Genomic DNA, 53,457 nt, shown 5'->3' with positions numbered 1-53,457 from the left:
ATAATGACGACAACAACAATTATTATTATTAATTATACCCTACCCATCTGCCCCAGCCACTCTGGGCAGATTCCATTGCACATTAAAAGCTTCCCTATACAGGGCTGCCTTCAGATGTCTTCTAAAGGTTATATATCAATCAATCAAAATACTTTATTCAACCGATAGTTTCTCAATACAAATATAAAAGTATAAAAGTATAAAAAAATATAAAACAGAAGGCATCAGAGGGATACATAAATGAAGTATGACCGCGCTACTGAACCTCCTACAGGTAACCCACATCAAGGCATTCAATTATACGTTTCCGACACTTGAGCGCCAGGAAGAGGAATTTAGCCACCGAGAAGGGTATTTTCCCAGTGGGCTTGTTTAGCAAATATGCTGCCTGCCGTTCTCTTAGTCAGGAACTAAAGTGAGATAAATATGGGGTTATAAGATATTGCCTTAAATCATTATAAAAGGGACAACTCAGTAAAATGTGTTCTGTGGATTCTACCTCACGCAAGGCACAATGGCACGTTCTCTGACTGTATGGGACTCCTCCAAATCTTCCCCTCAAAACCGCCGAATCAAGAACATTCAGTCTGGCCGCAGTAAGTCATCTGCGGTATTCCACGTAGTGGATATCTGCCAGGTAACGGGCTGGTGCAGCCCGATACACCTGCCCCCCTAAAAACATCCCAGATTTCACGCGGGCTATGTCCTCCTGTCTGGCGATATCCCCCAATCTCTGAGCGATCACCGCTTTAGCGCGGCTATACGTCATGGACTCAATATAAAGGGAGGATAGACCGCATTTCTGCACTACCTCTACCACTTCCCCTTCCCATGGAGATTTAAAATTATCCCTCAGAATCAGGGGGGCCAAACCCATCGGTCTGAAACATAGTTTGAGCCATAGCCATAATTTCGCCTAAAGGTTATATAGTTACTAATTTCCTTGACATCTGATGGAAGGGCATTCCACAGGATGGGTGCCACTATGTAGAGGCCCTCTGGCTGGTGCCCTATAACTTCACTTTTTGCAGTGAGGGGGGAACCATCAGAAAGCCCTAAGTGCTGGACCTCAGTGTCTGGACTGGATGATGGGGGTGGAGATGCTCCTTCAGGTATACTGGGCTGAGTCTGTTTAGGTCTTTAAAGGTCAGCACCAACACTTTGAACTGTGCTCGGAAACATACTGGGAGCCAGTGAAGATCTTCCAGGACTGGTGTGCTATGGTCCCAGTGATCACTCCCAGTCACCAGACTAGCTGTTTCATTGTGGATTAGTAGTAGTTTCCGAGTCGCCTTCTTTTTCCCCTTTTTAAAAAAAAGATTTTATTTTTTTAAAAGATTTGACAGTAACAATAAATCAACAATAACTAATACATCAATTCACTATTTGCTACAGTTGACCATTTTTAACAATAGTTAAGAAAGGTAGCACCACGTAGAGTGCAAGCATGGCTGTTCAGGGGCAGTTCCAAAGGGGTGGTTTGCCGTACCTTGGTTTTCGAACAGCTTAGTTCTTGAACATTTTGGCTCCTGAATGCCGCAAACCCGGAAGTGAGTGTTCCCGGTTTGTGAACATTTTTTGGAAGCCGAACGTCCGAAACAGCAACCGCGGCTTCCGATTGAGTGCAGGAGGCCCCTGCAGCCAATCGGAAGCAGCACCTTGGTTTTCTAACGTTTTCGGAAGTCGAATGGACTCCCGGAATGGATTCCATTCGGGAACTAAGGTACGACTGTTTGCATATCTTTGTTTATCTGCACCACCCGGGAATGTAACCCCCGTATGGCTTTTTGAAAACGAAAAACAAAATGCCTAACCCCAAAAGATTGTTCTGTCTTCTCCGTTTCCTCTGCTCCCAGTTCAAACTGTTATCACCCACACTTTGTTGCTCCAACAGGACGAACTTTGAGAAGCAGCGATTAATGGCAGCGAGAACGATGAAGGGCGTGAAGGATTTTATCTACTGGTTTTATATTCAGTACATGCTGGTCTCGTGTGCCATTGACATGGAACCCTGGGAGAAACTGCTGATGCATGTTTTCACCGCCACCACTCTGACTATGTCGGTGTTCACCGTTTATTCGTTCATTCCTTCCCGTTTGACCCAGGCTTTCCAGTTCTTTCTACAGCTAATCAAGTAGCTGAAGTGGACGCTTCATGACTGAGCATGGATAACTAGATGTATTTTTTGCCATATTTCTGTAAATAGAACAATTTGGAAGTACGTGCAGGTCTCTTTTCCCCTCGCGCCACTTTTAGTCCAGTGCATCGGTATATACGCGATTGCCAGTTGTGAGGACCTTTTTTTTTTACAACAGTGAATCACAGAGGAACACAGGAAGGTGAATCAGAGCACTGTTCCACCTGGCCATCCCCAGAATTTTAGACCGGTCCCTTCCCCACCCTACTTGGAGATGGTTGGACTTGAACCTGGGACTTTCTCCATGCAAAGCCGATGAAGGAACACTACATGCCACCTAGTCCGGCAACAATTTCTTTTAATTGTTTCTCTCTTCTAGTGAAGAGGAAAGAGAAAAGAAAACGAGGCAGTAAAAGCAGGGAACAGAAAGAGAGGGAAAATTCAAAGTATACATGCTTAAAAACCATTGCAGGTAGGCCCCATGTTATAGGCTGGCACTAAGGACACCCTACATTATGGAATTTTTTGTTGTTGCAAGCCACACTGTTACACCTGCAGTTGACTAGAAGGCAGCATTATGTGTGGACAAAGAGAGCCACTGCTGTCATGACTTCATACGTTAGCGATGTTTCCTTGGCCTGCTAAAACATCCCTGGCTGATACATGCTCAACAAGTCACTGAAAACTCAAAGCGAAGAGATGCCGCAAAAGAAAGAAATCCTGCCTCCATTAGCTTGCAGCAATTAAGGTAACAGGACTAGTTGTCCTAATAAGGTAACTTTGCTGTGAGAGTCCAGCTTGAGGAGCAGGAGGCAGGGGCATAGCAAGGAGGGTGCGGTGGGTGACAAAATGCCGGGTGGCACTCACCAAGGGGCCTGCAGCGTGCCCAAGCCATGTGTCTCTCCTGGGAGTGACGTGGTGCCTTGAGCGCCCGCAGGCTCTGCGCTGCCCCAAACAGTCCACCCGCTGCCTCCCCCTCAGCTGTAGGGCGGCTGAGTGGGAGGAGGCAGGCAAACTCCTCCAAGGCCCTGCGGTACCCACATGGATGGTTGGCTCCGTCCCCGGGCGCAGGGCAAGCACACTGCCCCAGGCGTCCGATTGGCTTGCTCTGCCGCTCACAAGAGGGGTGCAGAGTTTGAAATCGTCCTTAATTTAGCTACATGCAGTAACTACTTGGGCCCATGCCATTTCAACAACGCTGTAGGAGTAGGAACTATGGGATATGGTTCTAGCACAGCAAAGCAGCTCAGCAGGAACATAAGGGCTCTTTGAGAAGGTCAAGCATCCTTTTCGCTCAGTGGCCAGCCGGGAAGCCAGCAAACAAGACCCGGCTGCAAAAGTACTCTCCACATTTGTGATTTCCAGCAACACATTCAGGGGGGCGTTTGCCTTCAACAGTGGAGGCAGAACATAGGCTTATCTTCCATACATTTGCCTCGTCTTTTAAGACATCGCTATAACTTGTGGGAGAAAATTCCAGAGTTTAACTGTGCGCTGTGTGAAGAAGCGCTCTTTTTGGGTCTATCCCAAATCTTTCTGCTTTGTTGGATGGTCCAAGATTGTACAGTGGTACCTCTGGTTACGAACTTAATTCGTTCCGGAGGTCCGTTCTTAACCGAAACAGTTCTTAACCTGAGGTACCACTTTAGCCAATGGGGCCTCCCGCTGCTGCCACCGGGCGATTTCTGTTCTCATCCTGAGGTAAAGTTCTTAACCTGAGGTACTACTTCTGGGTTAGCGGAGTCTGTTACCTGAAGTGTTTCTAACCCGAGGTGTTTGTAACCCAAGGTACCACTGTAGTCATGTGAAAGAGGGAGGGAGGAAGTGACACTTTTGTAATTGCCTCCACATCATGGATAATCTTGTACATGCTCCTCCCTTCCACACCTTTCCCCCTACACTAAAAAGCCCCAAATGTCACAACCTTTCCCCATAAGGGAGTTCCTCCGGTGCTATGTTGCTAGCAGTTGCATCATAAACACATATAGGAGGAAGACGGTTGGCATTGAGGATGTGATGTGAGCAGAAACTCACACATCATCCCATTAACTCTGAAGTCAGAGGCAGGTGCTATGGAGTTCAGAGTGTCAGCTGGCAAACAGCAGCCTAACACTTCTGAAGAAGTGTGCATGCACACGAAAGCTCATACCAAAATATAAACTTAGTTGGTCTTTAAGGTGCTACTGAAGGAATTTTTTTATTTTGCTTCGACTCAGACCAACACGGCTACCTACCTGTAAGCAGCCTAACAGTGATTTATCTGGCTGCGTAGCGTGCTTAAGCCCCCCGCGCCCCGCCTCTTTATGATGAAACATAATTCTGGATTGTTACTTGGGTGTTGAAAAGATGACTGAGAGTATATATACAAATTCTAAAAGTAGCTGTACACAGAGAGAGTAATAAAAATAGAACAGTCATGGCAGGATTATAGCAGTTAAGCTGCAAGTTGGGGCTTAACCTCCTGCACGTAGAAAATGTGCAGAAAATGCCGCCAATGTGCAATTTTTCTTAATGCATAGTTTTGTTTTTGTTATCACAGGGAAGCCCTATCACGAGGGAACTGAAATGTGCCATGTCTCTAAAACACCTTGTTTTCTTACAAGCGTTCTTTCTGCCTGTTGACGGCTGGAGTCCTAATATGCAGTGTCTCTCTCATGTAAGAACAGGAAAAACTCCTGCAGCTTGACAAGGCTGACGGGACTATAAGAAACCCCTGAAAGGTGCAAAACGGAAGCTAAATGATTCTGCCGCCTTTCCTGTGTCTCTGAAATGTTTTCCTTCACTTGCGCACATAGGTCTAGTGGTTAGGAGTTGAACTGAAGAGACTAACAATAATAACAAAAATGATTTTTAGAATTAGGAAATCAAAAGGGGCAGAGAAGATACTGCAGGAAATGGACTGGTGTCGCCAAGACTGTTGAATCCTGCATGCTGTTTAAATTAAGGACATTTCTTACATTTTACATGATCTCCCCCTTCTTCCATGGGCTGGTGGCAAAGCAGAAACCCCCATCTTTCTAGTAGTGAGCCCTGCTGAGCTAAGCCTTAGCATTGGCTTAGCATATCAGCCAAACAAGGACACATGGTTCTCTCCTTACTCATATGTAGCCCAAAACAAACCATGGCACAATAAAAAGGACAGGGGAAGAGCTGGTTCAATTTTAATGTCTTGGCTTCTCTTCCCCCCCCCCAAAAGAAATAAAACCTTTCAAAAACACATTTAAAAACAAAAGCCAAGGGGGTTGCAGTATTCCATTTTCTTTCCACATTCAAGAAAGAACCTGAGAAATGCTTCCTATACCGGTAGGTGCCAAGTGACAAACCTAGAATTGTGTAATACAACCCCCATTATGTCTAGCATTACCACACAGTATCTTAGCATTCATCTTTCGATAGTGTTTGGAGATTTTTCTTTAGTTCTTATGTCCTAGTTGAAAAAGTCCTCTTCAGCCTTCTCCTTCCAGCTAGCTCCTAGTCACCTTGCTGCTTTTGTTTCTGAACTCCTTGGGGTGAATTGTACACATGCTTGGTGCTGACACTCACTTTGCTAGTGGGGCAATTATGTGTGAGGAGTTTCAGGCTGGCAAGAGTTAAAAGCTTGTTTTCTGCTTTTAACTCTTGGAGAAAGATTGTTTTCTGCTGCTCCAGAGAAGCGGACACGGAGCAATGGATTCAAACTTCAAGAAAGAAGATTCCACCTAAACATTAGGAAGAACTTCCTGACAGCAAGAGCTGTTCGGCAGTGGAATTTGCTACCAAGGAGTGTGGTGGAGTCTCCTTCTTTGGAGGTCTTTAAGCAGAGGCTTGACAGCCACATGTCAAGAATGCTTTGATGGTGTTTCCTGCTTGGCAGGGGGTTGGACTGGATGGTCCTTGTGGTCTCTTCCAACTCTATGATTCTATGAAAAGCAGCCTGCGTCTGTGTGTTTTGCTGTGTCGCCTGACCACTGGGAAGGAGGGAGCAAAGGGGGATCATGTTACAGTTCTTTGTTCTCTTGAGTGTACATATTTCAGTTTCGTTTTTGCCTGGTGAAGAGAGCAGTCATGCCTTGTCTCTCGCCAGGGCTGTTGTTATTGCTATGTAAATAAAGCTTTTAGTTTAGAAGACAGAAGCTATTCTTTGTGAATTATTGTGTGCTGCTTCTTGTTAGTTCACACACAGACTTCCAGCTGCGCAAGAAGAGAAACAGAAGATGATTTATTTTGCTATCTTTGCCAAGGTTCGCAGCTACTAAGGAAGCAGACTGGACTGTTGGAAGTTTGGCAAAGCCTCTAATGAGCCAACTAAATTGCTCATTAGGAGGAAATCTTATTATGACAGTTACATGCAAGAAGAGAACTAATCCCACCACATCAAACGCGACAAGGTGGTATTATGCAAACCCACACGGTTTGATTGGATTATATCTAAACTCTGAAGCAGAGCTCTCCAACGCCTGAGAATGCTGTCTTATCAATGCAGATGTAATAGTCACTTTCATAACTTACAACTCCCAACAGCTGTAAAACAGGACCCACCTATCACTCTCAAAGAGCATAAAACAAGTTTATACAGGTTAAGCCACATCTTTTTCCTTAGATGTGGCTGTGATTAAAGAAAAAGGTGCTGGTTATTTATTTACAGGGATGAATACACAAGGTTTAATTATATTACCTTATTACTGTACAGCCATAACTTGGGTTACGGCCGCTTCAGGTTGCATGTTTTCGGGTTGCACACCGTGCCAAACCTGCAAGTCCCAAACGGGTTACTTCTGGGTTCCGGCACTTGTGCATAAGTGCTAAATCGCACTTCGCACATGTGCAGAAGCGCCAAATTGCGACCCGCGCGTGCGCAGATGCGGCGCTGCGGGTTGCGAACATGCCTCCTGCATGGATCACGTTTGCAACCCGAGCGTGCACTGTATAATGAAAAAATCTACTGCTGAGATAGTAACAAATGCATATTTCAGTTTTCTCTTCACACTGTCATTAAATGCATCTCTTTTCAGTCCAGAATCACTAGCATATGCTTCTCATTGGTAAAAGCAGACTATATAACTAACCTAGTTTTGTTTTGAAACATGCCTTAATCGAGCTTTTCCATACCTGTATTTGTCTCCACATGAAAGGATTAACAGATCAATTGCCAGCTCTTATTACATAACACATTTCTGACAGATTACACTCTAATAGTAGGGTTGCCTTTTCTTTTGTTGACAAGTCTTCTGTAGCTTTCACAAGTGCACGGCAGGAGCAAATTGCAACAGCCAAAGTCATCCCAATACTTCATTTCCATGATGGGAATTTCTGCCTGACACAGCTACCTACAAAAGGCATCTTAAAACCAACCTAGTTCATGCAGATTGTTCCCAATTTTCCATCTTCCTTCCCATGACTCATCACTATTCTCAATGGTAAACCTATGGGCTGGTCCTTTCTTGTGCTTTAATCTTTGTGCAACCACATCTTAGGCACTTTATTACCGTAATAAGTGCTAAATGAACAGGAACCTTGCCAGGCAAAAGACAATGGTTGAAATAAATGTGTTTGGGCTGATGACATGGAACTCCCCGCACAGCACCAGCACCCTCCCAACAAGTTGCATAATTTACAACACAGCCTCTCCCAATTGTGTTGCGATCATCTCATGGAAAAGCACCCCCTATTTGAATTGGTTGCATCCTGACAGGCACCTCCTAGATCAAAGATCCCTCAATTTCTTTTCCCCATGAACCTCTTGAAAACTGTTGAGGGTCTTGGGAGAACCACTTAATGATGCTTCTGCCTTTTGTAGTAATTGCAGTGTGGTGTGCTAGGTGCTGTATGATTTTTATTTGAGTTGTTGCTGCTGCTTTTGTTTCTTTTATCTTGTGTTTTATTATACTGAAGCCAAACCATGATAACCCCGAAATGAGTGGTAAGGCTCATGTGAGATGTCATGCACTGGCTGGACACAGAGGAACAGTGGGAAGCACCAGCTGGGGAACCACCAAGGGAAGAAAGCTCAGAGCCAGGGGATTGGTGGTGGGATGATGACTAGCATTAGGGAGATTGGGCGGAGGTGCTGTTGGAAGCGGAAGAGGTAACAGGGCGTAGTGAGAAGGGAGAGTCTGTGGCAGAGAGAAGTTCAGAAGCGGAAGCAGCCTGCATTTATCAAAGATGTTATAATACGGCTTTGTTTCTTCTCCTATAGTTTTACTCATCATACTGTCTGAACCAGCTCACCAAGAGAAGAGTTGTTTTCTAAAACAAAATGAGTATTACTTCAGGCTTATAGTAGTGTCGGTTTTCTTTACTACATGGGTATAACATGTGATGAAGCAGTTCCAGATTGAGGTTTTTAAAGAGTCAGACAATGCTGGGGGGCTTAAAATGGAAGTGACCAAAGACTTATTAATGAAAAGTACTTACACCATATTGTGCTCTTGCCTATCACCCACCCTGCACCCAAATTTGCCATGCTGTGTGTTAGGAATCTCAATGACATGCTCAAAATGCTGTACTAGGAAGTAGGCACTATATAGGGGCACAATTTTATTCTTAACACAAGGGAAGATTGTATAATAACTCTGATCTAATGTTTGATCTGGGATCAAATGTTTAAAGCAAACATTTTCAACTACAAGTTACATGAACTCCGCCAGCCCCAAGAAGCTAGTTTGGTTGAATAAAGACAACTGGTCCATGGCACTCTTTTACACACGGACATCAGTTCCCTCCACATGTGCAAGACACAGACATGTAGAGATGGATTTCCAGAACAAAGATGCAACCTCCTAAGATTCCCTTCCCTTGCAAGTAAAGCAGTAGCCTGCCTCAACGGGACTGACACAAAGACAACTTTTAGAAAGCCTGAGCCCTAGATAGAATGTGGCTAAGTAACATCTCCACTATGGGGCATCAGCTGCCAATAATGCTAGAGGGAATTAAAACTAAGCCTCTTGTAATCTAGGGCCTATATTCTAGACAGTTATTAGATGACTGTATTTCGGAAATATGAGTTCCATCCACTTTCCCCCACATTCTTCATTTCCTGCAGTTTCATATAGCAACTGAATGTAAGATTTGTATTTCTAACTAAATGGTAGTTTAAAGAAGATTAGAACAGTTTTTGACATTACTGGGAGCAGCCCTGCAACACACATAAACACACCAGAGATCCCAGGTGCAGATTACAGATTGCCAAAGCATAAACAAATTCAGTGAGTGACATGGCTTTGGAAATATCTTTGTATTTGCATACCTATACAAATTTAGACACAAGTAAAAATAATCATAATCACACAGTCTGAATGCCATTCAGGTTCAGTATATATCCCAATGCATTTATTAGCCATTAATGACACTTTCCAGAATGATTTATTGTTGAACTGTTGTTCAAAACTTACTGTGATTATAACTTTGTATATCAAGCCTATGGATGCCTAACATAGGTTCCTGTAACAACTACTTTTCCTTAAGGAAGAAAAATATTCACATTAACAAGACCTATTAGCTTATTCTGTCAACATATCAGCGCCTTCTCCTCCAGTAGCATCTTGAGATATCTGAAGATCTTCCAACATTTCAGCAAGGCTGATCTGGGGAATACCCTCGTCATCTGTGTCACTTTCTACTGGAATGACTGCATCTAAAAAACCATAAAGAAATTTAAGACCTCAAAAGATTAAAAAAAAATCACTTTAACCAACCAACTGAGCTAACTGTCAAATAGCTAGCCATTCTTTAAGAAAAAGAATGGGGACCCACAACAAAACAATGGAGATTCTTTTCAAAATATCTGCTCTTTCCCTGCACCTCCACAATAGCTATATTGCTCATGTTCAGGGCTGGGGAAATGCCTGCTTTGGAGTCTAAACCTGAGTGGTGGATAATTATAGTGCAAGATTAATTAGGAACAGAATAATTAATTAGGAATAGAATACTAATTATCCTTCTCCCAAAAGGTTGAAGAGAGCAAGCAGCAGATCACTTGCTTCCCTTTCGCCTAGGATTCATACCAAGTGTTTGTGTCTATTCTCTGCCTTGCTATTGCTAGTTACATGGCAGAATGAGGGCAGTATACGCATATAGCCCTTGGTCTTCTACAGCTTGCATTCCTTTCTTTTCAAAAAACAAACAAACAAACAAAGACATAAGTTCTGCATATTAGGGATGTCCAAGTGTGCAGAGGTTTCTGGGTGGTAATACACTTCATCACTAGAGAGAACAAACTGGAAGACCACACAGAAAATAAATGTTTGGGGGACCCCGTCCCCTCCATCAGCAAAATAATGCAAGACTGCTGAAGTCTGGGACTAAGCCTTATCCTGAACAATGGGGACAGGGGAATATATTTCTCTCTTCCTCCTTGTGGTGTACAAAAGGATTTGGAAAGGAGTGGGGAGACTTGGGATCAACAAGAATATCTCCCCTACTCTTATTTTGGTTTTTTAAAGGATACATTACGCTGTTAGGGTTGCTGCCTGCATCACAGCTTAAGATTTCCTTCGAGGGGGGATTAATTAGGCTGAGACAAAGTTCTTTCCGACTGCCCTACATCCTTTTAGCTTCAAAGGAGCCCAAGTCCTTAAAAGCTTATAGAAGAAGAGTTTGGATTTGATATCCCGCTTTATCACTACCCTAAAGAGTCTCAAAGCAGCTAACAATCTCCTTTCCCATCCTCCCCCACAACAAACACTCTGTGAGGTGAGTGGGGCTGAGAGACTTCAGAGAAGTGTGACTAGCCCAAGGTCACCCAGCAGCTGCATGTGGATGAGCGGAGATGCAAACCTGAGTCATCAGATTACGAGTCCACTGCTCTTAACCACTACACCACACTGGCTCTCTCTTATAGCATCCTGGACCTGAAGAGAGAACCCTAATTTCATTTGCTCCTCCAGGGTATCCTCAAGTTGCTAAGGGCTTGGTCAGGCGGACAATTTCCTCATCCTGTTTCCCAACTTCAGCTCATCAAATCCTCAACAAACTGTGCCTCCATGAAGGTATTAAGTATGCTTGCAGGAGCACAGTATTTCCCTGCATGCCAGAGCATGCAGCATGGTCAAGACAAAGCTATCCTGGGGCGATAGATGATGATGTATTACAAGTCCTAAGCTGGTCTAATGCACGCTCTGGGAAAGGAAGAATGCGACAGAAGAGATGCAGGCAGTTATTGTGTAGCTTCTCATCCCCAAAAGTGTCATTAAATTGGCTTGGAGCATTTAGCCCCCGATACTTACATCAGGACAGTAGACGGAAACAGCGGACAGAACACATATTAGCTATAAAACAACTAATTTAAGAGTAGCCACCATTTGTTGTGAATTCCAGACACCACTATAGACAGGCAATATTTCTGGGCATTACAATAGGGTAAAAAAAGGTAAATACTTCATGTAGGAAACTTACTTTTATAAATATTGACATTTTTTCTAATAGCCTCATCTTCTTCAAGATCTTCTAGGAAGTCCTGGAATTGTCTATAATAGCAGAAATAAAAGTGAGCAATTCTACTACTTTTTTCTGGGGACTATGTACATTCTACACCATTATATCCATAAACTATAAACAGAATACACAAAACTAAATATTTTTGCCTGGAGGCTATATAAACTATGTCTAACTACTGGGGAAAATGAACATTCACAAGCTGAGCAAGTAAAATTGGTTTGAAAAATTCAAATTAGAAAGTGCTAAGATGTGACATGGGAGATTCCTAATTGGATCTCTCCAGAGTCTGACCCCTGCCATCAAACACCTCCTGCTGCTCTTACACACTGTGGAAAAAGACTGGTATCTGTATAATTATTATAATTATAATGATTATTTGTACCCAGCTCATCTGACTGGGTTGCCCTTTCTTTCCCCCATCCGTTCCCATCAGTTTTTCATGTGTTCGACTATTATGCATTGATTTTGTTATACACTGCCATGAACTCCAATAGTATAAATGGGATAATAATAATAATAATTTATTATTTATACTCCGCCCATCTGGCTGGGTTTTCCCAGCCACTCTGGGCGGCTTCCAACAAAATATTAAAAATACAATAAAACATCAAACATTAAAAAACTTCCCTAAACATACCAAAATGGTAGTATAAAAGTGCTTTAATAATCACTTGTGGGGAAACAGGGTTTGTGTGGGAGGGAAATGGTTAAATATCCCCTCACCCAAGACATCAAAATTGGAGTCTGTTGTAGCTGTTTTACAACCGGAGGGGAAAACCCCTCATGAGATTCAACCACACACGTTACATCAATTCCAGTCTGAAACAACATTGATGTTAATTTCTAAAATGTTCAAATTCTGTGGCATCTAATTTAGTTGCTGAATGTAGCAACTGGATGGAGTTTCATTCAGATTTCAGCAATCAGCTTAGCCTATAATATTCTAGAGCTGAAAGGCTATTCAGTTCCTGCACTGAGGAACAAAGCCCTGGTAGCAAACTTTCATACACTAGTTTAGTAGGTAGGATGCACCCAAGATCATTCAGTTTATATCAAGTTAACAGAAAACAAACAGATCCATGGGAAAACTGAGGTCGCCCATCCTAGAGCTACCTGTAAGGTTAAGAACAAGCAAGCACACTATGATGCATACTACTGGGAAAACCACACTCCCGCTAAGGTAGAATGCACTGTTAGGATCCTTCCACAAGATAAAAGTTCTCTTAATAATTTAGCAACAGCCCATCCTGCTATTTCAAGAAGAAACAATCTCCAAAGTTTGAAATAATCTGTGTTAAGTCCTGTAGCATCCGGTGAGTTGGACTGGATGGGTTTTGGGGGGTCTAATCTAGCAGGACTACTCTTATGTTCCATCTTGGTTTTGAAACTCAATGGTTTTGTGCTCACTGACTTATTGGGAGATTATAATAGTGCACTGGTCTAATATGGTTAGAAATCTCCTTGTGATTTCCTGTCTAGATGTTCAACTTTTGCAAACTTTCAAAATGCAAAATACACACAGGGCCAGTTCTCTCCCCCTCTGGGCCTACTGTCCCACATTTACCTCATTTTCTGAAATCCATGTTGCAATTTTTATTACAAAATATGTTGTAGATTGTAGGTTTCAACACTTAACAGAAAGCTTCACATGGCACCCATGATAGATTTCAGCCACAAGCCTCCATTAGTCTAAACTGAGAGGGAGCCAACTTGGTGCCCTCTAGGTCAGTCCCAGCCAACTTGGTCAATGGTCAGGGATGACGGGAACTGGAGATGAACAACATCGGGGGGGGGGATACAACTTTAGCTACCCCTGGTCTAAAGAGCATGCATGAAATCCAATAGTTGTTTTCTCTGCCACCTTATTTTGCTCATAAAATTATAAAAATGGGAAATAACACAGAAACCGCCCCCCCCCAAAAAACCTTTCATCATCTGTATCCATGCCCTCTCTGTCTCTTTCTAATTCTTTCAGTTTCCAGTTCCTGCGACGCTGACGTTTTGTACGATCATAGCTCTTCTTGATCAAAACCTAAGAATGGAAAGGGGAAGGCGAGGTACTGTGTCAGAAATACCACTTACAGAACAATACTGAGGGATCCCTTAAAAGCCTAAATGAAAACTGATATTCAGGGTAGTCTTTAGCATATGTGCTGCCAGGGTGCAAAGATTCGTCCAGCGCCCCCCCAAATTTAGTTTAGCCGGCCCCATTTTTTTATAGGGGGAGCCAACTCAAAAGTTGTTGAGTTTTTTTGGTGCCCCCCATAATACATTTGGTGCCCCCCCAAAATTCGGCGCCCGGGTGCCCTGCACGCCTTGGTAAAGACGGCCCTGTTGGTATTTGAAGCAACTATAGAACTGTAGTGTTAAAAGTGACCACAAGGGGCAGTGTGTGTGTGTGTGGGGGAACAAATATTGAAGGAAGCTATTAAATATTTTTGTACTGCTTTCCAAAAATGCTCTAAGTACTTCATATATATTGTATATTACTGTAAGATATGCCAGCATTACTGACAGACACAGAATGTGATGTTATCATACATACTGTCAATTCATGGGTGGAGTGACATTTGAACCAGAGACTAAACTCATCGCTCATACTCTTAACTATCCCACCAGAATATTCAGGTTTGCAATCATTAAAGTTGTGTTAAGATTTCCATATGACAAAAAATAAATAAAAAATAGAAAGTCTCTTTCAACTTCAGTATAAAAACACCAGAGATATATTGGCGAGACTAAATAATGCATCTAAGAATAAATGAATAAAGGTACAAATTCAGGAAAAGCAGGAGGGTGATTTTTATTTTTAGCAGTATTAATGACACCAAAGGCCACCATAGCAGGCTAAGCAACAGAAGCCGCATGGGCTGTATGTGGACCACCAAGGCTTTGGTTTCTGCTTCTGGAATGACTACACATACTGGGAAAGGTATGGTGAAATGAGCCTTCATGACCTAGACAGAATCGACAAGGCTTCCATTGTCTAGCATTATGCAGAAGCAAAAGATTTGAAGGAGAAGAAGGGGGAGGATTTTCATCAAATGACACTTTTTTTGACCTAACAGGTAGATAGCACAGAGACACTAGTGGGAGACAAAGGGAGCCAAGTTGTTCCAGAATGGTCATAAGGCTTGACAGAAACCTTAGGCAGACAGGAAACGAAACCCAGACATAAAAAGGTAATAAAAGACTATATAATTTCCCATGCTAGCAAAGAGATTAAGATTCTTGGTCTATATCATGACGATCTTAAAACTGTTCATCAGTGCCCAAATGTTTGTTTAAGGAAGGAAAGAAGTATCCAAAACTTACCACATCCGGAACATTATGTGGGTTCATCTTATTTGCAAATTCATCATTTAGATTGCAGTTCACTAAGTCAAATCTAAAATAATAATACGAAGAAGGGTTTCTTTGTTAACTGTATCATACTTCTACACAACTCAGAAATGTCAATATTTTTAATAGAAACAGCTAAGCAGAATGGGAAATAAAATGTAACGACAAAAACAACAGCAACAGCAGCAGCAGGCACTGCTGGGATGTTGCAAGAATGAAAAGTTTTGAAAAGCAAAAGATGTTCATACAGAAAATGTAACATATAATCAAAACAGTAACCAGAATGGAGTCTTGCTAAAACTCAAGACCTTGTACCTTTAGGAAATGTCGAATTATCCACCCACTTGGGTTGTCTTAAGGCTGGCATTGAGAAGATTTTAATTCTGTTTTAAAATTATATAAATATACCCATTTAACAGCTTGGTTTGAGATATGTTATAGAGGCTTTGATATAACGGTGACAGATCAGGGCTCCATACATTTTGGCTTGGCTTGGCTTGCAACTTTTACTATATATGGTTGCCATTAGCCCATTCTGCTCTGCTTCTCCCCCACTTCCACTGCCTCAAATCCTCTGCATGAGGATTTAATCTCACTGCATTCTGCATGGGACTTTGGCAGAATCCTGGAGAGAAACAAAGTTTGTGGAGCATTTGGTGTGCCAATGATTTGTTGGCATTTATAACATTTTCCACTTTTCCAGCTGTAATATCAAGACAACAATATTTATTATGGGCATCTAAGGAGTCAGCGTGTGAATGACACGTTATAGCCTTCAGTGTTCTATTTAAATTTTCCCAATCCTGAAGGCATGGCACAATGACACCTCTAAAAAGTTGTTGCAAAGGGATGTTTTAAACTGTGGAGTCCTGAAGCGTGTAACAGGGATGGCCACTAGCTAATGTGCTGGAAATGGAAGAAGAAAAATTCATCTAAGGGTTCTAAGAGGACAGGTCTGGCATCAGAAGTGCAGAAGAGCTGAGCATGGCCTTGAGAATAAACTGGTGCCATTGCTGTCCTTATTAGAACCGGTTGCTAGAACATCTTTGCTTGCTCTAGGCTTATTAAGCCTAGAAACAGGATGATGCCCAGGGCCAACAGCTATTGGTGAAGGTCTCCAAGAGAAAAACAACACAGTTGCATTTTTCACCAGGATTAGCACTTACTGGGGGTATGCACAGAAGTCCTTTAAATGGCTTGTTAAAATCCAGAGAACTCAGGCACTTGCTAGAAAGGGAGAGGCACTCACCATTAGGGAATGGGTTTGTAGAACCCTGCCTCCGACTAAAGCAGGCACCCCCAAACTGCGGCCCTCCAGATGTTTTGGCCTACAACTCCCATGATCCCAAGCTAACAGGACCAGTGGTCAGGGATGATGGGAAGTGTAGTCCAAAACATCTGGAGGGCCGAAGTTTGGACAAACAACCCTGAAGTACCTTCTATCGTAAACTGTTATTTGAACAAGCATTGCTCTTAAAAGATTCAGCTTTGTGAATTATTCTGCCTTTTAACAAGTAGGTGCATGAGGGTAAATACTGCCCACTGTATTTTGCACTAGCTATTAAAAGGAAGTTCTTCTCAAATTTATCCTCTTCCTTTTAATGGAATGTTGTCATCAACTTTCCCTATAATCATGATATTGCAGAAAGCTCAGAGGTGTCTACCTTGCCCTCATACTTCCTCAGCTTTCAGAGTACCTTAAGGTTTCAGAAAACCAGTTCCAATTAGCATCAATTATCAAAGTTATTAGTTCTGAAGGGGCAGTCCTGCAGCCTTCTAAAGTGGTATGCAAGCATGGAACTGAACATCAACCAGAAGCAGAATAGAGCATTACAAACCCAAGCACAAGATCTCCAGGATTCAGAAGATGCCCCAAGTGAGTACGACAGAAATATTGGGTATCGGTATTCAACTCTGATGTTTTCTGCACCCAGGCTTCAGCAAGTGTATGCTTCAAAATAACAAAGGGAAAAGAACACATATGATTAAAAATATAAGCTGGGTATATTAAGAGTTAAACCAAAACTCTCACATTTTATAATTCAGCATCTTAATTTCCTCTCAAACTGCTAATTTCCCCCAATTTATCCTTAAGGAAGTGTGTATCAAATATATTCGTTGCATAGTTTTTCTAGGAATGTAATGAAAATGCCATTCCATGTATCAGTGGTATATGCTGGTTGCTACAGTGACCTACAAATTGATTTTGCAAAAAATGTCATGTCGAACCAAAGCTGACTAAATAATGTAAAAATAAAGTAAAACCATGCAGATTTGCTTAATTTATACGCCATAAAGATAAGTTTGCTTCACATGGAGTCTGAGTCACTTTGATGAAGAATTGTGATAGTTAATGCACTTTGCATACACAAAGTGTACAGTAAGAATAGATTCATAATAATTAAAAAGGATTCTCTTATTTTTCCTTCTTTATCCAAATTTTGGTGTATTCCAATGTGGATAAATGCTTTTAATTTTATCTACCTGAGATATTAAATGCAAAAAGATGGACATGACCTTCTTGGGAGTGACCTCTCAAATGTAGAACTCCCTTTCAAAAGAAGTACACCTCATTCAAAAATATAAGAACTTAGACTAACATATAATTCAGGGACATAGCTCAAAGGCAGAGCACCTGCTTAGGAAACAGAATGCCCAAGGTCAATCCTCAGCTTCTCCAGTTAAAAGGATCTTAGGGAGCAGATATGGGAAAGAGTTGCTGCCAGTTAGAATAGCTAAATGGCTAAATAGATCAATGGCCTGACAGCTTTCAAATGGCATGTGACAGAGCTAAACAATTCCTAGGCAGGGAGTAAGATCTGGCCAAGCTTCTAGAAGAGGTACAAATAAGAGAATAACAATTCTTACTTTGTTGGATTTCATGCCTGCCCCAGCACCTTGCTTTCTCCCATGGGCCTTGCTGATGTCCATTACAATAAATTCCTCCAACTGCTTTGGCTGGAACAAGCTGTTAAAAGGATGACGCCAGTAAGTGTTTCCATCAACTTCAGCAACTGAAAGACAAGAAATATAGAACTAATGCAGATGTTATTGTAAGCCACTATTATGATTTGTGTGTGCGGGAAAAGTCACATAGGACTGATATGCTCTTCAATGCAGCTGATGCCATCACAGTAGCCTGTAGCTTAGTTTTTCAAATAGATCAACCTCAGGGAGCTCATATAAATTTCTGCTGATGGGAGTGTGATTCCTATCAGTATTACTGGATTAGATTTTAATATGAAAAATATATTTAAAAACTTACTTTGCAGTGTATTAGGATCAATGAGGTGAATGGCACTAGTTATTCGGAGGCAAATACAAATCTGGCTCATATTCCCAAGGCTTTGAGCCAGTTTTGGAGACAAGCATACAACATTGTCCTGAACACAGAGGGAGAAAAGAAAGAAAGCAAAGCAATTACAACACAAAAACAAGAAGCTCATCAATTCCCATTGTAAATCTGTTGTTATAATTACTAAAATGCTGAAAGGAGGTCCAAGGATTAGGAAACTACAAGCAACTAACTAAATCCTTTAGCTGAATTTCTGTAAAAGCTAGTAGTTAAGATTTCAGACCATAAGAATTGTAGGCGCATTTCACTTGTAAAATTTCTTAATCTCTGAAATCTTTAGAACATATTCTCCAAGTCTTTCCCAAACACAAAAGTTCCAACTAAAAAACAAACACTTCAATATGCATTTTATGGCAGTATCAATGTGTTGTACTAGCTGTCTAGAGGAAAAACTGTTACTGTACTGCAGTTCAATAATTAACATGCTCAAGAGGATTCACACATACAGTACCTTGATGACTCCTTATGTGTTGTGTTTGGGTATTGGATGGTATGGAAAATTCTAGATATGACATGTCGGTCACTCATGCAAGTTATCACTTCAAACTACTGTACATTGAACCAGAGATGAAGATGTATGTGTAAATCTGTACACTGGATCTTTGAAATTCATGCTAGCATTGAAATAGAGAAGCTTCTGTTTTCTCATAATATCGTGGTTTTAGGCTACAATCCTATATAGACCCACTGAATAAAATGGGGCTTATGAATAAAATGGGGCATATAAAGCTTCTACAGCACTGGCAGTGCAAACAATTCATTTAACAGGAAGTCCCCCAAGCACAGTTTCTTCTTGATTACAGACTAGGAATCAAGTCAAAAATACCTTGCATACGGGAACAATCTCCACAGAAAATGTGCTTTTGTAGTTATACGTATTGCTATGAATGTCATGAGAGATCAAACGCTGGGATGACTTAGACCTGAAATTAAAAAAAGCAAATCCAAGTCAGAGATACCAAGAAAAAAGGAAATTCTATGGCTACAATAACAAACTGGGCAGGAAAGTAAAAACCCCACAAATGACAAAAAAGAGCGAGAATCTTTGGCTATGTTTAACAAACCACTCCTAAGTTCTCAAACTATAGGTGTGTGGGATAAGGGACCCTAAAGGGGAAGTTCCAGGAGGGATCAGCATCTTGAAGGCAGAGAAGAAAGCTGCCTTCTCTTGACAATTAAAGTTTAGCATTGTAGTTGCTGCAAGCACCTACAAAAAGGCAAGAGGCAAAGGCACTACTGCCACCGCTGCTGTCTCTGTGATATAAACAGATTACCTGATCCAGGTAGAACAACACTAAAACTACTTGTATGCACTAGCTTCAGTGGGACTAAACTAAAATATATTAATTATGCAGCTATGCAATGGATCACACACTCTAAAGAAAGTCTTACCTACAAGGAACTGTGCACTGAAGAAAGTCCACCATCTTTTGAGCATGTTGTTTGGAAGTATAGTAGAAATCAAGGCCATCTGAAATCATGTATATGGAATTAAAACTCATGGTGGTTCATATTGATATATTATCATAGGGATCTATATTCTTCAGAACTTTCATGGATTTTCATGCAAGTCACAAGACTACTTCTCCCTTCATTAACAATATATTATGCTTATCACAAACAAGCTGTAAGGGGATGGAAGGTTGGATGGATGAGGAGGTGGCTTGGTGAGCAATACAAGCAGGCATGGCAGCCCCTAGTAATAAATATACTTCTTGTCATTTATATGCAAAATATTAATTATATGGGCGATATCTACTGTTAGCCACTGCAGAACCATTGAAACCAATGAAGTTCACCGATTTCAATGGGTGTACTCCAAGTGTGACCAACGTTATATACACAAAACATCATATTTATTATATGCCAAAGCTCTTATTTTGAAAAACCTAGCCTCTCCTTCATGCCTGCAAGTAATTCGTATCATATTTGTTTTTACAAGAACTTAGTCGCTTCATAAACATCACTCACCATGAATTTCTTTAATCCGAAGAGTATTCTGGTGAAGCCTATGTTTTAAAATCAATTGCTCCAAGTAGTAGAAAGTCTTTTTATGTAGAGTCTAATAATAAAAATAAGATTTGTACAAGAATAGACACATCACTTTCATGTAAAGGCATCTGAAGCTGTGGCTGATCAACAAGGTTGCCACTTCACCCAAGGTCCAAACAGATCATAAGACCCTGGAAATTACTAAAGCACAAATACATAAATATGCAGCACTATATTGTATTTACTCAGCATTAAGCTCGAGCAAGTTTAGTGGAACATACCAGGACCTAGGCATATGTATAATTGCCAAAAACATTGAAGCATTTTGTAGCTTACTCAAAATTCATTAAATTTCCATACCATCCTTCACTCAAGCATCACAGGGGAGATTACAATAGAAAAAACGTGCCACAGTAAGAAACAAAAACAATACTCCGCAACCCAGAGTTTAAAAAGCCATATATTTTTTACACATTCTGTACACGAGGCAACTACAAATGCATGTATATATATAACACAGATATACCTTCTGTCTAATTTGTACCACTGCTTTCCAGAAGTCCTTAGCTTCAACTCGATGACAGTCATCACACATTTGAGACTGAACAACATACTCTATTATAAAGACTTGCTGAAGAACTGCCCCATTGATCACCTATGGAAGGAAGTTAAATGCAAGATCAAGTTTTTCTGTCATCTCTACTAGGTTGTTTCTGAGGAGTAAGCTTGGACGGTCTACCTGTGTGGCTGAATCCAAAGAGTAACATGGGAGAGTGTTCTTTGACCCCCTGCTACTTGTGTTATGGGGTTCCACAGGGTAACATTTGGGCCCATTGTTATTTAACATCTATATAAAGTGGTCATTAGGAGTTTTGGAGCATAGTGCCATCAGCATGCAGCTCTATTTCTCTATAACATCTGAATCGGGCTTTGCAAACCGAGCGCCATTTCTGCGCATGCGCAAAGCGCGTGCGCCGCTTCTGCGCATGCGCGGGGGGGCGCCGAAAACACTTCCAGGTTTGCGGAGTTCGTAACCTGAACTGTTCGCAACCCGAGCGGGTCGTAAACAGAGGTACAACTGTATTTAGAGTTGCCAACCCCGTGTTATGGAATACTCTTCAAGCAGAGATTTGCTGGGTATCCTCACATTTGACTTTCAAGGATCTTTTCACGTTTTTGTGGCAAAAGGTCTTTGCAACTACTTAATTTTTGATTAGGCAGTCATCTAAACAATTGTTTGCATTTTAGAAAAATTAAATGATCTTTTATGTTCTATAGTTTATGCCATCTTTTATAATGTGGTGGTATAGAAATACTTTCATATAATTTTTGTATTTTATCATTGTAAACTGCTTACAGGTGATTGCAATTTAGTGGTCAATAAATTGTTTAAATAAATTGAAATAAAAATTAAAAAGTAACTGGCATTAAAAGAGATACAGCTAATAGCCCAAATGCTTTGAAGTATTGAGTCTTAGCTCAATACTCTAAGCTTTCTACCTAGCTATATTTTCTTATTGACCTCACAATTGTTGACTGATGGAAATGGAAGGAATACAAGTGGAAGGAATACAAAGATCAGTAAGTCCAGTCCACAATCCTAAGTCTGGATCCCTTTAACACTTCAATGTACAGAAACCTCTAGCCTAGTTCTATACATGCTTATATGGAAGCAAATTCTAGTATTTTAATGGGACTTACTTTCATGGTGCATAATACAACTGCAACATTATTCAGAACTCAGCAAGTCACAAACAAGAACATCCTTGACTTCCTCTAGCTAACACAACATAACCTTATAACATATTCCTGGATTCTCTAATAATTTTGATTTATAAAAGTCACTCCAAAGTCTAATCACCTCTTTTTGTACAGTCAGCTTTACTTTAAGTCTTTTGGAATGTGGTTCAGTCCATACAAATCCTGCTTCGATCAACCGCACCTGTCAGGAGGAAAGAGCATGCATGATTACCATTACTGTATATTTCCACAAATGCTGAACAGAAATGGTGCCACATAGGTCTGGGCTCCTACATTCAACTAATGCCACTACAACATGTTAAAATATAGGAAATGATACATGGCATTTATTAAAACTTTTAATATTCCATTTACTATTATGTATGTCTCCTAATCAACAAATGATGACAATAATCCCTGCTTCCACTTCATGTGCTGTTAGAGGCTTGCTTCTGCCCATTGGGTTATTGACTTTTGCGTTGAACATCAGCTCACCTTCATGCACAAACTGGAAATTCATGGAGTGAAATCCCGTACAGAGCCATAAACTGCTGTTTAAAATATACCCCACCCATCTGCTGCAAGAACCCCCTAAGTTAGCAGCAAATACCTTACACCAATGGAACCCTTACACCAATGGAACTGCTACATTAAGCACATCCCTACACTTATTAGCACTTTAAATAAATCATCATCTCTTTGCCAGCTACATAACAGACATAATTTCATTTGTCTGAATGCCTATTCAGACTCGGACCATATACTCTAGATGGATGAAAACATATTTCATAATTTAATTACATTATCTGTATTTTTAAAGTTTTAATGCTGTGCCTTAGTGTAGCTCTGATGTTTTACAATATGGTGGTAAATAAATCTTTTTTACAAATAACTTCTCACCTACATGTTCCTACTACTCTGCTCTGAATCTCTTGGGCATGACAGCTCTCAGGGAAAAAACCCACAATGTTGTAGCCACCCAACTTTAAGTGTCCCTCACAGGTTGGGGTTTTGTCACCTAGGCTATTACTGCTGATGTCTTTCACAGCTTGGGACACAAGGAGCACTGGGAAAAGTGGGGTTTTTACTCAGATGATCCAATTGCCATTCTGCTTCTCAATCTCTCATACAAGACTACTTGTTGAATGATGAAGGTATCTCATGCAGCTTCCATGTCTAGCCACATCATGAAAGTGGTATTTCTTCAGTTCTTCTTATAATTTTAACTATGCTTTTCCCCTCACGCACAGAATGGGTCAAGAGTGATAACCCAGTCCACTATGTTTCTGTGGATGCTTATGGGTACAGTTTCTAATGGTAAAGGTATTTGTGAACACAGAATCAAGGAACAGCTCTTTTGTGATAAACATGCCCCAGTACATAGCATTAAGGAACTATCATTGTATGCAGCTGTGCCCCCAAAATAAAACTGGAAGGTACAACCAAAGTACATCTGCTTAGAGAATCAATTCATTATTAGTGGCTAACTCCACAAAAGAATCACAGCTTTCACAAGCAGAATGAAGTTTACAGAGATATAGTAGACTCCGGTTCCGCTTCCGCCTGCAGGAATGGCTGACCTGTTTTCCATCCCTCCGACCTTCATGAGGAATTTGGAAGTTGCTAGGGGAGTAAATAGCAACCCCCCTACCTCTCCGGGGGTTACGGAGAGGGGCCGCTGGCCCGCGATGCCCCCAAAACCCACTCCGAATGTTCAAGGAGTGGGGGGGGGGCTTGGGCTGAAAGCACTTATGAGGAATGTCGGAACTCCCGGACGCTAACCTGCATGGCGGGATCTCCATGATTAAAGAAGATAATTAGGTTTAAATTCATGGACATGCTTCAGAAGGAGGGGCAGAAGCTCTGTTTACTGCCAAGGAATTTACGCTGCTGAGGGTGAGAAGTCGAGGCTGTATTTTATCTGGAAGAAGGATTGATGGGGACGGAACGACAAGGGAAGCGAGCTTTTTAATTTTTTTTCATATACTCTACGAGTTACTTCATACCTTCCCGGACGTGATGTCCTTGCTTGTTTGGAACAAACGAGAAATAAAAAAAAGATCTGTGTGAGTAATGAACTTTATAAACTATTGATATTGAGTATATTTTTTAAAGATGTAAAACTGTTGAAGAGAGAAGCCTCCCTCAAATTGGATAGTAGGAGTGCCTGGAAAGCGTTCGGAGGATTTATGAGGTGTGACGCACTTTGAATTTGAACAGGGACCTGAAACTAAGTTCAGCTATAGGGCAAGGAGAGCCACTAATTTATCAAGAGGTTATGCATGAGGTGACGGCTGGGTCTTCTGCCTGGAAAAGCTGTAAATTTTATAAAGATCGTTAATCTACAAAGCTATGAGAAGAAAGCGAAAGTGATTTGAGCTTTCTAAGATGGCGCTGCTCCATGTTGAAAGACCGACGCAACAAGGACGCTCCAGATCAAGAAAATTTATGGGGAGGCCGGACTGATTAAAACTCACACAGGAGAAAGAATATATGTGAAATCTCGTTTGATACTTATCTCAGCAGCTGGGGAAAAATCGGATGAAAGAAGAAAACATCTTTGGGATTGTAGGGGAAAGATCGGGACTATTATAGACTTAGAGTGACGATTTGGACTTTAGAAAAAGACGGCAGTGAACAGTTGCGAGGAATCCCCAATTTTTTGAAGCATGGGAACCCCGGAAATTTTAGATGATTTGGCATAACATTCGGTTTGATTGATATGTATTTGTATAATTGGAAATAATGGATGTGAAATAATTGTTTTTTAATTGGAAAATTAATAAAAAAAGATTATAAAAAAAGAGATATAGTAGACTCCAATTTCATATAAAAATATAGAGCTACAAGACTAACCTTACTAAGGGAAGCTTTGATTTTTTTAAGGCATAATGTCAGAAGTTCTCTTGATTCCAAGGCACACTGAACCCAAGTTCCTGGTGGTTGAAGGTATCTAAAATTGAAAATAAAAGCAATACATGAAATTTATTCAAACTGAATATATACAATGATGTGCCTATCTTTAAATAGCATTATAACTACATAACATTAATAATGCCACAAAAATAATTTCCTAGTCTTCTGGATCTGAAAATTATTCGCTATCATCAGAAATGGTCAAAGCCAGAAATGGTCAAAGCAGTTGTGATTAAGTATGATGCATACATATGCACCTGCTAACTCAACTGATCAACATGCACAACAGATGTAAACAGTGAAAGGTTTTAGAATTTTGATTAACAATAAGGAAAGCTTAAGTCAAAATGTCATTAGAGGCCGGAGGTAACTAACAACTGTGGAACATTACAACAGAATATAAAAACTACCTCAATTAAGAGAAACTGACCTTCAAAGAACATGCTATACAGTGTGAATATAATATGAGCTCTTGAATTCTCTAGACCAGTGTTTCTCAACCTTTTTTGGGCCACGGCACACTTGTTCCATGAAAGAAATCACGAGGCACACCACCATTAAAAAAGTTAAAAAATTTAACTCTGTGCCTATATTGACTATATATAAAGTAATTCTCTTTATATATAGGCCATTTGTTAATGCCCTTTGTTGACTTTAAGCCTGGGTGGCTCTTTTTAATTTTTTTCCCCATGCCACATAGTACAAACATTCTCAGGCGTTAGGGGGGGACATGGGGGGAAGGAGACTCCGGCATTAGGGTCGTTGCTGCCATTGGTCAAGTGCCCGAAACGCCCTTCATGCCCAAAGGCCTCAGGGCCACTTACAGCGCTGCTAAAAGGCAGAATGAAAAGCCCTCGGGTCGAGGGGAGCCTCGCAGGGCCCCCGACTCCGCGACCCAAGAGGGAACGAGGGTGCCACGCGGGGCTCACAGGAGACCCCTCCCCTCGAGAGGAAAGAGGCGCGTCCCGGGTGTTTCTCTCCCCCCGCCAGACCTCCCTCCCTCCCCTCAGAGGCACCACTTTTTCGGGCGCAGCGAAGGCCCGTTCCTCCCTGCGCACCCCCACCGCCGCCGGAGGGCCATGGCCAACGCCGCCTCCGCTCTGCGCCCGCTCGGCCTGATCCCGGGCCGCCTCTCCTGCCCGCCTCGCTTACTGCATGGTCCCTTCCAACTCTGGCGGCGGTTGGGGTGCGCAGGGAGGAACGGGCCTGCTCTCCGCCTTCTCGCGCTCTAGCCTGGCCGGCCAAGGAGCGCTGTGCTGCGCTCGCCACTCGCGGGACTAGACTGGAAGCGAGTGCGAACGTCGGAGCGCGCCCTCCCAGATTTTGCGCCCGGTGCAGCGGCCCCTCACCCCGCGTCGTGACCTGGCCGCCTTCCTTTTTGGCGGGTCAGTGTTTTGGAATGGCGGCCGCCAGGCACGTGACAAGGCAGCAAATTGCCCTTCTCGTCGCCGCACGTCGCGGCACACCAGCCATAGTACATTATAATGATATTCAACATTAATGTATGCTAATTATATTAATGTCCTTATGTCAGACAGCTGCTTCTTTAAATAAAATGTGATACCTTGGCATGAATAGCAATGATTTATAGTCAATGCAGCAGTCCTATTCGCTTTAACTGCACTTATGCAAAACAAGTTTCTGGTAAGATTGCACCTGACTGGTGACACCAAACAATAAATTTTAAAAAGATGAGACGGTCTCACAACAAAATAACAAAGCACTCTGTTTCAGAAGACTCTCAATCTGTCTCCACACACCTGCCACAAAGTATATTCCATATTTCTTGGAAGGTATGCAGGTAGCTACATGCCCCCCCCCCAGTTGAAGTTCTGACATTTCTCTGTTCAGCAACTACGCTCTGAAAATCCCTAATGATGTGACAACTGATGTTGTGATTATGAAGTGCATTTTCCCCCTTAGCCTAATAAAAGGTTTTGCTTGACTGTGGATTAAGGCATTTTTTCTGGATCTATGCATCAACTGTACTTTTACTTTTAAAAATGTTTATATAAGCACTCAGGAAAGTTATGTTATGTCAGCGCCCTTAAAATTGATAAAACAGTTGGTACCTTCCACATTGTTTGCAGAAATGTACAATGACTTGCTTAGGAATTCCTTCAGTTATGTCCACTTGAGTCCGTAAACATGCTACACACATGTTGGCTGGATTGGGTGGAATTGCAATGCCACACTGGCAGCACAGGCTAGAAGGAAGAAAGAAAATGACCATTGAAACTGAAATGCACTGAAAGACAAAGTCAATATTATTCCCTGGATAGCGTTATAATTCAAACATATGAGACCAGAGTTCAAATACTGCTGAGGCAACTCAATGGATGGCCTTCAGTAAATAAGTTCTCAGTTGCATGTGCCTAGTTGGCTAGATCGGTGTAACAACAATTTTGTTATTTCACAATTCAATTATGAAGCACTTTGTAGATGCATCTGACAAAGTAGGTTCTGACCCATGAACAAGTAGGCAAAATGTTTCTTGCACTGATAAATTCTAATGCTTTGATATTCCAACATATCTGAGAGTATAAATAACAGGAGGACATGTATGGGGAGAACTGCTTCTTACAAAGTAGCCCTCCACGGCAAATTCTTGCATAGTGGAAAGCAAATACACCAGGTGGAAAAAACTTCCAGCTCTGCTCTGCCTTAGTCCTCCACATATAAGGAGATATCAACTGATTTCAAACAAGCAACTTATTCATTTATTTCATTTATATCCCACCTTACCTACCAGGTATCATACAGAGCTTTCCCCAATCTATTCTCACAATAGTGAGGTAGGTTAAGCTGAGAGTGTACGACTGGTCCAAGGTCACCTAGTTAGCTTTATTGCTGAGTAGGGATCTGAACCCTGGTTCCCAGGTCCTAGTCCAACACACTGGGCAATATCAGCTTTTCAACATCACTGTGTTTCGCCAGCCAAACATCACAGTTTGTCAATATACCATGATGCTGGAAAAAAAGCTGCATTGGCCTCCGCCCACGAGGCACCTGGTGAAACTGCCCCAGCTCTCACCTTGGGAACTGAGGCGGTTTCACCCAGGTGCTCACGGGCTGGGACAACGCAGCTTGTTTGCACAGCTCAGCTAGGGAGGAGGAAGGTTCCCTCTCCCCAGCTGAGACAGCCCCAGCACTTCCCCGCTGACACGCAAGAGGTTAAGAACGCATGGGCTGCTTTGCGCAGCTCAGCTGGGGATCAGGAAGGTTCCCGCTCCCCAGCATCACTGATTCAGCTTGTTTCTTCCTCTGCATCGTATGAGGGCAGAGTGCAATGGCAGTTTCATTCAGTGGTATATCGCTGGTGAAACTGCCACTGCTCCTGAGTCCCTCTGCTAGCAGTGCCGCTGGAGGAAGGAACAGCCAGGAGCAGCGAGGAATGCAGCGGATTATATTTGGGTATTCCCCTCCCCTCCAATTTTAAAGGTGCGACTTATATTCAGGCCAATGCAGTATCACCCAGGCCTACTAACCACTACACTATACTGACTCTCCCGCACATATATTCACATGGAGGACAACACTCCTTCTTGTATGGCTGTCAAAGACAGTATGTTACTCACATGTTCCCCTGGCTGACCGTTGCAGGCTCTTTCATGTATTCCATTGGTAGCTTCACACGTGTTTCCCAAGAATGAGAGAAGCATTAGCACCTAGTGAGGTGAGAGCACAGGTTAGAGTCCAACTACTACAGAGTGTGTCTAACATAAGAAGAACCCAACTGGATCAGATCAAAAAGACAAAATATTTAAACATCCTGTTTTCATCGTGGTCAACCAAATATCTATGTGGGTGGGATGTTCTTATGTTTTTGATACTGATGAAGCTCAAATACTGAGATGTAAGTACTAAAAAAAATGAGGTAGGGTGGTGACATATGTTAAGTCACACCTGTGCCATACATTTAAAGCAGCGTTATACCACTTTGTCATTGGCTCCTCCCAAAGAATCCAGAGAACTGTAGTTTATTAATGGTGCTGGAAACAGTAGAGTTCTGTGGTGGATAAACCACACTTCTCCGGATTCTTTGGAGGAAGCCATAGCTTTTAAAAATGGTACAAATGTGCTTTAAAAGTATGGTGTTGATGTGTGGGCTCCCAAAGCTGTTAAGGACATCCGTGCTGGCATGAGGGGACATTTAGCTGACTGCATACAGCAACCAATTGCCAGGCTAATACACTATTCATTATTATTGTTGATTAAATTGGCTAGTCACTTTGTCTCCTCCAACTGCAACCCAAAGCAACTTTTGGCAAAGCACACATTTGGCAAAGCTGACTGGCTGAAAGCATGGGCGTAGCTAGCATTTTTTTGTTTGGTGGGGGGAGGGCAAGCTTTTGTTATGGGGGGCAGAACCTCAGTTAGTAAAGTTGTTTTTTTTAATTTAGTGGGGCAGCTGCCCTCTTTGGCTAGCCCTTGGCTGTAAGGTCAAAGCCATGTACTGGTGTGTGTGTGTGTGTGTGTGTGTGTGTAAGGTACCACAGTACAGTGGTACCTTGGTTCTCAAATGCCTTAGTACTCAAACAACTTGGAACCTAAACACTGCAAACCTGGAAGTAAGTGTTCCGGTTTGTGAACATTTTTCAGAAGCTGAACGTGCTCCATTTTGACTGCCACCCTTCCATTTTGAGTATTACACTTCCGATTTGAGTGCCACCCTTCCATTTTGAGTGCTACGCTGAGGTCTGTCTGTTTCTGCTATTTATTTTGCTTTTTTGTTTTTGCGGCTTTTTGTTTTGTTTTTGTGACTGTGTGGAACCCAGTTCAGCTACTGACTGACTGATTGTGTGACTGCAGTTCTGTACATTGTTTATTGCTTTCATTTTATGGATCAATAGTCTCGTTAGATAGTAAAATTCATGTTAAATTGCTGTTTTAGGGCTTGTTTTTAAAAGTCTGGAACGGATTAATCCATTTTGCATACTCTCTATGGGAAAGCCCACCTTGGTTTTGGAACACTTTGGTTTTGGAACTGAACGGATTTTGGACTTCTGGAACTGTACTGAAAGAAACTTAAAACGAAAAATAGGTGCCTCTTTCGAGCCTACTTAAACGAGATTTATATCCTTAAAAAAAGCACATCCAAGTAGAAAACAAACCTGCAAATCAACCATTTAAGACAAGTGCTAAAGGAACGCCCTCCCATCAGATGTCAAAGATAAATAACTACCTGACATTAAGAAGACATCTGAAGGCAGCCCTGTTCAGGGAAGTTTTTAATGTGTGACATTTTAATGTATTCTAAATTTTTGCTGGGAGCCGCCCAGAGTGGCTGGGGAAACCCAGCCAGATGGGCGGGGTACAAATAATAAATTGTTATTGTTATCAGGCCACGCTCTAGGGCAGCCTTTAGTCGCTTTCCCGCTCTAGGTAGGGCAAAGGTCGCGGGGTCCCTTGGCAGCAGCAGCGATCTGCACCCGCTCAGAGGCACTCTTGCCCACATCGCAACGCGCGCGTTTCGAAAGCAGCGGGTGAGGACAGCGATCTCCAGCCACGGGTGGAGCGGTAATGTAGCGCTTCGGTCCGGCGGTTAAATTAAGAAGAGGAGGGAGGGAAAGAGCAGCCGAGGCGGCACGTGGCGGCTGGGCCCAGCGCTGCTGAGGGCGCCAACGGTCGCCTTGCGCGCGCCGAAACGACCTCCCCCCACCGCCGCGCTCGTCCCCCCCCCCCCAACAGAGGCCCCACAAAGCGACTCGCGTTCGATTTCCCCCTCGCCACTTACTTTCTGTCGCTTCACGGTCAGATTTCCGCCTCGCGTTCCAACGTCCTGGAAGTGGAAAGAGACAGAGATAGAGAGAGAAGGCACAGTTCTCGCGAGAACGTCTCGTCCCCACGCGCGAACGGTGGGAAAAGAACGCCGAGGGGGGGACGGGAAATCGCCATGTGAGTGGCGACGTAGAGGTAAGGAAAGCGTGTTTTCCCCTCCCCGCAGGTTCAGTTGAGAACCGGAGGCGTAGGGTTGCTCTCGTCGGGTGTGCTGAGCAAGCCCAGTTGTTCAGATGGAGGCGGGATGGGGGAGAGACGGAGGCAGGTGGCGGGAGAAGTGCACTCTGCAGATGCTCAGGGGTCCCTTTTTCTTTTTGTTTTTTTGTTTTTTTTTTAAACGCTGGCTTCATATGCTTGACTTGTTGTAACAGGGAGATTGCATCTCGGCTGAGCAGGCGTCGCTTTCCTTTCCTTTCTTCGCTTCCAATAAGTATTTTATTTTAAAAGAGCAACGAAAGTATCGCCATCATTCCTCATCAGTAGCATTTTAATATACCACTTAATGGGCAAAATCCCTAAGCGGGTTTGCATAAAACACAGCAAGATAATTAAATAAATAAAACCCGAAAATACAAAGAAAGGCAACAGTAGAAACAGAGGAGCAGTCCTTAACAAAGCTTTAACTTAAATATCAATAAATAAAACAGATATGTGCGTGGGATATCTATTTTGTAAATATGCAATGTAAGCAGTAAAATTGTTGGCATCTGTGATAATAATAATAATAATTAATTTTATTTATAACTTGCCCATCTGCTTGGGTTGTTGTGGAATTCCCATCTAAGTTTTTTACTCAGACTCATCAAAATTAATGGGCCTAATTTACTTGTGGCCACTGATTTCAATGAGTCTACCACAAGTAATTTAGGCCCATTAATTTCAAGTGGCCAGATTCGCTACCTGGTTCGGCAAGTGGAGGCTCCTGCCAGGGCAGTGATGCTTTCACCTCTCTTCCCCTGCCCCACGCCTTCCCCAAATCCACTCTGGAGGGTTAAACAGACCTTTCCAAACTTTTCATGTTGGTGACACACTTTTAAAGATTTGTTATATTTCTTGTTATATCAAACAAATCTCCAAGCAAGCAAGAGTCCAAAAATTCATCATGGTGTATTTGTCCTCTGGCTCATTTCTCCTCTGGTACCAACTGTCAGAGCATCTTTTAAGCGTGAATTTTACTATCCCTTTCTTATTATACATGAGTTTCAACCATGTCATCATTAACATTGCCAGCCTTCATGTTTGCAGGTACATCTGCTGGTCCACCAATGGGCCTGGTGCTTCGGCCACCGATTTGGAATTTTCACCCTTAAAACTGGTCTACAATATTGACTGCAGCCTTGGCAAAAAAAACACACCATAACCCACTGTTATACCCAGGCTATGGCTTAAAAGCAGGAATCGGCTTTGTCAGGCACAATTGCTTTGATGGCTTGAATGAAATTGTGGTTCTGAAGGTGCCCAGCAGATGGCAGAAATGCTGTGTCTAAACTAAAGCAGGTACCAACATCTTTGCTGTAACAATTTGGACTAAACAGAGTAGTCACTGGCTACTGACTGTGGATCCAGAATTGGCCTCTACAGTCACTTACGGACCCATTGTTAAAACCGTTTTTATGGAAGACAATCTTACTCAGATACGAGTGATCGCCAAAGAAAGAAGAAGACAATATTGCATGGAAAGCAGCAGAGAATCTTTTGGCACCTTGAAGACGAATGGTATGTCTCCACGAAATTATTCATTTTTTCATGAACTATGGAGTTGTAAACAAGTGTTGATTATGCTACCTCATCTGAAATGACTTCAGGCTACCAGCACTGGTGCTTTGTTTTGCCCTGTGGTAAGTACTGTACCCTCCTCATTTCCAACCCTTTGTGATTCTTTTGAAACGCGAAATACACCTTTGGAAATTACAGGCATTCACTTAGTGCTGGAAGAGATGGTACAAAGCCCATCCTTTGTGTGAAATAGGTCTATTGTGAAGTCAGAACTGTCTGACGTGATTCCACTTCCATTACAGGTTTATTTTTAACCACAGATATGCTGAAGCTGGAATTAAGATTGCCGGAAGAAATATCAACAACCTCAGATATGCAGATGACACAACCTTGATTGCAGAAAGTGAGGAGGAATTAAAGAACCTTTTAATGAGGTTGAAAGAGGAGAGAGCAAAATATGGTCTGAAGCTCAACATCAAAAAATCCAAGATCATGGCCACTGGTCCCATCACCTCCTGGCAAATAGAAGGGGAAGAAATGGAGACAGTGAGAGATTTTACTTTCTTGGGCTCCTTGATCACTGCAGATGGTGACAGCAGTCACGAAATTAAAAGACGCCTGCTTCTTGGGAGAAAAGCAATGACAAACCTAGACAGCATCTTAAAAAGCAGAGACATCACCTTGCCTACAAAGGTCCGTATAGTTAAAGCTATGGTTTTCCCAGTAGTGATGTATGGAAGTAAGAGCTGGACCATAAAGAAGGCTGATCGCCGAAGAATTGATGCTTTTGAATTATGGTGCTGGAGGAGACTCTTGAGAGTCCCATGGACTGCAAGAAGATCAAACCTATCCATTCTTAAGGAAATCAGCCCTGAGTGCTCACTGGAAGGACAGATCGTGAAGCTGAGGCTCCAATACTTTGGCCACCTCATGAGAAGAGAAGAATCCTTGGGAAAGACCCTGATGTTGGGAAAGATTGAGGGCACTAGGAGAAGGGGACGACAGAGGACGAGATGGTTGGACAGTGTTCTCGAAGCTACGAACATGAGTTTGACCAAACTGCGGGAGGCAGTGGAAGACAGGAGTGCCTGGCGTGCTATGGTCCATGGGGTCACGAAGAGTCGGACACGACTAAACGACTAAACAACAACAACAATGCTGAACCTCAGCTCTCTCTCCTCAAAATAAATATTCTGATCCCTTTGTAAGCTTGGGACATTGACAGTGCTTCCACTTGCCACATGAAGATGTGTTGTTTTTGCTTACAAACCATGCTAAGAAGCTTTTGTAGCTCCTAGGATGGAACCAGCAAAGCAGCCTAGACCATACCGGAGTACCATTTACCTTAGCAGTGACTGTTTTGAAGTTTGAAGCCTGCAACCAGATCATTTTAACTGGACCTCCTGCATAATTCAAAGCATTTTCTACACCAATGAATTATGGTCCATCCAGTTGAAAGGTAAGGCTTATCAGAGTGATGGGGGCTACAGTCAATCCCATTCTTCCCTAAAAAGCCATCAGTTTCTGCCATACCAAGGAAGTCTCCAAAATTTGTTGACAACTTGGGTAAGCCCCACCAGTGTGTGTCTCTTAAGGGATGGTGGAGGCAGTAGCTAAAGAATTTCTTCCTTGGAGCCTGGTGCAGAGTGAAAATTGGCTTGGTGGCTGGGAGTTATAGTCCTACAACACCTGGAGGGCACATTGACTACTCCTGATATTTCCATTGGGTGCTTTATAAGAAAAGTCTATAACCATACCGAGCAGTGGTTATCGCATTATCTGTGTGCAAACCTGTTGCAACTCTTTTAATCACAGACTTGACTTATCTCAGCATCTCTCTGTGTTCACTAGGTTGCCAGGGGGCAAGCCGGGGATCTACGAGAGGTAGGAAGGATTGGTATGTGCAGAAAAATGGAGGGAAGATGTTTAAACAGCAATACAAGTCAAACCTGAACTGCCAGCTTTATCAGGCTTGACCATCACTAGACCGAATACAATCCGGCAACACTTGACATACGCCAAGTATTTGGATACAGGCTGTTACTCAACTTGCAGGAAGACTATGGACATATGAAGAGGCTGCCAAGGTCCTCACAGTGACCGACAAGTTGCCTGTGGTTTCCATCAGCTAGGGGCAGAGGGTTTGCATCATGGCTAGTAGCCTTATGATACACAAACTTGTCCAGTCCTCACATTTCTCTGCCTTTGACTTGGCCCTTCCTCTAGTGCAGTGATGGTCAAACTTCGCCCTCCCATCACCCCTAGCTAACAGGACCAGTGGTCAGGGATGATGGGAATTGTAGTCCCAGAACAGCTGAAGGGCCAAGTTTGGCCACCACTGCTCTAGTGTCAAGAGAAAATAACAGCAGCATATCTGCAAAGGCATTGCATCTGCAAGGGGAGCTCAGCTCAGGAGTCTGCGATTCCCTACTGAGCCCCAAGTCTCCCAACAAAGGAAAACAGGGAAAGTGTCAATACCAAATTCACTGATAAATGTATCTACATAGTGGCTCAATGGGAATACCTTAGGAATTCATAAGAAATCATTCGTCGTATCAATCTTCTGAGTTCCAATGGCATTTAGGACCCAGGGAAGTGAGGTATAAGGGGAGGAGTGAGAGAGCCTACCATAATCCCCGAGATGTACAGTCATGTCTGCCTGGCCTTCCCAAGGAGTCATGACTGGTGATGTCCTGCCCCAAGAGTGCTAGACAGATAACCATCTCAATCACAATGCCTACCTACCCGGTCAAGACAAAGGGGTGTATTTGACTCGACTCAGGAACCTGGAAACTCTAAATGCTTTCCTTTGTACTGTTCCTTTGGTATCTGAAGAAGTGTGCATGCACACGAAAGCTCATACCAAAATAAAAACTTAGTTGGTCTTTAAGGTGCTACTGAATGAATTTTTTTTTTCCTTTGTACTGTTATGGAGTAAATGTGAAAGACTACATTTGAGTGACAGGGGCATGCCTGGATCTCAGGTTCTACCTGAGACCACACCTTTGCTGTGACATAACTATGTTTTGATGATGCATCCTGAGATGTATTATGGGAAACTTCGGAAAGCTTTGAAATACGGATGTAATCCATTGATCGGGGCTTCTTCTACGTTGTAGTTGGGAGCCTTGTTGCAACAATAAAGATCAGGCTTCCTGGCCGCTGGTTTGCTTCAATTTCTTGGCTGTAGTCTTGTTTGACCTTCCAGCCTAAGCCTGCGGAACTCACTGCTGCATTCTTTCAAAGTCATCCAAGTTGGTGGCCATCATCGTCTCTTATGGCAGCAAGTTCCATAGTTTAACCATGCACCAACATTCAGTTTTAGTGAATTCCCACAAGTCCTAATGTTATGAGAGAGTGGGGAAACTTTCTCCGCTTTCTCCATGCCGTCCATTATTTCATCTGCTATCATATCTGCTCCCACTCGCCTTTTCTCTAAACCAAATGCTGCAACTTTTCTTCACAGAGGAGACACTCCACCCCCTTGATCAACTGGGCTGCCCCTTTCTGTAACTTTCCCCACATCTACAATATCATTTCAGAGGTCAGGTCAGGTGAGCGAAACTGCACACAATATTCCAAACGCAGACACACCATAGATTTGTACAATGGCATTCTGATGTTGAAAGTTCAGTTTTTCCAAGCATGTGTGATTAGATACAGTCCCACTGAAATCAGCTGAGGTCCAGCCCACAGCAATGCAATGGAACAAGTGAGGCCCTGCAACAAAATGTTGCAGTGTAGAGCCTTTTGTTCAGGTTCCCAAATACTCTTGACAGGTCCACTAGTGCAAGGTACTTCTGGCTGTGCAGTGGAACTTCCTCCTCTCCTCTCCTCTCCCCATGTGCACACTGTGCCTCCGCCCCCCCCCCCCCCGATCTCTTCTGGGTGTCCACCCAAGCCTTCAAAGCAGATCTGGGAAAGGCACAGTCAGTGCATGGGGAGAGGAAGTTCCATTGCACAAACGAAAATCCTTATGCTAATGGCATTACTTCATCGAACTAATGCAAGGCAGGATTCTTTTGCCAGCATCAGGACAGCATTCCAGGCAGGAATGCCTCATTGCACAAGCGGCTTTCTGTTCCTAAAGGCTCCATTGCAGCCTCTTTCAAGGGCTATCATTGCCTCAAAGCACTTTAGCCCGATGTTTCTTAATGGCTGCAGTCAAATTGAAGAGGCACTCAGAAGCATTGCATGCATCCATTCAAAATGTGCAGAGGGGCACAAAGGGGCTAATGAGACAGGGGACTCAGAAGCAGCACCACAGCAGTTAAGGCAGGCATCCCCAAACTTCGGCCCTCCAGATGTTTTGGACTACAATTCCCATGTTCCCTGACCACTGGTCCTGTTAGCTAGGGATCATGGGAGTTGTAGGCCAAAACATCTGGAGGGCCACAGTTTGGGGATGCCTGAGTTAAGGTCAGAAAAGGGAAAACATCTGAGCAAGACAGGGGCTTTCACTGTCAGCCTGAGCCTGAAGCTCCTGCCTCCCTGGGATGTTGTTGCAACAAAACAACACAGAAAGCCTTCAGACAACAGGGCTTTGCACAGGCCATTAGCAAACAACTATTTCCCTGCAAAGTAGAAATGGCCATGTTCCTCCTTTTCAGAAGCAGAGATAATCAAGAAAGGAAATTGTGCTGTAGAAAGTTACCTAGAGAAGGCACAGAATGAATTTAAAACAGGCTGCATTGGTTGGTTCCAGACAGGGAGGTCTTGTACTCATAAATCACTCTGCTTCTGTAGCCTATAAGCAGAATCCCAATCAGCTTTCCACACTATGGAGAATACTGCATTTTTCTGCATGTTCATCTTGGTACGTACCATCTCTACACTGTTGAGTTGTAAGGAGAGGAAGGTCCAATTCACCTCAGTGGACATTTGGGGGGGGGAGTGTGATTCTGAGCAATCCTTAATAATAAGAACTAATTATTAATTTTACATTAGGCATTTTATTCATTTAAGTGTGGTAGCTTTTTGACATCTCATGGGTAATAATGGGCTAAGTATTCAATTATTGTTTTTGAATTAGAACTGTTTAGCGGAAAACATGTTACTAAAATGGTGACGAGCAGAAAACAGCTCTTTTTTAAAAAAGCATTTACTGCTACAGTGTTATAAAACTCTCCTAGAAAAGCATATTTAAACATACAGTATATATAGCTGGAAAAGTATTTTGCACTAATTAATGTACTGATTAAAACATTAACTGGCCTATAAAATAGTATTTCTGGAAAAGTTAATAGTGAAGATGTGCCAAAAGTTGTAATGGATTCATCCTTGCCCACATCGAAACCATAGCCTTTGAAAGAAAGAGAGGATGAATGGGAAGAGCATCTATTAACTGTTTATCTTGCACCAATCTTCTGTCCTCCTTAAAACACACACACACACACACACACACACAAAAATCAGGCAGAATTTTTGTGCCAAGGGAAAAAAAGATGGAAGCAGAACCTGCAAAATGTGAGTGAATGAGGCATGGCAATTCCACAATAAATGCATCATATAGAAACAGCCATTGAAGATATTAACACTCCTCTTCCAACTTGGGCTCCAATCCTGCACCTATGTGCACAGGAAGACAGGGTGAGGAGTGGCTCCCATAGGAGCTCCCCTCTGTCAAGATGCAACTGTATTGGGCACATGAATTGATGTGCTTGGAACATTGAACACAGATGATTAATTTCTGCAGAAGCATCCGACAACCCCTTCTTCCCCACAATTAGGAGGGGCTATGGGATGCATCTGAGCATCATTTCTTCCCCATTTTGTATATTGCTTCCAATCTGCTATTTCTTCCAGAGGAAAACCCAAAGTAGGAAAACAGTACTAAATATTAAAATGCGTATCACTTGAAGCAAAACAGAGATTTATCAAATGCTATAAGCAAAACGTAGCAATCTATCAGAATAAATGAGCAAGTCAAAACTCAAAAGTCATGGCATCTGTTAAATCCTTACGAATTCATTAAAGAATTCCCACCAACAGTAAAATAAGGCTATGTACACACCAGCAGCTTAAAACTCAGGAAGGTGATTTCCCCCTGCTCTCTACACACCTGGTGGAGAGAGAATGGGGATGTATTTACCTGATGCACATTACCTGATTTGTTTCCTGTATAATGGAGTTGTCATCTGCATGTGTGCAACAGGGGGGTTGAACCTGGGGCCTTCTGTATGCTCTACCACTGACCTATGGCCTTTCCCCTTCTGTCTGAGGTTCATCTCTAGGACATCTCTGGGCAGGGCTGGGATAGAACCCTGCCTGAAACTCTGGACAGCCTTCAGTGGAGACAATAATGAACTAGATGAACCAATGAGTCTGGCTCCATATAAGGCAGCTTCCTATGTTCAAATGAAAAGCATAACACTGCCATATGCACACAATACAATGATAATATTATCCACCTTTGGTCCCCACCCTGCAATCAACCATCACATGTGGCTCCTAGAAGCTGTCAGCATGCGACAGAGGCCACACCCCAGGAAAGGGTTTAGACTGGTTGGTTAAACCAGGTGAGGGTAGCCAATGGGTCTCAAACTCAGTGAATTAGGGACTTCCCCTGCATGTGAAGATAGGCTCTGGCAGATTGAGAAGATGAGGCCAGTAGTGGGTCCAATGGCCAAGAAGGTGGCTTCTGCACATGCTGTAGAGGGGGCAGATGGGGCTTGTCAACCTGGGAAGGTCTTCTTCTTCTTTGGTGATCACTCGTAGCCGAGTAAGATTGTCTTCCATAAACACGATTCCTAAAAAGGGCTGCTCAGTCACGGAAACAGCTGCCAAGCTGCTCAACTGCATCATTCCTTGAGTCAGAACGACCGAAAGCCCATATGCCGGTTCATGACTAGGGGCTTCCAGATTACACAATCCTGCCCCCATTACTATTTGCCAATCACCATGGGACTTTGGGGGTTTGGGTTCGGTTTTTGGAAGACGCCTGTGCATGAATTTGTTTTGTGTGTGTAGATCAGTGCACGCTGACCAACGCACAGTCTTTGCAGTAGGACTCTGTTCCGATGGCATGAAGTAGTCATGACAAACTGGTAGATTCCTATCTGCTGCAGCAGATGGCTGCATCCACTTTCACAGCCATTGTGACATACCGCTTGTTATCACCTGCCTGTTCTGCTGTTGGGGACTTCTTGGATCATTCTTTGTCTACCTCCTTCCCTTTGACCTTCCCGTCTTGGGTGACCCTGCTGGGAGTACGAGATTCCCGACGGCTTCGCTCACAAGGGTCATAGGAACATGTAAGCCCACTCACCACAACAAGGTGATGATCCAGCGAGTGGGCAACCTGGGAAGGTAGCCCTTCTAGGAAGAGAAAAACTCTGATCCTAAACTTCCATTGCCTTGAGGGATATCTTCAGGAAAAGAAAAGGCTAAGGAGAAAACCCTACACAAACTAGGAGTAGAGTCCCCAGGACAGTTGGATGGAGTCTTGTACACCTCCTTTTGGCAACTCCTGCAGCCAAGCTGGTAACAAACATATTGTTCTGCTTTCCTTTGAACCACATCAGCAAGGCTGGGCGGGGGGTCTTGTCATCTGGGCAGCCCAGGACCTCCATACACACTGCCCAGGCTTGCACCCCAGGGAGGTCACTTCAGTGCTGCTAACACAGCAGTTTGACTTCACCCATGGATGTACACTCCATTGTCTCTCAATGAACCTGTCTTAAGAGCTGCCTTGACCCTTTCTCTCACTATGCATGGAATGAGCAGAATTCCAGCCCTAACAAATAATACACAGGCACATCTTAAAATAAACTTAACTTTATTCTTGTTTCTGCAAAACAGCATACATGTTCAGATCTCTTAAATCTTCAAGACACGTCTTTGTGACAGAAACAATGCAACTTGCTTTTTTTTTTACATGCAGTGTCTCACACAGTCTGCATAAAAGAAGCAATTTCCTGATATTGCATTTAATTTTGCAAACACTGGGTGTTATTTACACTTAACACTTAAGATCGCCTCCAGCAGTTGTAGAGTTGCGCATTGCTTCAAGAAGCACATTTAGCAGATATGCAAGCTTTGCCCTGTGTGGCATTCATATTTCATTTAGATAAAAGTATAACATTGGCACATTTAAAAGGCAAAAAGAAAACTCGGCCCAAGGGCAGCTTGCTTTTTGCTTTCTAAAAAGGAAACCTCAGTGCTGAATCTTCCATATAAATGCTTTTAGAGCCTCTGCAGTTATTTGGATATTGCTTCCACTTCTATAATAGCATGAACACATGCTTTATTTACCTCGTGTGAAAAGTAACAGAATAGAAAGCAGTTCTGTATTCAGCAAGGTGAACTCCATACTGCGAGGCAAAACAACAACAAAACCTTCACCGTAAACAACAGGTACACAGCTTGGAGTCTGTTTCCTGCAAAATGTCAAGATTTTTTAAAAAACATATATATTGCAATGGCTCCTCCCCTCAAACCCAGATACACTTTCCTGCCCTGACAGAACTGTAACATATTTGAGATACAGGCTCATGTTTGGGATCCAGAAGGAGCTTTACTTGAGGGAAAAACACTTCTACTCCTGTAAGTCCGCCCCCACCCCATTTCTGACAAGTCCTGCTTCCAGTGGCAGCCACCTGCAATACATCCATCACCTTCGTGGAGGGTCGCTCACAGGACCAGCTTTTTTGGGAGGTGGGGAAGCAAAAGGGCTGCTGTGGGAGGAAGGGGAGAGAATACCCCTCTGCGTAGGCAGATTTCTGCTTAGCCTTCGCCGGATCCAAACCCAGGTGTGTGTTTCCCAATTTTGCCCCTTTCTACTCAGAATACATAAGCTGAAAGTCATCCCTTTAAATCTAGGTGTAAAGTCCTATATAAAGAGCTACTTTATATGTCACCAGGGAGGAACTGGGGTTGGGGAAGCATCACAAGAGAAAAAGTCATCGAACTTTTATAAAAGCATCGTTTTCAAAAGAAAAAGCCATAAGACGTCGTAATTGTAAGAGCTCTTCTCTCACCCCTAAACAAAAATATTCACAGATTTATCCATTCCTGCTAGATAGGGAAATGCTCAAGGTATGAGGTGTGCGAGACAGGTGAGTGAACCACATGCAAGCCTGACCCAACAGTGCTCCCCAAAAGGTGATAATGAATCAGGTTCGCTAGGCATTAAAGATGTGTCACATAGGAATGAAATTCATACAGAGGTTCTTAGCAAAGCAACACATTCCAAGGGGAAGTTGTCGCCAACATCCCAAACCTATGCATGTCTACTTGGAAGTAAGTCCTATTGTGTTTGATGGGACTTACTCCCAGGTAAGCTTGGATAGGATTGCAGCTTTAAACAGAATAGAAGTTGGTCCAATGAGAGAGAGCCAGCTGGTATTTAGGGGAATGACAGCCTGGCTTGGTTAAGAGAAGGTGGAATCTGCATGCATATCAACCCACATGTTCAAAATTGCTTCCAAAACAAATACAGTCAAAGAGAGAGGAAGACTGTGGTGTTTGTTTTTTCCACTGCATGCAAAGAACTGCTCGTTGGTGCTGGCAGGATCACTCCATAAGTGAAGCAGGCAGGATCACTCCATAAGTGAAGCAGTACTTTCTGGTTGACTTCCAAATATCTGCGAGAAGAACTCAAAAGCCAAGCGGATGTGGATGGGAATGAAGACATAAGCCGTGTAGACCACCATGGCAACCACCGTAATTGTGATGGTGTGAAACATGGATTGTTCCCAGGGCTCCAGGACGTAGCTGCAGGTGACCAGGAGATACTGGTAATACAGCCAGTAGATGTAATCCTTCATTCGTTTCAGATCCATCGCTGGCTCAGGCGGGCTTCAGGAAAGCAGATCTGGGAGAGAAAACAGGAGAGTATAGATGCAGAGAGGAGATGGGAAACCTTGCAGCAGGGAATCTGCAAGACTAGAATTACCAGTGCTCCTTGCAAGGTGAATGCGTTGCTACCCTTATTTGCAGAACGGCTTAAAAATAACCTGGGGTGCTGGGTTTTTATTTCACAGCTGTTAATCCCCTGTTAATCTGTTAATCCCCATCATCAGATGTGTGTTAATACACAGGAAGACCAGTGAAAGGCCAAGGACTGAATATATGTTTGGGTGCAGGAGGTTTTCTACAAGTGACTTTCCTAGGGGTAGTCAAGATTATGTCCTCTAGGTATTATGAAGAACAGCGCCCAGCATCCCTATTCCCTGCCTGCTGGTTTGAGGTTTATGAGAGTTGCTTTTGGTCCCACCCCCCCAGCCTTAGGTTTAAAAACAATACAAAATCAACACTTATCTTAAAAAGCATTTCTTTTTGCAGTTTTTATGATATGTTTCTACACTGCCTTGAGACATATATAAAAGGTGATTCATAAATATAGCTATCATTATCATCTGAGGGATTTAGCACTCTACATCCTAGAGAGTATTTGCAGATGCCCAGATTGTTGAGGAGCTCGCACATCCCAAGGTGTCACAGGAGTGTGTTTGTCAGTAATCATACAGTTCAAAATTCAGGTAGGTAGCCGTGTTGGTCTGACGCAGTCGAAATATATATTAAAAATTGTCCAGTAGCACCTTAGAGACCAACTAAGTTTGTTCTTGGTATAAGCTTTCGTGTCCATGCACACTTCTTCAAATACATAGACAATCTCAGGAACAACCCAGACATTATAATTAAAGAGGCAGGCAGGGGTGGAGCTGTCGTCATCATGAACAAAACTGATGACATCCAGGAGGCTCACAGACAACTCTCCAATAGGGCCTTTTACAAAAAACTGGACTCAGACCCCACACAGGAATACAAAAAAGAACTGAACAAGATTGTTAAAGACAATCACATCCCCCACACATCCAAGAACAGATCCTCTCAAACACACCAACAGAACCTCGACCAGGAATCTTCTATCTTCTACTCAAAATACACAAACCAGGAAATCCAGGATGCTCCATCATCCTAGGTATCGGCACTAGGTATCGAAGAAGTGTGCATGCACATGAAAGCTTATACCAACAACAAACTTAGTTGGTCTCTAAGGTGCTACTGGACGATTTTTTAATATTTTTTTTAAATATATTTCATACTGTTCAAAGTTGGAGTTAGCTCTTTATTAGCAAAAACACAGTCTCCACAGACTTGGTTGAGTGTCAGGCCTAATGAGCAGAGCAGCTCACTCCCAGTGATCTTACTCCATGAAATTAAGTTCCCACCCCCTCTCCAGCACTTTCCTACCTTAGCCATCTAAGTCCCTTCCTCTCCAGGGCTTTCCCCAAGCCTACATGCATCCTTCGCCCTTTTAATGCCTCTTCTGGTTCTGGGAGACAAGGGGGAAGGGAGCTTGTTGCAGCTGTTGAGGGAGACACCCGCGACTCTTCACCGCCCTGCCTCATCCCTGCCTCTTGGCTTTCCTCTTCCCACACTCCTGCTTCAGCTTTTGCCTGTGATTCTTGGCTTCTCTCCAGCGGAGGTTACTAATCCCTGTTGCATATTCAGCTTCTGCTACCTCCTCTTCCCAGAAGTCTCCCTCTTCTCCCTTTGACTACTCATTGTTGTCCCACCACCACTACCCGGGCTCTGAGCTATCTTCCAAGTGGTTCCCCAGCTGGTTCCTCCCACCATTCCTCTGCGTCCAACCAGTCCAGGACACAAGGCAACCCCCCGTTTCTCCCTGATGAGGTCCAATGCACAAAGAGGGATGGAGGTAGACTTGGTGCACTGCAAACACAGAACAGGGAGTAGGCGGGGTGATCAAATACATTGTGCAAATGAATTTATTAAGGCAGGGTTGGTATTCAGCTAAGTTTAACTCAGCATAAACCTATCAAAATTAACGGACCAATTTCCCCCCAATGGTAAAAATTCTATGAGTAAAAATTAGCCATCCTAAGTATTTATCCCTGAGTGCTCCAAGTCTCAACTCAAGCCATATTACCCAATAAGTGCAATGTCACAATCCCACAGCGTCACTCCAACAACACTGCAAGGATGCTCAAAACAACCTTATTAATTCTGCGATAATCCTTTGTTGTCAGCATCCAAATAGAAGCCAACAGAGCTGGTGCCAGCATCAAGGAAAGAAGGCTTGAGTGCCAGCATTATGATTGCAAAAGGCTTCCAAATTATCAGATTGTACCAGAAACGTCTTAAGCTACCGTACTTTGAATCCCTGTGAGAAATGGAGGGGTGGTGGTGGAGTCATCCAAATAAACTGTGTATTGTACCAAGTAACTGGAGATCAGAGCAATCTTCGTTGCATGGGTAACATCCGGCTCCTTGCTGTCTGGAACAGTTCACCAAGTTTGAGGGCATGACAATTGTGTATTATTGTAATAAGTCCAATTCCATTTAGTCTTGATCTTAATCCCTTATCTGCCGCTACAGAGTTTTTGACTTCCATTCGCATTGGCACATTTAATAAATTTTATTTCTGCAACAGGAGTTCTGTATCCCGTATATTTCCTGTGTGTGGTGTATATTTTATCCATTTTTCTTCATCCTTCCTATTCTCCATCATGTCCTGCACAGCATTGCTACTTTGGCTCTTCCACTCTTTGTTTTCCTTTGTTCCCAGAGAATGAGACTGTAATTTCATATGCCATCTTTTTTTGTGCTATTGTTTGAGTCTAGATAGAGTAACCTGGCATCCCACCAAAGCTCTAGCAAGACTCCAGTTTCTCCTTCTCGTCCAACTTTCTGATTTATGATCTGGCATCCTGCTAATAATATTAATAATAATAATAATAATAATAATAATAATAATTTATTTATACCCCGCCCATCTGGCCGGGTTCCCCCAGCCACTCTGGGCGGCTTCCAACAAAACACTAAAATACAGAAATCCATCAAACATTAAAAGCTTCCCTAAACAGGGCTGCCTTGAGATGCCTTCTAAAGGTCTGGTGATTGTTCTCTTTGACTAAAGCCTTGGCTGATCTTCAAAGCTCAAAATCCAGGTCCTCCCATAGCAATACAGTGAAAGTTCGATGCTTTAAATCCATTTCAATTTTCTCACACAGTTCTATTTTTTGTTGTAATCCATGACTATAATCCCATTGTCTTTTATCCCCTCTTGCCTTTTATCAATTAGTTAGCATTCAAGGGTGTGTGTGTTGCTGATTTATGTAGCAAACATTATACATATATATATATATATATATATATAGAGAGAGAGAGAGAGAGAGAGAGAGAGAGAGAGAGAGAGAGAAAGCCCCCCCCCACCATATTTTACATCGAAGAAAGCCTTCCTTCCAGTTCAAATCGTTATGACTTTGTAGCTGTTTCAATTTAGCAGTTTATGATCTTGTCCCATCTGTTCCAGCACGTGTCTGTATATTAGTCCTAATTTCACACTAATAAACAGAAGTACCTCTGCTTCATTAAAGGCTGCATAGGAGGGTTAATGTTAGGCAAAGTGCTTTTGCACTCAGCGCCTCCCTGCCTCTCAGATTCCATGCCAGAGCGAGAACCAGGTACCAAGACAATCTGTGAGTGAAGCTCACTCCCCTGGGCCCTGGGAGAAGCTTGCAAGGAAAATTACCCTCAAATCATCCTTGTTTATACTTTGCTAGCGGTCTCCGCTATCATGGGAGTGGCAGACCGGAACCAGAAGCGTGAGTAAGCTTTTGAGCCCACCAAAACTCTTAATCAGGCTGAATTTTAACAAAACAGAAGCGTGGATGGGATGGGGAGAAAAAGCTGTCTTGGTACTGAGGCCATAATGTCTGCATTGGCCAAAAGTTTATCTCTGTTGCACAGGAAGGGCATGGCTACAGGGGCATAACTACGGCGGTTGTCGTAAAAGAGCACCTGCACTTCAGAATTTGCCACTGCATCACAGTCTTGGAGCAAAACATTATGAGGAGAATCTGAAAAAATGGCTTTGGCTCCTTGCACCCCAAACCAGATTTTCCAGCTTATCTGTTGCATACCACTGCTCAGATCAGTTGGATCTACTATGTGAAAGATCAAGGGCTTCTTCCTGACAGGGAGGCTCACATCTTGCTTACTGCCTGTCTCCTTTAGAGAAATATTTCCATTCCTGGACAATGCTCATTTAATTATTGGGGCCTGAGCGGCAAGCTACACATAATGCTAACTAAAAATATGGATAACTAAAAGGATAACTAAAAATATCAAATCAGCGAAGCTCTGTGGGGGATGGAGAAAAGGAACAGGTTGCATGAGGATGGTGCTGCAAGAGGAGTTAATGTTTTCCTGATGGCAACACCCACCCAAACTGTTTATGGTCCTGCTTATGGTATCTGGATTGTGCCTGATTCCCCTAGCCAAAAAGGCAGGCTTTGGTGGGTCAGCACTTCTGATCCCGTGTTGATAGGATTAAATCTAGTGGCACAATGCCCTAATCTAATTTATCCTGCCCTTCCTTTATAACAAAACAGCTAGAGAGTGGATCACTGGTCTCTGTACTGTGCAGAGTTTTGGCTCGTTGTGTTGTGACAAAGCAACTTGAGGCAGGAGACACACTTGCGCTTGTTCTCTTATTTGATTTTAGCTCTCTTCACCACATCTTGACAGCAGTTTTGGAAAATTCCAGGTACCAGCCAAGTATCCCACCTTAGGCACAAGAAGTGGAAAGGAGCGCCCCGCTCCCGGGGTTATCACACCAACAATCCATTGCTCTTCTACCGTTCCTTGTTAAGTTTTGCCAGATTACAGCAACCTAGAACCAGAGAATTGTAGAGCTGGAAATGAGCCCGAGGGTCATCTAGTCCAACCCCCTGCAATGCAGGAATCTCAGCTAAAGCATTTATGGCAGATGACCATTCAACTTCTTCTTAAAAGCCTCCAAGGAAGGAGAGTCCACCACCTCTCATGGGAGTCTATTCCAAAGTCATACAGCTCTTACTGTCGGAAAGTTCTTCCTGGTGTTTAGTAGGAATCAGATGAAGTCATTGGTTTGAGTCCTTCCCTCCAGAGAAGGAGAAAACAAGCTTGCTCCATCCTCTACACCTGCAACTGCTCATTTTCAATTTTTTGAACTGATATTTGGAAGAATTTTAGCACCACTGGAAGTAATAATCACGAGGCATCAATCTGAGCTGTGAAAGCACGCTCAATACATTGTCAATGGACATAAGAAAATACCGTGGTCCCTGCAGAGGACTGAGTTCACAGGCAACCAGACCAGCAAAGGTTGCAGCAGTAACCAATTGTATAAAACAAAGGTTGGCTATCTGGAGTAACATCATGAACCCACTCTCCAGTTGCAGCTTTCCAGCTCTTTGTTGTTGTTTTTGAAACCTTTAAAGCAATGAATTTACATGAACATGTGCTTTTTAAAAAGGTAGGGGTGGAAGGAGAAAATGACACTGAGACCCGCATCTTAAATCACTGCCACATCTATCTGTCCAATGCAAAGCATGGGGGAGCCGATATCCGCAGAATCATAGTTGGAAGGAACCCCAAGGGTCATCTAGTCTAACCCCCCCTAATGCAGGAATCCTGCCCAGAGTTGTCCCTGCATGGGCTCGAACCACCAACTTTCTGGTTAACAGCTGGACACACTGACTCATTGCTCTCAACACTTTTTTTTTTAAGGGAACACAACCTTATTTGCAAGACTTGTTTAGCTATTATTTTAGGATATACCATAGAGAAACCCAATTGTACCAGGTTTATTAACAACATACACACACTGAATATCATACGAAATGGTCAGGGATAATGGGAGTTGTAGTCCAACAACATCTGGAGAGTTCCATGTTGGTCATCCCTGTTCTGTTAACTTCTCTTGCCACAAGATAAGCATATTTGCAGAAGCTTTCCATTTTAGATTTTCCACACACAACAACAAAACAAAGGAAATCAGGGTTTAAAACAAACCAGGTTCACAGGTTGCAGGCTGTATTTCATCTGCATGCCTTTAATACTGGAGAGGTCACATGTGTGATGCCTCAGAATGGTCCACAGTCAAGAAAAAAAAAAGCATCTGAGCATCTTTGGACTCATAGCAGCCAACTCCCAATAAAATATTTCAGGGGGCTGCCCCCCTCCAAGTTGATGGGCATTGCCATTCAGATGGTGTGTGAGAGAGCCACATCCTGTGACTGATTGTGCAGGATGGGGCTTACCTGTCCCCCCCCCCAATATTTTATTCAAGTTAGCACCCATTTGGAATGTTTCCCCATGCGTCTTCTTTGCAATCTCATCCTCTCTGTATCTGCCCTCAATGTGGTTCCTGGGCTGCCATTGGCTCAGGACGACTCAATCCATCATTCATTACATGGGCAGAGACTCATTCAAACAAAACAGACAAAGAATAAAAACATGATAATTAAAACATCCATTCACGGTGTTCATATCGACAAGGCTGCAGATCGGAACCCCATATGGGGACAGCTGCATATTCCTGCAATGCAGGGGGTTGGACTAGATGATCCTCAGGGTCCCTTCCAACTCTACAATTCTGTAATGTAATGCAGAGGATAAAGACATAAGGTGCAAGTTGCAGTCAAAATGATAGTGGCTCAGGAGAATTCAAGTCAGAGGCTAAGGTCCCCACCACGAAGGCAACCAGAAATAGTTTCTCACTTCTTGTTGAGATCAAGGTGTGAGATTTTTTTTTCGGTGGGAGGGGAGAGAATCTGTGCAAATCAGCTTGATATCAAGGTTTCAGAATATTCCATCCCTAAACAAAACAGGACTTCTAAAAATCAAAAGCAAAAATTGAACACACGTCAAGTTTGAAGAAGTGTTCTGCAAAACTCAAAATTTAGCTTTCTGCTTTATGGGTTTTAAGGCATTCCGATAAAGGCACTATGATACTGTTTCCTGTTTACTCAGGCAAAGCAAACTTTACAATTGTGGTGTCATGCCCGTGCTATTTCATGGGGACACTCCGGTGCATCTTGGTTTAGAAACAGTAGTAGGTGGTGCACATTGCAACTAGGAGGGCAGAGGGGCAAGCAGTAGGTGGAGACAGAGACAGAGAAAGCCTGGCTGGCTGTAAGTAAAGATGGCAGGTAGCTGGGGGAGTCTGAGGGCAGACTGAGGTTGGTGGGGCAGTGCCCCTTTTCCCCAACACTGGCAAGTTGGGGAAGTGGTCTAATGATACCAGTCCTCTACACATAAGGAGGTTTTTACAGCCACATTAAAACACACACACACACACACACACACACACACACACACACACACACAGCTCCTCTTGCATCAAGAATTGGCACAGTTCAAGAATTCTGTCTCTTTATCACATTTTGCAATCAAACCTTTCTTCCAGTACAGGACTCTGTGTACTATATATTACACAGGGTTCCTAGATAGTCCTAGATACTACATGGGAACCAACCAGACCTTCTTAGCTTCAGCAAGACTATTGCATTATATGGACTCAGGGGTTGGACAGCTAGAGGCAATGGCAAGTTTTAACAAAGCTGTGGGGCGGAAAGTGGAGCAGACAGATCACTGGGCCAACCTGAAGCAAGCAAGCCCCACCCCCCTCCCATGGGATCGCAGCCTTACTTAGAGGCCTCTACCATTTCTTTGGGAAGAGATGTTTCAACTACCTTATTCCTGGGTACTGTGAAACTCATAAGGCTGGGTAGTTTATAAGCAATTAACAACTCACGTGAAGCTTTTTGTTATTCTATAACATCAAGGCATCAGTGGCAGCCCACGAGATGCAACAACAATTTTAAAAAATGGTCCCCCCCCTCTAAAGAGCAACACATCGCCTTTATCCCCGAAGAACAGTTTTGTAGCTGTCAAAAGCCTATGCCCAGAGCAGTGTTTTGCAGCTTGACCAAGCAAGAGAGTGCTTGCCTCACTGATAACACCTTTTTAAAAGGATGCAGTCCATACATAAATAGTGCTTTACCGGTACAATCCTGTGCCTAACTTGGAAGTCAGTCCACAAGAAAAATTCCTAAATCCAGAGTCAGGCAATACCTTTATGAAGACCAATGGTAATGTCACAAAATATTTATTGATTGCATTTATATCTCACCCTTTCCCCAAGGATCTCACGGCGGCATACTTGGTTCCCTCCCTCTCCATTTTATCCTCGCAACAACCCTGTAAAGTAGGTTAGGCTGAGAGACTGTGAGTGACCCAAGGTCGCCCAGTGAGTTTCATATGTGAGCAGGGATCTGAACCACTCTGATCACCACACTACTCTTCCTCTAGCATGGTGGGGAAGTTTTCTACTTCTCCAGAATGCTTCACCAGACGGGCTGGCAAAGCTGGCTTGATGTCGCTGCCACAACCCCCTGCACTGGGTCACAGGCTTAAGATGGAGTAAAAGAAGAGATAAGCAGACCTGTAGCATAATCCCATGGACCTCAAGAAGGCCAAACCTATCCATTCTGAAGGAAATCAGCCCTGAGTGCTCAATGGAAGGACAGATCCTGAAGCTGAGGCTCCAATACTTTGGCCACCTCATGAGAAGAGAAGAATCCTTGGAAAAGACCCTGATGTTGGGAAAGATTGAGGGCACTAGGAGGAGGGGACGACAGAGGACGAGATGGTTCTCGATGGTTCTGTCGAGAGAGGACAGTGTTCTCGAAGCTACGAACATGAGTTTGACCAAACTGCGGGAGGCAGTGCAAGACAGGAGTGCCTGGCGTGCTCTGGTCCATGGGGTCACGAAGAGTCTGGTCCATGGGGTCACGAACAAGTGGTACAGTGACAATAAAGTATTTCTCTTTCTATGTATGTTGCTTAATAGTAATAATAATAGAAATAGAAAAAGAGAGAAAGAACTCACCACAGTGCTTCAAAAGTTAGATGAAGGATGCTTCGAACTTCTTTACTGACTTGACTCTTCACTGCGCAGAGAGATTAGAGAACCGAGTAAGAAATTTCTCCACCTACTCTCTGGGCTGCTACCCACCCACTTTGACTGCCAGCCCAGCTCCAGGAACAAATAACTGACAGCGCCGAACAAACACACATGACTTGGTCCTTGGGACTTCATAGGGAGCAGCTTCTCTGTATGCGAATTCTCCTTTGCCACTACTGGCCGAGAGCCAAGCAGCACCCTCCCCAGCAGCCAATGGAAGCAACAAAAATGCACCACCTATACCGTTGGGTGGGTGGGTGTTATCCTGAGCACATGGAGCCGCTGTTGAAGCTTCCACCGTACTGCAGCTTCAGTTCATATGCTGGGGAAAGGCTGTTTCCTCCTCTATGGACGGGGATATTTAAAGGAGGGCATCACGTTGGCAGGGCAGGGGTAAGGTGGGAGGGAGAGAGACGTGTGTCTACGAAATCAGGAGAAGGAAAAACTCCAGGAAGGTTGCGGGCATTTAGAGAGAGAGAGAGAGAGAGAGAGAGAGAGAGAGAGAGAGAGAGAGAGAGAGAGAGAGAGAGAGAGAGAGAGAGAGAGAGAGAGAGAGAGAGAAGCATTTTCATTTTGCTTTCATCAGGTTCTTTCCCCCCACTATTTTTGCGGGAGGGGGAGGCTGTTGGATGCGCCAAACCACAACACCCAAAGGCAGCAGTAAAAGCTGCCAAGATTGCTTCCTCCGTCCCGCAGCCTTTATTATAATAAAACACTTAAGCACCTTAAACGGCTTAACGCCCTTCTTATGGGATGAGCTGTTTATTTGGGCTCCACTGCAACTAAGGGGATGATAATAAACGTTGTTTAAGTTGTTGTTGCTGTTCTTAAAAAAAAAAAGGTGCCCTAGTAGTATTTGCTGGTATTGCTACGACAGATAATATTCACAATCATCATATTAAGATCATCCCCAGCGCTCCAGCCGGGACTTGCAAGCGCCTTGCTTGGGAAGAGAAGCCACATCCCCGCCGCAGCCCGGAGGAAAGGAAGGGAAAAGGGAAGGGCCACCTCTCTACTTCGTCCCCCAGGTCGTCCTTGTTGCGTTTTGCATAGCGAGGAGGAAAAAGAGAGGCGGCAGCATGGCAATAGCTCCGAGCAGGGAGAGCAGAAGCGCAAAGGCTCGCTCGGGGGAGGAGGCCGTTACCGCAGTGGTGCATCGCGACGGAGGCGAGGCGAGGAGGGCTTCCCTCTACTCAGGATTCCCTCAGGATTCCCGCTGCGCCCGGGAACACTAGAGCATCCCTCCCTCGACCCGCCACCACCTACCTCTCTAAGGTCGCTTCTGCTCCATGCCGAAGGATGGCTACCCGAGCGCTCGCCTCCGGCCGCAGCGTCTTCGCCTCGATTCGAAGGAGCGCGGCGTCTGGGCGGCGTCTGGCGGCACCGGCGCGGTGGCGGCGCTTTCCAGCGGAGGGAAAGGTGAAGCGAGGGGGCTTCCTTCGGCAGGAGAAAGCCGCCCAAGGAGGACTCTTATGGAATAACAAGCAGCCATCCTTAAAAAAAGGGGGGGCACCTGTGGCCCTCCAGGAGTTCTCGGACTCCTCAATCCATGCCAGCCTGGCTGGTGCTGGGGGATGATGGGAGATGTAGTCCAGCAATAGGTAAAGGTAAAGGACCCCTGGAAGGTTAAGTCCAGTCAAAGACGACTATGGGGCACAGCTGTCAAGTTTTTCCTTTTCTCGGGAGGAAGCCTATTCAGCATAAGGGAATTTCCCCTTAAAAAAAGGGAGAACTTGACAGCTATGCTATGGGGTTGCGGCGCTCATCTCGCTTTCAGGCCGAGGGAGCCGGTCTTTGTTCACAGACAGCTTTCCGGGTCATGTGGCCAGCAGGACTAAACCTCTTCTGGTGCAACAGAACACTGGAAATGCCATTTACCTTCCCGCCACAGCAGTACCTATTTATCTACTCACACTGGTGTGTTTTCGAACTGCTGTTGGCAGGAGCTGGGACAGCAACAGAAGCTCACCCCGTTGTGGGGATTCAAACCGCCAACCTTCGGCAAGCCCAAGAGGCTCAGTGCTTTAGACCACAGTGCCACCCGCGTCCCAGTCCAGCAATGGCTGGTAGGCCGAAGGCTGCCCCCACCCCTCACCTTTGAAAAAAGGCCCGCTCCCACAAACCACCTTGGAGACACCTGTATGAAAGAGAATGGCAAACTCCTTCACACCACACACTGTGCCTTCAAAGCACCTTTGAAACTCTTTCTCTCAAAGAATTCTGGGCATTGAAGTTTACCCCTCGCAGAGTTAGAATTCCCACCCCTGTCAACAAACTGCAGTGCCCAGAATTCTTTGAGGG

The 53,457-nt window shown here is 43.5% G+C and overlaps 2 protein-coding genes and 1 long non-coding RNA gene across 4 annotated transcripts; 1 reads left to right on the top strand and 2 right to left on the bottom strand.

Annotated features, from left to right (window-relative positions):
- Positions 1–9,417: 9,417 nt before the first annotated feature.
- NMD3 (NMD3 ribosome export adaptor) lies at positions 9,418–30,747 on the bottom strand. The gene is made up of 16 exons (XM_035132888.2): positions 30,634–30,747; positions 28,475–28,564; positions 26,969–27,103; positions 24,837–24,933; positions 22,102–22,182; positions 20,767–20,895; positions 20,220–20,310; positions 19,641–19,719; positions 19,075–19,171; positions 18,159–18,276; positions 17,762–17,907; positions 16,732–16,844; positions 14,867–14,939; positions 13,477–13,583; positions 11,510–11,580; positions 9,418–9,749 (listed from the first exon to the last, which is right to left on the bottom strand). The coding sequence occupies exons 2-16, from the start codon at positions 28,516–28,518 to the stop codon at positions 9,616–9,618; spliced, it is 1,515 nt and encodes a 504-aa protein (XP_034988779.2). The 5' UTR covers positions 28,519–28,564; positions 30,634–30,747; the 3' UTR covers positions 9,418–9,615.
- Positions 30,748–30,771: 24 nt separating this feature from the next.
- LOC118093550 (uncharacterized) lies at positions 30,772–35,695 on the top strand. 2 transcript variants are annotated; one of them, XR_004693661.2, is made up of 3 exons: positions 30,772–30,812; positions 31,923–32,515; positions 32,696–35,695. It is a non-coding gene; the product is annotated as an uncharacterized LOC118093550 (long non-coding RNA). The 2 variants fall into 2 exon arrangements; XR_004693660.2 differs by having other exon boundaries at positions 31,923–33,852; positions 34,245–35,695.
- A 4,458-nt stretch (positions 35,696–40,153) lies between these two features.
- SPTSSB (serine palmitoyltransferase small subunit B) lies at positions 40,154–51,508 on the bottom strand. The gene is made up of 2 exons (XM_060274413.1): positions 51,082–51,508; positions 40,154–42,207 (listed from the first exon to the last, which is right to left on the bottom strand). Exon 2 carries the CDS (start codon positions 42,173–42,175, stop codon positions 41,933–41,935), a length of 243 nt encoding a protein of 80 aa, XP_060130396.1. The 5' UTR covers positions 42,176–42,207; positions 51,082–51,508; the 3' UTR covers positions 40,154–41,932.
- Positions 51,509–53,457: the final 1,949 nt, after the last annotated feature.

This window comes from Zootoca vivipara, chromosome 5 (assembly GCF_963506605.1).
Source record: "Zootoca vivipara chromosome 5, rZooViv1.1, whole genome shotgun sequence".
Taxonomy (NCBI): Eukaryota; Metazoa; Chordata; class Lepidosauria; order Squamata; family Lacertidae; genus Zootoca; species Zootoca vivipara.
The sequence above is the reverse complement of the archived record's forward strand: the minus strand, read 5'-3'. Positions and strand labels throughout refer to the sequence as shown.

Bases quoted from the DNA above. Each gene is read 5' to 3' on its own strand.
- NMD3 (XM_035132888.2), bottom strand. From the start codon at position 28,518: ATGGAATACATGAAAGAGCCTGCAACGGTCAGCCAGGGGAACAT. The intron at 27,104-28,474 runs GTGAGTAACATA...TCTTCCTTCTAG, and splicing joins ACGGTCAGCCAGGGGAACAT to CCTGTGCTGCCAGTGTGGCA. The intron at 9,750-11,509 runs GTAAGTTTCCTA...ATGGTTTTTTAG, and splicing joins AAATGTCAATATTTATAAAA to ATGCAGTCATTCCAGTAGAA.
- SPTSSB (XM_060274413.1), bottom strand. From the start codon at position 42,175: ATGGATCTGAAACGAATGAAGGATTACATCTACTGGCTGTATTACCAG.